Below are 72,089 nucleotides of genomic sequence, written 5' to 3' on the forward strand. Positions count from 1 at the left end.
TCATGACCATGTTAGGCTCTGTGACCCTGTGGATCTCCTGCAATTGGTGGCAGGTTTCCTACCTCCCCCAACACTCACACACACACACACAACATATTTCCAGCTGAGGCGGAAATGTATAAGGAAGAGCGAGAAATGAAGAGTAAAGGTGGCTTCTATTTTCAAACATGAGAAAAGCAGAGATGAGATTCCAAAAGAAAGCATCCTAGGCCAGAAAAGCATTCTCTTGACCAGAACCCTTGACTATATCCTCTGTTCCTCTGCAAAGCCACCATCCTCAAGAATAGGATGTCCCTCAGCTTCAGTGTGGAGACAAATCTGGGGGCTCTAATCGGGGGCAAACCAATGGCAAAGGCTCCCAATGCCGACATTGGAAATGGCCTGGGGTGTGATGTTGAACTTTAAAAACAGGAAGCATCATGACATGATAGCTGGGTGAGTCCTCAGTGAGGAAATGGGCTCAGACTCCTTGGTGTGGATTCACTGTTGTCATGATTCAAAATGTTTACCTTCTAAGCACATGTGAGTATCAGTAAACCACTTATTAAAAATAAATTAAGCCCAAGGTTTTATATTTCAACAAAAGCTTAATTTAAATATGAAGGAGCTAACAATGAAAAGTTACTTCAGAAAGTAACTGGATAGTAGGCGGGGGAGATACAGCATGATAAACATTGAAGAAGAGAGAAAGGATCCCATGTGATTTGGTTTTTATTCTGTTAAAATATCAAACCTCCCTTCAGGCTTCTATAGATCTGCACCACTTAATCATATTTTTATAACTCTACCATCTTCAGGTCCATGATGTTGATTGAGAAATTGATGTGCAGTGATAGCATGCTCACACAGAATATGTATATTTCTGTGGACTACTGAGGAGCATATATTTCAGAATAAGAATTTTAAAAAAATGTATACATCTCTTGTCCTACTGACTAGTCTCATTACTTTTGCAGTAAAAATGTATACATTTGTCCCATTTTATATCCAACCCTTCTTTCACGGAACGCAAGATGGCATACCTGATTCTCCTCCCTCCTTTTCTGCCCTATGAGGGACATTAAACTGAGAGAGAGAGACAGAGAGAGGGAGAGAGAGAGAGAGAGAGACTGTGTTCTAGTAACATTTATGGTTTTGTGGGGATTGAAAAATCAGTGTCCCCAGTTTTGGTTCAGTACTCTAATTACCATATCACACTGACCCTTAGGAAAATTGGGAGGGCCTAGATTCTGCTATGCCTTCATCATAAAACCCCTAAACTACAAGATCAACACTTTAAAATAGGGTCCCTGGATACATTCTTTCTTCCTGTCCAATTTGTTAAAATACAGCTTTACAGTTTCCATTTGGCCTTTTCTCATGGTTGACCTCCAGGCAAATGTGTCTCTTGCCTTCCAATGCTCATCTGACTGGGAGAGAGAAAAATATTGAAAGGCCTTGTCAATTTACAGGAACCATAGAGTTCTTGATGATTTCTGGAGCTGCCTGGAAGTGATAGGATCTAGCAACTTCCACAAACAATCTGGTTACTTCTCCTGTGACTTCTTCCCATCCCTGCATAATCCAGTCATTGGTTGCCAGGCACTGTCTGGTAACCCTTTTTATAGATTATATAGATTTATGCCATACAGGAAAAGAGCAAACTATATATAGATATATGTACATCAGGATCCCCCTTCAAGGATCGCTGCCTTGTTGTGGCAAGGGGGCTTGCGTAGTTCAGTGAAGCTATGAGCTATGCCGTGCAGGGCCACCCAAGATGGACAGGTCATAGCTGAGAGCTCTGACAAAAGGTGATCCACTGGAGAAGGCAATGGCAAACCACTCCAGTATCTTTGCCATGAAAACTCTATGGACAGTTCCAATAGGCATAACGATATGACGCTGGAAGATGAGCCCCTCAGGTCGGAAGGTGTCCAATATGCTACTGGGGATGAGCAGACGGCTAGTACGAGTAGCGCCAGAATGAATGAAGCGGCTGGGCCAAAGCCGAAAGGACGCTCAGTTGTGGAAGTAACTGGTGGCGAAAAGACAGTCCGATGCTGTAAAGATTTTTATTCCATAGGAACCTGGAACGTCAGATCCATGAATCAAGGCAAGCTGGACGTGGTTAAACAAGAAATGAGAAGACTGAACATCGACATTTTAGGAATCAGTGAACTAAAATGGACAGGAATGGGTGAATTTAATTCAGATGACCATCAGGTATACTACTGTGGACAAGAATCTCGCAGAAGAAATGGAGTAGCATTCATAATCAATAAGAGAGTAGGAAAAGCAGTCTTGGGATACAATCCCCAAAATGACAGAATGATCTCAGTTCGAATCCAAGGCAAACCATTCAACATCACAGTGATCCAGGTCTACGCCCCAACCACTGCTGCTGAAGAGGATGAAGTTGATCAGTTCTATGAAGCCCTACAACACCTTCTAGAAGCAACGCCCAAAAATGATGTGCTTATCATCATGGGGGATTGGAATGCTAAAGTAGGAAGCCAAAAGATAACCGGGATAACAGGCAAGTTTGGCCTTGGAGTACAAAATGAAGCAGGGCACAGGCTGGTAGAATTTTGTCAAGAGAATACAATGGTCATAGCAAACACTCTTTTCCAGCAACCCAAGAGACGACTCTACACATGGACATCACCAGACGGTCAACACAGAAATCAGATTGACTATGTGCTCTGCAGCCAAAGATGGAAAAGTTCTATCCAGTCAATAAAAACAAGACCAGGAGCTGATTGTGGTTCAGATCATGAGCTTCTTGTTGCAAAATTTAGGCTTAAATTGAAGAAAGTAGGGAAAAGCACTAGGCCACTCAGGTATGAACTAAATCATATCCCTGACGAATACACAGTGGAGGTGACAAATAGATTTAAGGAATTAGATCTGATAGACAGAGTGCCTGAAGAACTATGGATGGAGGTTCGCAACATTGTACAAGAGGTAGCAACTAAAACCATCCCAAAGAAAAAGAAATGCAAGAAATCAAAATGGCTGTCTGAGGAAGCTTTACAAATAGCTAAGGAGAGAAGGGAAGTGAAAGGCAAGGGAGAAAGAGAAAGATACACCCAATTGAATGCAGAATGAACAGTGCAAACAAATAGAAGAAAACAATAGAATGGGGAGGACCAGAGATCTTTTCAAGAAAATTGGAGATATGAAGAGAACGTTTCATGCAAAGATGGGTATGATAAGGGACCAAAATGGTAGGGACCTCACAGAAGCAGAAGAGATCAAACAAAGGTGGCAAAATTATACAGAAGAACTATACAAGAGCGAGCTTAACATCCCTGATGACCACAATGGGGTAGTTACTGACCTGGAGCCAGACATCCTGGAATGTGAAGTCAAATGGGCCTTAGGAAGTATGAGCAACAATAAAGCTAGTGGTAGTGACAACATTCCAGTTGAACTATTCAAAATCTTAAAGGACGATGCAGTAAAAGTGCTACACTCAATATGCCAGCAAATTTGGAAAACTCAACAATGGCCACAGGATTGGAAAAGGTCAGTTTTCATTCCAATCCCAAAGAAGGGCAATGCCAAAGAATGTTCAAACTACCGCACCATCGCACTAATTTCTCATGCTAGCAAAGTTATGCTCAAAATTTTACAAGCTAGGCTCCAGCAATATGTGGACCGAGAACTTCCAGAAGTACAGGCAGGATTTCGAAGAGGCAGAGGAACTAGAGATCAAATTGCCAACATACGCTGGATCATGGAGAAAGCTAGGGAGTACCAGAAGAACGTCTACTTCTGCTTCATTGACTATGCTAAAGCCTTTGATTGTGTGGAGCACAACAAATTGTGGCAAGTTCTTAAAGAGATGGGAATACCAGAGCATCTTATTTGTCTCTTGAGAAATTTATATGCAGGTCAAGAAGCAACAGTGAGAACTGAACATGGAATCACTGACTGGTTCAAAATTGAGAAAGGAGTTCGGCAAGGCTGTATACTGTCGCCTTGCCTATTTAACTTGTATGCAGAGCACATCATGAGAAATGCGGGATTAGAGGAGTCACAAATTGGGATCAAGATTGCAGGGAGAAATATCAACAACCTCAGATATGCAGATGATACCACTCTAATGGCAGAAAGTGAAGAGGAACTAAAGAGCCTGTTGATGCGGGTGAAGGAGGAGAGTGCCAAAGTTGGCTTGAAACTCAACATCAAGAAAACAAAGATCATGGCATCCGGCCCTCTCAATTCCTGGCAAATAGAAGGGGAAGAAATGGAGATAGTGACAGATTTTATTTTCCTGGGCTCCAAGATCACTGCAGATGGGGACTGCAGCAAAGAAATTAAAAGACGCTTGCTCCTGGGGAGGAAAGCTATGGCAAATCTAGACAGCATCCTAAAAAGCAGAGACATCACCCTACCAACAAAAGTGCGTTTAGTCAAGGCTATGGTCTTCCCAGTTGCAATGTATGGCTGCGAAAGTTGGACCATAAGGAAGGCCGAGCGTCAAAGAATTGAGGCTTTTGAACTCTGGTGCTGGAGAAGACTCTTGCGAGTCCCTTGGACTGCAAGGCGAACAAACCAGTCAGTCCTAGAGGAGATCAGCCCTGACTGCTCTTTAGAAGGCCAGATCCTGAAGATGAAACTCAAATATTTTGGCCACCTCATGAGAAGGAAGGACTCCCTGGAGAAGAGCCTAATGCTGGGAGAGATCGAGGGCAAAAGAAGAAGGGGACGACAGAGAATGAGGTGGATGGATGGAGTCACTGAAGCAGTAGGTGCAAACTTAAATGGACTCCGGGGAATGGTAGAGGACAGGAAGGCCTGGGGGATCATTGTCCATGGGGTCGCGTTGGGTCGGACACGACTTCGCACATAACAACAACAACAACATCAGGATGGTTTTTATGCTCACATAAATCCAAAGATTCTTAATCCACAGGACAATGATAGATCCTAGTTTTCATATGTTCATAAATACTTATTAAAAACTTTGGTTCTGATGGATGATTTCAGTTGTGATGGAAAAAAACATGAGATTCGATATTTCAGCTTGTTAAATCATATAACGAATGGGGTTTCCAATTTCAAGATTTGTCCTGGAATGTTACCACAATTACAGCTGATCTTCAGACTACAATATCTCTTCCCCTGGAACAAATGGCAAATTTGAAAGGTGGACCACATCCTGTTATATCCCACTGAGGTCCCTTCTATTCCACCCCGAAAACTACAGAAATTTCCCAAGGCAGATTTGGCTATCCTAACAAATCACAGCAGGCATGGACAAAGGAAAAATGGAAAATGTTGATGCTATCCAAATTAACATTCTTCCCTACCAGTACCTGGGCTAAATACTGAATATCTTTCAGCAGCTACCATTTCCAAAATGAGCCAAATTACATCATCAGCTCACTATATTTTTGAATGTGGCCTTGAGATTTCCCAGTCTGGCGATGCTTCTCTATCAATAAATCATAACTGTTTAAAATAAACCAATCATGCATAAAAAATAAAACCAAATTAAAATATATTACTGGAGTCCAGCAACAACAAACTAAAGAGTCCACTAATTATTAGCTGAAAGACATTTCTTTAGATTATGCAAAACCTCTATGGAAGTCCTTAAGCTAGTGTTGCTAGGCTCCCCCCACAGTGGAAGGCCTCTATGCCCTGAAGGGCTGTTCTTAGAAGACTTGCACTTTTTATGCCAACACATGCTTTTGCCTTGTAAATCTGCCTCTTCGTGGTGCTACCGTCCTTCAAGCAAAATGGTTAAGGAGCCATAATCCCTCACTGAATATTATTATCTGACCATTTACGCACTGGAGGTTTCATGCCAGGCTGCAGGCTGGCGTTTTAGTCATGGCAGGTTGCCCCACTTCTTCCTGCACCCACAAGGGGGAGCATTTGGCCTAGTGCACCTTATCTGCCCCCGATTTGTGCTCCTGCATGGAGCTGGGGCAGTGAAGTTCCCACTGCATAAACAGTCTCTGTGTTACTGTGTTTGGAATCTTTCCTATCAATTCTACCACAGATTTTGTCATTCACTTTGGGTGTTTTAGGGGAGGGCTATAGTCCTCCTGAGATTTGTCAAAATAGAATGGAAAACCATGAAGGTGCAGACCTGGGAGGCAGAAGCTTCCACTGAAAAATATGGGAATTAGTAGAATGGCTTTATGAAAACGAAACAACAATAAGTAAAGAAACAAAACCATACAAAAAAGCCCAATAATAAATAGTCCCTTTTGCAATTAGTAATAAAACAAAAGGAACAAAGCTGTCTACCCTTCACAAGTCTAATCAACAATTCCTTGCAGGATCAGGCCAGCATTCTGTACAATCCCGGCAAGCAGCAGGCACTTACCAGTATCTTGAAATCTAACATTTGCTCGTGTTTCATGAAAGCCCTTTGTTATCTGGAAAGTGGAAAAACAAACATAAAAGAGTGTGTCTTATTAGAAACATATATGGAGGGGGGGAATTCACTCCCCCTTTGATCCTAATATTGCCCCCCCTTATTTCCCTTGCCTCCTTCCTTGTTCTTGCAGCTCAACAATATTCCCTGCCTCCGTTATCTTCTTCCCCTCACACCTCTCCCTTTCTTGTCCTCTTTCTCTCCCCATCCTGCACTGCTTTCTTCTTTTCTCTTCCAGGAGCCACCTCTTCCTGCTCAGTCTCCTGATACTGCTGCCAAATGTTTATCAAGACATCCCTAAAATGGTAGCAAAGGTCATGTGATTCTACATTGGGAACCCTTTTCCTCCTTTGTATAGTGATGGCTACACAAACCCAGAGATTGCTTCAATTTTGTTTGTTTAAAAAAAAAAAGCCTGTCCCTCCCAATTTTCAGGGATTCCCCCCCCCCCAACAATGTAAATTTCTTATATAAAATTTGTGTTTTGATGCACTGGACCCAGTTTGCAGGTCAATCAGACCCTCTGGTTGTTATCCACAGAAATCTTTTAAAGTGAAATGATATTTGAAAAATAAAACTGACTTTCACTGTGCTTATTTCACCTTGAACTTTGGGGACATTTGACTTTTGCTCTGGTATTTGTGTCAGAGAATGGGATCACTGTCAGAGATGAAAACTTTCTCTGAATGGCCATTCAGTCACTGCATTAAGTCACTGCAGATTATGGGAGGTTTGGTTTTTCGCTCTCTCTGTTTCTTCCTTAGGCACTAGGACTATTAGCAATAATTTATATTCTGTATGTCACTATCTAAAATATCATTTTTTGGTCGTTGTTAATTTGAAAAAGTTAAAACAATATTTCCCAGTAAGAGAACTTCTAGTAACTACATTTGTCTGAATTACCTTTATGTGAATACTAGCATTGCCTTGTAATTATCTGATAAAATGATAGGGGATGCCGAGTTGATTTGGAGTCAATTTTTCCAATTGCCTCCTGTGGTTTCAGTTCTATGATCAAACAAGGAAGATGGGCATTTTATCAGGAGTTAAAAGCTCTACTACGAATGGAAACAGGCAGAATTTATAGCTATCTATGAAACCAGTGATAATTCTGTGTCCTTTCTTCTTGAGTTAATCATGCTTTATGACTCCATAGTAAAGACTTATATTCTTTTAGGAATAAATCTATTGATGCAAAGAATTATGAACATTCACCAAAATACAACAAACAAATATGTGATTTCCAATACACTTCAGTGTTTGTATGAGTCAGCCATGATGCATGAGAGTCAGCCATAATATTTAACTACTAGATCAAACAAAGTGGGAAAAGGATGAGTCTCTCTCTCTCTCTCTCTCTCTCTCTCTCTCTCTCTCTCTCTCTCTCTCTCTCTCTCTCTCTCTCTCTCTCTCAATAAAATAATTATTACTGCTTGGATGCCAGAAGAACCTGACAGTTATATAAATAGCAAGATTTTGATTGGACTATTCAGGAAAAGTATTCTTCAGACATAATAATCTTTCAATGCATCTCATCTTCCCATATATCTTCTTTAGAAAACTTATTGCATGAGAATGAAACTATTGTGGATTCTTTAAATGACTGAACTTCATCTGGGCAAATGGGCCACTAAATTGCCTTATACAGACTCAGAAAACTGGTTCAACAATATCCAGTACTGTCTGCTTCATGCTGGAGCAGCTTGTCAATCTCTTTCAGTGCAGTGGTGAGCCCAAGGTCACCCAGCAGGCTGCATGTGGAGGAGGAGCAGGGAATCAAACCTGGCTTGACAGATTAGAAGTTCACACTCCTAACCACTACACCAAGCTGACAGTGAGCTGTAGAAATGTTAATAGGGAATTTAATAATCAGGAGGGCTGCACACTGATATTGCCATCAAATAGGGCTACACTGCTAGGTTTGGCAAAGTGTTGTTCAAGCCAATCACATCTCTGCCTTCCTGGTTAGAGGTCAGAATTTGGTTTAATTATAAATACATAGCAGCAAAGTCTGCTGCTTATTCCTGTTCTCTTTCTTATTAGTTTTCTGTCCCTTTAAATAGAAAAAAGCCTTGGAGCTGTAAAAATGGTTGTGATGTTATCCATAGGTCACTGTGACTTTATTTTTACTAAACTTTGGAATGGTTAGTAGGGATGTCAACGGACTGAGTCATGAACCCAATTTTCCCATGAAAATGCCCCAGTTCATGCTGGAACATTTACTGGACTTTTGTCTGGCTTGGTTCAGAGGTTTGAGTGAGCCATTTCAGTGATTGATCTTGCTCCCTCCCACATAGAAGCAGGAGGAAGTAAAATGGACTGGTGACAGCAGACAGGTATACCCCAGCTGTTAACTTTAAAGGGCTGCCAGTCTGGTGTGACCATTTGTGGTCAGCCACAATTGGCTGGCAGTCATTTCAGCCATTTGTTTCTCTTCTTAGTGAGAGGGAGTACAATTGATCTCTGCCTGATAGCAGGATGGGCACTCCTGACTGCTAGCAGCCTAAAACACCTGGCAGCCAGTTTGGTGGTCCCTTTTACTTTCCCTCCCTTGAAAGTGATTAGGAAAACAAGCTGGTGTGAACTGAACCAGTTTCTGCTGAGGCTTTGGGCTAAGGTTGGTCCTGGTGTTCAGTTTGTGAAAATACTGATCCCCAAAACCCGTTTGTGCCCATCCCTAATGATTAGCTGAAATATGGATTCCCCCCTTTCTTTAACAGGCTTAAGTAAGTTTAGACTTAGTGCAGACTATCCTTTGTTTTAGAAGCAGTTTTTTATGGCTTTTTAAAATTATATCTGTGACTGGCTCTATGAATTTGTTTTACAGAAAAATATGTGGAAGCCACATAGCATTCTTTTCTTTCTGTTTTTGATACAGTAGCCTATTTTCTTCTCAGTGAAAGAGCATTTCATAATAATTTGGGGGGTTCTTTACACCCTTAATGTCATTCTTGTCTGCCACAGGCATTTTCACAGTGACTCAAGGTCTTTTTTAAAAGGCACACAACAAAAGATTAGCATCAATAATCAGCAAGCTTTCTGAAGAAGAATCTGTTTCCAAAATGGGTGTTTGCAAGCTCTCATCTCATTTTCTAATTATATTTGCATCGTATCTTGTTATAAAATTTATGACCTTCACTGTCACTTTGGTTTCTAATTTCCTCTTGCATGTTTTTGTACCTCTGTTTTTTCCCAGGTCAGAAATATGTCATGTATGCACTTTCTCATGCTGCTTCAGATGCACATTGTGGTTACAGGGGGAGAGAACTGTCATTCACCAGGTAGCTACACAACTCTCATCCTGGGTAATGTAAGATAGTTGTTCTGAAAGTCTGCCTTCCTGTGTTCAGCCTGTGTTGGAAACACAGGAAAAGGAATGACTCTGGAGGCTCAAAGGTTCTCAACGGCTAATTCGGCACTAGCGGTGCCACTGCAGGCTTCCACTGGTGCATTGCTGCAGAGCTCCGCAGAGTGCCGTGTCCCCATAGGAGACCCATTTCAGTGATGGAGACATCATCTCTGGTGCTAAAATGTGCCCCACAGGAGACATATTTCAGTGGGACATCTGGTGTCCCATTGAAATGTGCTCCCCGGGAAACACATCAGTGGCAGAATAGTTCTGCCACATGGGGGGGGGGGCAGCAAGGGTTGTTTTATTTAGCAGGAAGGGGGGATTGCATGGAATGAAAATGAAAACAAATGCCCCCATCTGACCCGTGGCACAACAAAGCGCTACAAAGCTGATGGAGGCATTTCTTGCCCCTTTTGGGTGAGCGTAGGGCAGGGAGAAGGCAGGCCTGGAAGGCCCAGCTCTTCCCTGTCCACAAAGACCTGCTGCAGGCCAACTGAGGGCCTGATCCATGACAGGCCCCAGAAGGGGTCTGCCTGGTGGCTATGTCATATGAAAGGGGGGATTAGCCCTGCTTCCATATAACTGCCCTCTCAGCCTTTTCAACCCATGCGGAATCGGCCAACATGACATTTGATTCAAACTTTGATGGAACACCTTGAGGTGATCAAAAGAAGGGCACAGCTGAGATATAACCAACATTCAAATGGTGATTATGTTTCTGCCCCCGAACTCTCAGCATCCTTGACTTTTACTGTCATATAATACAGTCCTTAATCTTTTTCTAATATAATATAGATGTTACCACATTCTGTATCACATGAGAAGAGCATTCTGGTTCATGTATGCAGATGGAGAAGCTCATTTTGAAGCAACTTGATACTTATATATATGTGTGTGTGCGTGCTTTGACCATATAACTGGCAAATTAGAGGGCAATGATAAATGTTGTACAGCGAACATTTTCTGTATTGACTGGCAGGTGGCAACTAACCCAGCAACGACACGACTCCAGATTGTTTGGCAAATAACTTGGCCGCAGCCGTTTATTAACAAACAACCCCAAAGTAGGGTTGGCCATATGCAGGTGAGGGAGCCTGACCCCATCAGCCGTCTGGCTGCCTCATATGCACCATGGCGCTCCGGCTCCACACCTCACTCAGCCGGGAAGATGGGATGCCTTCTGCCGCGGAACCCTGGGAAGTGGCCACAAGGGACCCAATGGGCATCCGCCTCCATTGGTGTCCCCCTGCCACTTGGCCCCTGGGCCCCTGGCCTCCCAGCTGGGTAGGCCGCGCCTGGGTATCTGCCGGTATCCTTACTGAGACCCCCACATCAGAGAGTCCCACACACAGACGGGCTCCTTCCAACAGGCTCCCTACCTAGCATAACCGCAGCTGCGATGATAAAATTTCCATAACTGAACTCAGGTGAGAGGGTGCTATTTAAGGCCGGCACCCCCGCCCCTCTTCAGCTGCGCTTCCATGCGGCCGGATGACACCGCTGGGAGCTGCTTTATTGCTGGGGGCCCCCGCGGTGTCAACGGCAGCCACGCCGAGCCTCGGCCGCTATTTATGGGCCTGGACATCTTTCCTTGATAGTTACATTTTCATCTCCTTTATAACCCTTCTCTGTTGTTGTTTTGGTTCCATTTTTACATTGAGTCATCTTGTTCTTGGAGTTGAGATCATAATCAACATTTTGAGCATGGCCATGTCATGTAACCTATTAGATTTTTGCTGTGTGACATCTGGAAGCCAGTTAATAGTAAGGACAATGCTTCCTGATTTCACTGTGAATGAGACACAATGTACTAACTGGAAATAGCTTTGTGACAAGAAGAGTACATCTCAGAAGAGTACTTTCACTTGGGCAATTTGCCTATGCGAAAAAGTGGCCAAAATCAACCATAAATGAAGGAAATATTTCAGATTTTTCTATAATTGCTAGCTTTGTTATTCAAAATTCATGTCTGAATTTTTAGCCCCTGGAATTTCTTGGAAGCACTGCTCAAAATAAAATGTTCTTGCAAACCACTAATCAAACCAGAAAAATAATTTTATTGTAGTTATCAAATGCTGTCATATTCAGAACCTGAATTTGGTTTGTGTTTAGGTTCAACAGTATTTGATTACTAATGTACAAGTTATATTATGACACAAGATGTCATAGTCCCATTGTATACGGCACTGGTCAGACCACACCTGGAGTACTGTGTGCAGTTCTGGAGGCCTCACTTCAAGAAGGATGTCGATAAAATTGAAAGGGTACAGAGGAGAGCAACAAAGATGATCTGGGGCCAAGGGACCAAGCCCTATGAAGATAGGTTGAGGGACTTGGGAATGTTCAGCCTGGAGAAAAGGAGGTTGAGAGGGGACATGATAGCCCTCTTTAAGTATTTGAAAGGTTGTCACTTGGAGGAGGGCAGGATGCTGTTTCCGTTGGCTGCAGAGGAGAGGACACGCAGTAATGGGTTTAAACTTCAAGTACAACAATATAGGCTAGATATCAGGAATAAAATTTTCACAGTCAGAGTAGTTCAGCAGTGGAATAGGCTGCCTAAGGAGGTGGTGAGCTCCCCCTCACTGGCAGTCTTCAAGCAAAGGTTGGATACACACTTTTCTTGGATGCTTTAGGATGCTTAGGGCTAATCCTGCGTTGAGCAGGGGGTTGGACTAGATGGCCTGTATGGCCTGTATGGCCCCTTCCAACTCTATGATTCTATGATTCTATTTCAGATAATTTATAGAATATTTGGCACTGGAATTCTTTTAGCTCTTAAATAAACCTCAGTGGAATGTAAAGGCATTCAGCAGGACAGGTATGTTCTGTGCAACATAATTCTCAGTCCTCAGAGAAGGTAGTTTTAGTCCTAGTTTAATGGAGCCAAGGCTAAAATCCTAAGGACCTTTGTCTGGGAGTAAGCCCCAATGAATAACATGGGACTTGCTTCTTAGGATTGTTCCGTAAGTGTCCAGCATCAGACCCTGGGTGAACCTCAGTTTTGCAAGTGCTGCACTACAAAATATTTTTTATATCTGGTTTAGAAGCCAACCTTTTAAACATTGTTTAATTGCTGTCTTTTGAGAAATCTTTCCTTCTCATTGTATCACTGAAGCTGCACTAAGCGCAGCTGCTGGAGCTGGAGTGCATTTTGTCGTTATAACCTCCTGGAAAAAATAGGATTCTATCTGGGCTTTATCAAATTGCATCATCTTAAAATGTGACAACTTGTCAGCAGGGGAGGCAATTATTTCTAGCAATACATTAAGGATAACTGTTAATGTTTTTTGTGAGGATGGAATGTCATGGAAATGCATGCATTTAATGGAGTCAGTGTTTTATTTGTAAAAAGTTTTTTTTTTAAATGAAAACAAAATCTTTCACCTAATTGGTTTAATCGTGTTTGGCTCTTGAAAGGAGAAAAATGGAATTGACAAATGGCAACTGCAATACAGTTTGGGCAGCTCTGAAGGAAAGCTTATATTTATGGAACAGGGTCATCATATTTCCAGTTTGCTGAGGTTCATTGATTGCCAGAACAGTTTGTGTTATAGAAAGAGCATATATCTCGGAGTGGTGGCATGTTAGATCTCTGGAGGGCAGTGGGGAAGAGTGTGAAGGCAAGCAGATGGGGTTATTAGGAGCTGAGCAGCTAAGATTATTAGACAATTTTTAGATTGTAGGGTTTGTTTTTTTCTTTTTCTTAAAGCTGAGCAATGCTTCCAAGAAGAGCAAACATTTTTGAGCCAAAAGCTGGAAGACCCGAGAAGCCCAGGAGAGCTGCAAAGTGTGCAATAGAGTGGCACAAAAGTCTGTAGAGGACAGGAAGGGCTGCCTTGGAGACCATAACAACCCTGTAGGTTTCATCTCTCATAAGTCTGTTTTGGAGATCAAGAGAAAATAGAGCTAACATTGGATTAAAAGAACACATGATGTAGGCTTTCTGGTTTACTCAAAATACACAATAGTCTGTAAGAATGTTTCATAATGGAAGCCACTGCTGAAATTATTTGCCATTGCTCCTATATTTTGGTGGGGAGAGCTCTAATGCCATTGGAGGGGGGGGGGGGCTTCAAAAGGAGGCAGCCCCCTCTATTGCTTTTAGATCTAGTTCAGATAAGAGCTCTGTCAGAAAACATGTTTAATGTCCATCAAGTCACTTCTGCCTCAGGGGGACTTTACAAATTAACGTTTTCCAAAACATCCTATTGTTAACAGCCTTGCTTAGGTCTTGAAGACTGAGATCTGTGACTTCCTTGACTGAGCTAACCTGTCTCATGTTTGGTCTTTCCTGCTCTCTTCAACTTTTCCTAGCATTATTGTTTTCTCTTGTGACTTTTCTTCTCACAATGTGACCAAAATTCAGTCCCAGTTCAGTCATTTTTTTATTTTAGGGAGGGTTCAGGCTTGATTTGATCTTGTATCCACTGATTTGCCTTTTTGGCAGTCTGTGATATCATGCAGCATCTGGAACTATAACCTCTAGGACAAAAAAAAAAAGATTTTGTATCTGGGGTGGGGTGGGGCAGGATGGGGTTTGGGTTGAGAGTTTTAATTATAGGATGTTTTAAATTTTGATTGTGAATGTTTTTAACTAATTTGTGAACTGCATTTCCTGAAAAATAACAATGGCATACCTTGACTAAAACTCACCTTTTCTTACCAGTGTATACCAGTGTTTTAGTAAGACTATGATACAGCTGTTTAGTTTTAATTTCTTTTATTTTTATTTTTCAAAAATAAAACAAAACACAATAGAATAAAATAGAAACTCCACATAATGAACTAGGGAGTGAAGAAAACAGTGAAGGGGGAAAATAGAAAGAATAACAACTCCTTGAAGTGCCGTGAATGTTGTTCACAAGCCATCCACCTTTGTGACTTAATGTGAAGTTTTCTACTGTAAATTGCTTTTCTGCTTTCACATGCTCTGCCTCTAAGTTGGCACATATGTTGACTGCAGTGAAGTCTGTTTGCTGGTGTGAAAGAACACTACAGGCACTTCCATCTGTTTTAATTAATTAATTAATTATATACATATATATATATATATACACACACACACACTTTTGATATACATAGCAATTTTGCACATGTGACTTTGTAAAATAAGTGTAGGGTCTTGTCAGTAAAGCCCTAAAAAGATCTGAGACCTTCATACTTAAAGGTGGCCTTACTCTCTGCAAAATTGGTTGCCAACTACAATCTGCTATGGAAGGCCTTCTCTCTGTGTGTCCTCCCTTCAGAGGTGGGTGGATGTACCACTGACAAAGCTTATTGGATGAAGACAGCTTATTGATTTTTAGCTGATAGGTTCTTACCATTCTGGGTTGGAGGCACCCAAGGGCACCAGGGCATCTACTGATTCTCAATCTTGCAATTAAAATCCAATGGCTCTTGAGTGGAACAGGAAGAAAACTGGAAATGTTGCTTCACTACAAGGCATGTTAAGGGCTGCACAATGAACATATTCAGCTGTTTTTGACAGTAAGAATAATCTGTGAGCTGAGCCTCAGATCAGCTCATCTTGCCTTGCCAATACTTCTGACTTGAGCACTGCATTAATCAGCTCTGGAAACTACAAAGTCCATAGGGCTGTGCGACAATACATACGCCTGGATTGCTAAAGATCTGGACACATCAGGAACTGTTAATATTGATGTGTATCAAATCAACACAGTTGAACAGCACACAGGAAAAGTGCTTCACAGATTTTGTATTTATAACTCCCTCACAATTTTCACATTTCTCCCCACCCCCATCATTTAGTTAGTGGGGTAGGGGACAGCAAGGTAGTGGTGATGGGTGACAGTTAATGTTCACTATATGGGTGGGAAGTAACCTGACAAACAGGCTGAACTGCTTGTTAAACTTTGACCCCCCTGCTTGCAACATGGGAGTAGGATGTCATCTGAACTTTTGAGTGAACTCATGAACAAATCATAGCACCTGGCAAGCCACACCTATGCACGTTCACAGATATAGATTTTATTGCAACTCTGGCTTCTATAAACTCTTGTGCAGGGAGCAAACCTTCTCCTTTATTTGGAAAATAAAACAGACATCATCTTTTCCTCAAACCAATCCCAGCTTTCTGCTGCTTCCTTGGAGAGATCAGTCCTCAGAAGAATCAAGGAGGCATGAATTGAAATACAGGATCCTCATCAAGCAACAAGGCTCAGAAGAGGAAGCAGCTGGCTGTTAACACCACTACAGAAGAAGGCAGTTGAGACACTTCCAAGAGCTTCTTTTGATATGTAGGAAGAACCTTAAGACTCTGATTCATCCTCACCCTGGGATGCAGCCTTTTGATTCAGATTTGGATCCAACCCAGAGCCTGCTACTGAATCAGGGTCCCTCATCTACTTCAAGTCTCTTGAAACCCTGAACTATATTGGCCCCATTATAGTACTTTATATTATCAGCAGGTGTGGTCCTTTTAATTAGTGGCAGCCTGCATCTGGAGGGGAGAAGCCTGTATCTCCACACTCCTTGAAAGAGTATTTAAGACTTCATACCACCTTCAGCCTTTAGTGGAGCGACACCTGTGCTACCCTCTTGGCTACAGCTGCAGTAACTTGATTCCTCATCCTCAGCTTTGAGCAGGATACTTTGTCTTTAGGGAGTACCCATTCAGAAGTAGTTGCATCAGTTTGTAGGAGGACACATTTTGGAAACATCAAGTATGCCGTGGAACCTTCAATATTTTTCTAACTGGCCATCACACCCAGTTTTATGGGTGCTGCCTACTAACTTTATCCATGTAGCAAAGGAGCTTACATTTTATACTTTGTTTATTTTGATCCTGTTGATGACTTGCTCATTTTTGCCCTGAAGAGGTTCTGCCAGTCAGAAGAGGCAATATTTATCCCAGCCAGTCAGTCAGGGACTGACTTGGTATAAGGCATCTTCATGTGTTCACTTTGGGAGTAATAATCCTTTCTAGATGTGAAGGTAAGTGGCTGAGACTGTTTCCACACTGGAAGCTTTGTGCCGGGCTGCAGGCTGGAGTTTGAGTTGGGGCAGGCTGCACCACCTCTTCCTGCTCCTGTGCAAAGGAGCATTTGGTCCGGCACATTTCCTCTGTCCTGGATTTGTGCTACGGCACAGAAGCTGTGGCAGCGAAGTACCCAGTGTGGAAATGGTCTGAGAGACAGTGATTTGTATAATGAACATTACACCCTGGTCTTCTTCCATGAAGAGTGGCTTACAAGTGTAATAAGTAGTTAGGATCAATAGATTCAAACAGTGGAACAAGTTCTATATGCCAATAGTTGTGAGGTTGACAATTTCAGTCGTTGCACATTTTTTCAACCATGTCTGACAAGTGGCTCCAATTCCCACTTAAGCACAGGAGTCCTGTCTTTCTTTGCCGCTGGTCACCCTGAGAAACACAATTCAGCCCCTCAGGTCCTGGCATTCAGTTCCTTTGGCTACGAGAGGTCCATGTCTAGGTTCCTATGGTCGATTGTCACTTTACTGTTGTGCTATATCCAGCTTGCTTTATTGAGGCTCCTGGGGCAGGCTTTATTTACAATGGGGACATATTTCCCTTCCATCAGTTTTCATGGGATGTAACAGAAGTTTACTCCACTGTCAGTGATTCCTTGTTGACACTCGGCCTGGAAATGTTGGCAGCTTTCAGCGAGGGATTTCTGAAGGCGGCTGCTCAGTATGCCTGTGTGTGTGTTGATTGATAGGCAGGGTTCTCCTCTGGTGACTGCTTTCTACCGTGCAATTTCAAATAACCGTTCGTATGTGCTCTGCTTTTTTTTAGTGTGTGTCTTTTAAAAAAGCATTTCAAATCGTTAATAAGTTACAATTCTCCAGTGACAGTTATGTGTAATGATGAGTTGTTGTTGTTTTTTTTAATTAACAAAAACAGCTTTGGGAATTGGAGTGCAGTGAATGCGAATGGAGAAACAGCCAAGGGGTGCTCAGTCCTTTCTTTGCCAGCTAGTTCTGCCTCACTCAATTGCCCTTCCAGAGCTCCCTTTTCTCTGTGGGGGTTGCTTGTTAGTCCAAGTAAATGGCCCTAGTTAGGGTTGCTGTATGCGCTTTGGCTGGGCTTTCCTCAGAATCTAGTTATGCCACCCAATACGGATCCGGCCCACAACCTGGCCCAGATTCTCAGCTTCCATTTAAAAAAAAAAGCCTAAATAAAATAAGTAAATATCTAGGCTTTCGTGATAGAGGCAAAATAAGCAGACAGACACCCCCCCTGCTTATTATTTCATCCTGTTCCACACTCTGTTTTTCTAGCCAATGAGGAAGAACATGATTGTGATTAACACATCATGAGAAGCCTATTGCCGTGAGCAGACTTTCTTGACAATCTGCAGCAGCAGCAGCAGCTGGTAGTTCCAACTGGCTTTTCTGTCCTTTAGGTTTTAAAAGTAAGTGATTTCAAGAAAATGAATCTCATGCCTTCTTGTAAATAACAGGTACATCTGTATTAAGAGCAATAGCAACAAACTGGCTTTATTGACTTGCTGGAGGGCATTTAGGCTGGAATATAACGCGACACCAAAGTGTTAGGTATGAACATGGCCACAGCTTTATTACCTCCCCATGGGAGGGTTGGCACAGCATGGGAGAGGGAGCCTGACCTAGCAGTCAGTGGACTGCACCAAAACCCACAGAGTCCAGAGGTGCCCTGGGTATCCACACCATTCCCAGCCGGGATAGCAGATCCCCTGAAATCTGCCCTACGGGAAGCAACGTATATGGGGGAGCCAGCAGACCCCCACTTCATTTGGCTATCTCCCGGCTGCCTGGCAAACGAGCCCCTGGCCACCCAGTAGGGTCAGCTGTGCTCGTTTACATGCCACCTTATAGGGAGGCCCAAACCTCAGGCAGTCTGATTGCCCACGGGACTCCCTGCCTACAGGTTCCATCCCATACAAACTTACAGCTGTGACGAATTACTGACCATGAAACAAATCATGACACAGAACAAGGCTGTATTTGCATTAACACAGGGTGGGAGGGAGGGAAGGTGCTCTCTGCTGTGTCCTGGGCAAGAGGCCCACCTTGCCCTGAAACCGTGTGTGCTGAGTGCCAGCAGTGTGCCTCGCCAACAGGCTTCTGGGGTGGTCATGACTGCATCCAGCGAGCCTCCGCGGGCATTAATGAGCGACCATGGTAAGTCTCAGCCGCTTTAAATGTAGTGGACTTCCTTCTTCAGCGTATGTTATGATGGGGCATGCGGATAAAAGACGTATTTTGGTTCTACAGACTCGGGATAGAGGTACAAGAGAAGTGTAGCCTGCTGTTGCCATTGAGTCTTCCTGGGTTCAGTGAGCTAGCTGTAATTATGGACTGATATATTAATCTTGAGGCGTTTCTTTTGTCAGTTTCTTAATAGTTTGTGCAGAGAAAGTCTTGGACTCGGTGGAGTGGATCCAGTGAGACTGCTCAGCAAAATATGAAGCCCTTTTCTACCCTAAGAGGAACTTTCCTCAAACCATCAACTGTGTGCTGCTGAAAGACATTTGGGGTGTTTCTGGCTCCAATACTATGCACATTTGTCTGGAATTGAGTTCTAGGAAAATGGTTAACATTTGTTTCTGAGCAAGTTAGGGTTAGACTTTAAGGCTGCAGTCCTATTTATACCTCACTATTTCATGAAAACTAATCAAACTCCACTAGAATAAATAGATATACAAAAAAAAGCAGCCCAAATTGCACTGCATCTGGCTGTGTGGACTTTCCATTTCTTATAGTTGTCGTTATGGCTGGCAATTGCTGTAATGAAATTTGATTGATTGACTTTCTATTTCTACAAGCTAAGAAGTGTTTATGTGTATGTACGTTTAGTGTTTAATTAGCAGGATTTTTGTGTCTGGGAGAACCTAAAAGAACCCCCTGTGTAGGAACTTCTACTTCAACATTAATTCTGAGTTACGTACTTCTGGAGCAATAAAGTCAGAGACCATTGTCTCCTTGTGTAAAATTCAGCAGTGAGGAATGATGAATGCGTTGCTGGATGGAAATTTGTTCCCCACTGCTGCTGGTAATGGTTAAACACAATGGATGATCCATTCCTCTACCAGTACCACTGAAGCCTATAGTGGAAGGACATCTCACAAAAATCCCCTGAAATCTGCCTACATTACAAGATCTGCTTTGTTTGTGTTAATGGGATAGTGTAAAGCAGGCAATTGGCACAGTATCTCTGACATACTTGCAGTCACATCTGAACTGGACCCAAATTCCAGGATGGTCAAACACTTATGTCATGATTAGCAGTTTCAAATCTTGCATTGTCAGCCCTTGTTGCTTTATCATTGTTTGTTTGATAGTTTTCTATGAAAAAATCCCTACCTTGATTTCTCTGACTTCGCCACTCCTACCCGGGGACTCACCAACGAGATGCGTATCACCTGGACCTTTATCCAACCCTGCAGAGCCGGGTCTAGGGGAGTCCTCAGCGGGGGGAATCCCCAACGAGGAGCAGCGTTTGCGCTTGGAGGACCGGAGATGAGTGAGGAGCGGTCTTGGCTGGGCAAGGAGCCGCCCAAGATTGAAACGACAGATGCAAGACGCCGGAGCTTCTCCTTTAAGGGTTCGGTGGGCGGGGGATGCGAGGGAGAAAAGCTACTTAATGGGAGAGGTCGGCGTCAGTGGGGAGGTGGGGTTCGGGATAGTGCAAGAAACTATCACAAGCCCGGGAGTTTCAGCCCGGGTTTCCCGGTGGACTCCATTCTGAGACGTCGACTATCTGCCTCAAGTGCTATTCCGACCTGCCTTCCCGTCTGCCGACACCGTGGCGGAGCAAAGAAGAGGAGCGGACCCCTCGAACCCTGACACTTAATTAGCCTGATTAATGGTTTTTAATCTATTCTTAGTTTAAGATATAAGAGGGGGGAAAATGCTGTCCCTTTTTGGTAGCAATTATTGACACTTCAATCTAAATATAACTTTGAAAAACATTTTGTTAAATGATGTGGTCCAGTTAAACCTGTCCCACTTTACATAGCTCTTCCTTAATTATTCCCTTATCACATTTTTAAAATCTCATCTTTCTCATCCCTTCCCAGAATAACCTATGTGACTTTTAACAGGTACAAAGAATATGAATATTCAGCAGGGGAGATCCGGGTACAGAATATTGAATGAATCTATCTAATGGTCCTGATTTGCAGAATCCGTGGGAATAGCCATGCTTACAACCTGAAGTGAAATCAAAACCATGGGGCAATCAACTACTTTATATTCAGATCCCTCAGAAATGACTGTCTGCAGCTGTGGATTAGAAACACATGCATTTCCCCACTAAACAAAATCTTGACAACTGAATGGGACTGATAACCAACACTGAGAATGGCTCATTTTCTAAACTGCATGGCATGCTGACAATAATATTTGATAGCATTTATTTTTCATACAAATGCCAACATAAGATGAGACTTTGACAGCCACTATCTGGGACTGCATTGATAAATGCAAGTCAAAGGGTAAAATATTTACTTGTTTTCAGTGTAGTTGAAAGGTAATTGGTTTAACATACAAAACGAGGGTGGGGGAGGCAAAAGGGAAGAGACATGAGAGAGAGAGGCTTCATTGCAAAGGAAGCAGAGCTATAGCTTTCTTTCAGTGGGCTTACAGGGGTGTCAATTTACTTACTTTATGAAATTTGTACCCCACCCTTCTGCTCTTATAGGGGCCAGAAAGGTGATTAGTAATTTAAAAAATCCCTAATAACATTGCATTTTAAAACCATTAAAATTTACACCCACCCAATTAAAATTGAACAATAAGAGTTAAAATACATACAAAGACATAAACACAGCAACTAAAACATTGGGGAGGAGGAAGGGATCACTGAAGAAATGCCAGACAAAAGTCTTCACCTGCTGGTGGAAGATGGCAATAGATATGAGTTTGGTAGCATGTTAGAAGAGACTGACACAAATTTTAGGGTAGAAGATCTCAAGAGGTTAAAGCTGCTTTCATCAAATACCTGACAAAGGAAGCTTTGACGCTAAAAAGCTCATTGGACCATCACATTATTTTTTCATGTGAGTAAAGTGTTGCTCAAAATCTTACAACAAAGACTATTACCATTGTTAGAATGAGAAATGCCAGATGTTCAAGTTAGATCCAGAAAAGGAAGAGGCACCAGATATCATACTGCAGATTTATATTGGTTACTGGAACATAACAAGAGAATTTCAGAAGAAAATTAGATTGCTTTACACATGGATTACAGCAAAGTTTTTGACTGTGTAGTCAACTAAGGTTGGTTTTAAAAGACATAGGTGTCCCACAGGATCTGATCATTCATACCATGGAATTCCCATTAGTACATATCAGTGTGAATGTCTGGGCCCTGTGTATCTGAGGGACTGTCTCTCCCAATATGTCTCTCCCATGGAAAACACTATGCTCTGCTAACACCTATTTGTTGGTAATCCCTGGCCCTAAAGATGTTTGCCAGGTCTTGATCAAAGCCAGGGCCTTTTTAATCCTGGCCCCAACCTGCTGGAATGTGTCGCTGGTTGATAACTGGGCCCTGACAGAGCTGCCAAAGTTCCACAGGGCCCACAAAACGCATTCTCCTACTAGGCTAGTGACCAAGTCCACGGCTATCTGAACTATTAGAGGAGGGGGGAACTATGTCTGAAAGGCAAGGGTATACGTTTCATCAAACTCTGCCTGCTTAGCTGTACAAAATCTAAAACCTTTATCACTCTGAGATACTGGAAGATTCCAAATGGAACAATTTCACTGTGGGAACAAAGCCAAGTAAGCCAGAACTCCGAAATCTGCAAAATTTGAACGAGAAGAATTACAAAAATCACCACTAGGGCCCATTATGCATGGGGGGATTAGCGCACATTCGGGGTGGAATGGCAGCGACTAAAATCACCGATAACGCATGGTGCCGGCTGCAACCGGCCGCAGATTCGGTGCATGCCACCGAAAAAGCTGCGCTAGCAAAACGCAGAAGAAAGCACAGCTTCCGGATGACCAGGGCGCAACCAGAAGCGGCACCGGGGTCAGCACGTGCATAATCTGTTACTCTGGTTTTTGCCGCCGTTGCGTCCCCTCCTGTGCATAAGCGGTTTGCTTCGCTTCTTCCCCCTCCGCGTTTTCCATGTGACCCGAAATCGCCGTTTCGGCGGCCGTGCATAATGGGCCTAGCAGAGACAATGGGATTTGTCATTTGTCTACCTACTCAGCTACATTGTATTTAGCTGGGCATCTATGCTCAATCTCACTATTGCTGCTAGTCTCATATAATATTTGTTATACACTTTGGCATTCACTACAAGGTCAGCAGAAAGTCCTTTTGTATACTGACTTATTTCTGTCTTTGCAATGGAGACAATTTTACGTATATTCCTTCATGTACTTGAATGCTTCTGCCATTATAGAGCTCCTGTAGCTCATAAATATTCACTGGTACTTTAAGCTGTATCTTCTAAGGACTTCCCTGGCTCTTGTTAACAATTTTCCAGATGCCATGGATAACCAATATGTTCAATACCAGTCACTGAAATTGGTTCCCTTCCTAGCGGCTCCATTTCATGTATTAGCAGAAAGGAGAGGGAGGGGGGAGGACTCTGTTTGTGAGTCAATGAGATAATTTTGACAGCAAAAGCAATCAGATGGTGATTGGGGCGATTAGCCCAGCTCTTTGCTGTCACATTGTATCACAATGTTGTATCCTTCAGTTCAGTGTTTGCTGTTTGTAAATCTGCCAGCATCGTAGTGCCTAAAACATCAGTACAATAGTTCTGGGGATGCTGCCAAAGGGGAATTGCTTCCCTGTATTTGGTCCTTTTTACTCTATGTGTGGTGATCTCTGCACTGGAGACAGGCTCGTGCAGATTGTTTTCATGTGTACTTTCTTTAATTGTCTGGCACATGGGTGAAATGTTCATGGTGTTAACAAAAAGGGGCTCCTCCCTGAGTCATTTTTCTGGTGGCTCTGCTATTGAGCTTTCAGTCCCAAAGAGATATAGGCTAAAGTCCTGGCTGGTGTTTTACTCACTGATACTGACTCCTGCTCCTTTTATGTTTCTTGTAGCTTAAGTGGATTTCTATATTCTCTTGGCTGCTTTTCTTAGTTTGGGCTACTACTGATGCATTCCTGCTGTTCTTTTAAGCTTTTAATGTTATGGCGGTGGTAATATTTTGTACCATGGCCCTCTTGAGGACTAGATTGAAACTGATGTTTAAATTAAGTACAAATTGAATGATTAGTTCCCAAGCATACCTTTTCAAATGGAAAATGATTTGCTTTATGACATGGATGCTGTGTCAGAATTGTTGAATAGATGGGAGGATTGGTAGGCAATATACAGCTTCTGGGCTACCAATCCATCAATATCTGTTTTTGTCCTCTGCTCTTGAAGCAAGGTTGGTAGAGATTGAGACCAATTCCGCACAGAGGTGTAAAATGCATGCTGCCTCCTGCTTGCAAATGTGCGATAGGAAACTGCTTATTTCAATGCTTCCTAGTGAGAGATCCCACCTGCGTTATTCCACTGCCTCATCATGGCTTTTACCTTCCTGACGAGGTAGTGGAGAAGTCTAAAGCATGGACAACCCACACTTCTCCCCCCATTCCTTGGGTTGTCAATCAATGCAAGTCACCAATCCCTTCACAGCAGTTGTTTGGGGGACTCAAATTTCCTTCCCCCCCTCCGGGGTCCCAAAATTTATATAAATAAATAAATAAATAAATAAATAAATAAATAAATAAATAAATATATATATATATATATATATATATATATATATATATATATATATATATATATATATATATATATATATATATATATATATAAACTGTATGTTTAAATCTCTCTTCATTCTGCATTGCTATGGGGAAACACCACAACAGCAAAACATTTTTTTTAACTTGCAGTTCTGCATTGTATTGGGATCATGCCACAGCAATAAAACATTTTCTTAGATCACTATGATTCTCTCCACTAAGTTTGGCCCCATGACTACACACTACCAAGTCTTCTTCTGACAGAGAAAAACTTCAAGAGAGACATTTCTCCACCAGAGGAAGCCTTTATGTATCAGAAAAAGTCATTTTTCCTTAGAGGAAGACATAGCAAAAAATAATCATGGGACCCCATTTAGAAGGAAATCACAAAATCCAATTTGCAGTCTTTAAGGCAACTGGAGAATTATTGTAATGTGCTCAGCAGTCTTGTTAGATTGGTGTTGTCCAATAATAATAAAGCCAAGCTACTTACTTAGGAGGTACCATCCTCTTGGAACAGCAGAACTATAAATAACAGATATAAAACTGTATGTTTAAATCTCTCTTCATTTTGAGAAGTCTCTATAAATGTAATTTCTGGCCCCCCAACTTGTGCTAACTTTCTAAGGTTAGGGCTTTCATACAGGGAAAGATTCATATGTGCAACCCCTTCTCCTACCTACTTTATACAATCTTAAGAGCTGCTCCTCATTGGACTTACTGAATCAATAAAGATGTCTTAAAAGCCCATTTACTTGGAATAAACACCACTGAATTCACAATGACTTACTTTCAAATAAAAGTAAGCAATATTGTTGGGAAACCCACAATATTCACTGCAATCACCAGACATAACAGAAACCCTAAAATAAAGGGAAAGAATATCTAGCCAGCAAGTGGTAACTTCCCATTAACATCCCCCCCAAACAAACGAGTTCATATACATTGCAGAATCTAGTAGTTTCCTCATATTCATTCCACATGAGGAATTTCTCCCTGGATAGCCTCTCATTGGTCATGGGACAGCCAGTCAACACTGAGACAGGAAGTGAGACCAGAAGTTTCAGCCAATCAACACTGAGAAAATAAGTGAGTTTACAAGCCACAGCCAATCAACACTGGGACAGGAAGTGAGAAAACAAACCTTAGCTGATCAACACTGAGACAGGAAGTGAGATCACAAACCTCAGCTAATCAATACTGAGACAAAGTGATATGACAAGCATCAGCTAATAAAAACTGAGACAGGAAGTGAGGCAACAACACTCAGCCAGTCAACACTGAGACAGGAAGTGAGACCACAAACCACAGCTAATCCTCACTGAGAATGGAAGTGAGATCACAAACCTCAGCCAATCAACTCTAAGACAGGAAGTGATATCACAATCCTCAGCTAATCAACACTAAGACAGGAAGTGATTTATTCCTGAACTGAACCCTTGAACCCTACTGAACCATAAACTATGAAACAAAGCAGCTGGTGTGAACTGGTCTGTTTTATTTTCTCCCTGCTTAGAAGTGGAGAGAAGTGAAAGAGACTACACAGGCATGCATATCCACTTCAAGCAGGAAGGAGCAAAATGGATTGCTAAAATATCTGACAGCCATTTAAGCCTCATAGCTTGATGGGTCTGCCCATCTACTGTGAAGCTTAAATGGCTGGGAGCCATTTAAACCCTCCATTTGACTCCTTCCCTTTTTAAATGGAAGGAAGCAAAATGGAGATTAGAAATGTCTGTCATTTCAGCCTCACAGTAGACAGACACAGGTGAGGTATTTGCTCCTGTCCTGTGAGGCTAAAATGGCTGCCAGCCATTTAAACCTCTGTTTTGCTTCCCTTAATTTGGAGGATTTTAATCAAATTGGACAAAGGGTTCGGGAAATGTTCAGGGGAGGTGCCTGTTATTGAACATGGGCAGCAAAAGCTGGCCAAATTCATGATGAATTTAGGGCAATGAACTGGTTCATGTCCATTCATACCTACTATTGAAGCTTCCAAGGATGGAAGTCCTTGCACACATGACAATGACACACTGGATCCATGCTATTTTTCTTCTTTATAATTGTATTGCTGTAAGTGGGTGCTACAGATTAATATTTATTCTTTATTCAATTTTTGGCTACCCCTCTGAGTAGTCTCAGGGTGGATAACAACAATTAAATTAAAATTCAGTACATAAAATATAAAACTAATTACATTTTAAACACTCAATTAAAAGAAATATTGTAGGTCTGTTGGGGGGGGGGGCTAATTTATGCCACTGCTTTTTTCTTGTGTCATTGGTAATAGTGTGGCTCTGTTCTTGTCAGCTGCCTGATGTTTTTTTTTTAATCTGAGGGCTTGGAACAAAAACATTTCAAATAAATAATTTAGCACTGTTTCTTTAACTCACATCAACTGTGACTTTCCCCACCAAATGGCACGAGTTAAGATCTGAGATTTTGTTCATTTCAGTCAGGCCATTGTAGTCTTATTTAAAAGGAATCTGTCAAGTTTGAAAGACCTACAATTTGATCTCTCTCTCTCTCTCTCTGTTTTTTTGTAATCTGTTTCAGAAAACCAGAAGATCTGTTTTCTTTACTTAAAAAAATAAAAAACCTCAAATAAATTCTGTCAATTCGGTCAGCACTTGTTAATTAGGGTAAATGAAGCTCGTTATCTTTTCAGTACTTAAGTGATTTTTCTCTTTGCTGTTGTTTAACATTTCTTGAGGTTGTCTTCAGCAATCATTCTTGTGAATGTTTACTAGGACAAAAAAAGATACAGATGATTAAGTAAGACCTGGGTAGGATGTTCAGGCAGACTCTGAATTTGTAAACATGATGTTTGTAAACCAAAGAAGCACTATGAGCTTTTATGAATTTTGATGACGCAATTCATAGCAGTTCATGAAGTGCAGCAGGGGTAGTCAAAAAGCGAATGCTGGCAGGGGCTTCTGGGAATTGTAGTCCATGGACATCTGGAGGGCCACAGTTTGACTACCTCTGCAACAGGAGAAGTTATGTGGTTTTCTCCCCTGTGGTATGACAAACAGTTTAGGAAGAGCATGTGATGCAGTGACTCCTGTGGCAGAAAGGTAACTTTGAAAGAGGTCTGCAGAATCAAAGGCCTTTTTTTGACGTACTGTAGTACGGTCATGGCCATGCAGATTTCCAGGCCTGCTAATTATAAAGATGCTTGCGTGCATGAATAAATTTTATTTTTAAACATTGTGTTGACAAGGACAAAACACCAGCGACTGAAATTGCATTTGAGTAGCACAGTATGTCTCCTCACCATCATTATTTGTCAATGGTCTGTGGCATGCAGCTGTCGACCAACTTCATTATGATGCCAAAATTAGCACTAAAAATCAACTTAGGAGGAATGAAGCACAAAGTGTGAGAATTTTGGAGACTGTGTTGCCACTCCATTATGCAGTCTTGGAAAGGCGAGAGAGCAAGCTGTTCGGCTGTAGGAAAAGTGTCAAGAATGGAACTGGCTTTTGTGTAAATGATTGTGTTTCAAGTAAACAAAGGCATGTAAGAAAAACTGGCTTCATCAAGGAGAAGAAATGCACAGGTATGATTATTCAACCATAGTAGCTGCTGAATTATTAGGACCTAACAGATATGTGTTTGCATGACAGGCATCAACCCCCCCCCCCTTCCCTATTAGAACTTTATTGATTCTTTATACCTTCTAGTTTAAACAGCTAGAAAGCAGTCATTTTCTTGCAGAACAAACTACTGGTGTCTAAGTTGAAACTATTCATCATTATATGCCTTCATTTCTAAACTAATTTCAAATGGCTGAAAAAGCCAAATTTGGTACATTGATTTATAAGAGTACTGAAAACAAATGGAAGTATGGGAGCCTGGCCTATAGATTTCGAGGAAGTCAGGAGGATAGGGAAAGAGTTAGGAAACAGCAAGTCATGAAACTGATGACAAGGCTTTCCAATCATCAAAATCAAACAGAATCTTGCAACAAAGTATAATTGCAATGTAGGATTTATTTCCACAGTATTTTTACCAGTTTCGATCAGTTCTTCTGTGCCAACTTCATTGCATTATGTTGTTTACCAGGAATCTCTGCCATTAAATTAAAAATGTATCTTTCATATCCTTATCCATTGTTGTTCCTCTATATATTTCTGAAACAGCCTGGGGGGTGGGACATGTTCAGCTGTCCAAGCTGGAATAGGGCCAATCAGGGTGCGGCCAGCTGTACCCTGATTGGCCCTGCTCCTGCAGCTCCCACCCTCCATCCCTGGACTCTAGCCTCTTTGCTCTCAGATGCCTCAGTACCTGGAACCAGCAGCAGGTATGGGGAGAGGGTCCTGGGCAAAGGGTCATGGTGGTGGGCTTGCTAATGAGGGCCTCCTGGCTTGCTAGGCTGGGCCTGCTCACGAGGGCCTCCTGGTCCACTGACTGCCTGCTAAGGAGCTCTGTCCTGGCCCTGATAACAAGCTGCCCAGCCCCTGCCCACCCAACTTGATTTGGCTGCGAGCTGCGGCCCAAAGCCATCTTCAGCTGCCCGATTTTGTAAGCATCTCCCTGATTGCCTGAACAGTTCTATTGTACTTGAAATCTGTCATGAACCTCAATGAGAAATGTGGATTGTAAATGGGAACAAGCAAATTTGTGCTAATGTTCTGGGAACTCTGTGTTGGCACTCCATTGTGTAATCTTGCAAAAGGAAGCTGTAGGAAATATGTCCAAAATGAAAGCTGCTAATTAACTTGCCAGATGCACTATCATAAGACTAGACAGATTCACAGAAGATGGGCCTATTAATGCGCTTGATCCCTGATGATTCGATGGCAACTCAAAAACCAGAGTCACTATATCCTTGTATACCAGAAAAATACCACAGTGAGAGCTATTGTCTTCATACATTGCTTAAGGGCTTCAAGAGCCATCTATTCTGACTGCTACTCAATGCTTATTGGGCTAGATAGACCTTGTAATCCACTATTGATATGTGGAGGATGGAGTCCTTGGGGGAAAAGACCAAAAAATAAAATAAGGGTTCTGACTTGCAAATTAATCTTGAGAGTGTACCTCATTACTCTTGTAACTGCAGAAAAGTTATGATTCAGCTTCAGATTTTAGTTATTGAAACTTTGGTCCCTTGTGAATAAATTCATATCCAAGCTAGCTATGTTTTGTTATGGAATCAGCACCTGTGCTTGTTTTAAACCTAAGGGCAAAGATCACTTTCACATTCATTATATACCATTTTCTTCAACTCCACACTGGGAACAAAATCTTAATGGAATATGAAATTTGTTGCCTGGTCAAGTTCATTCGACCTGGAGGTGGTCCATACATATTGCTAGCCAGAAATGGGCTCGTGTTAATAGCACAAAGATGTCAAAATCAGAAATAGCGCGTTGGCAAGAGAAAACTTGCCAACTAAACTTTGTGTTGCTAATGAAGCAATCTACTTAAGATGATGAAACTTATCCTGCATTGCAGAATTCAATGGAATGTAATATCCCATCACTTTTTGCTTCTCCTTTGAATATTGGACAAGATATAAAACTAGTGCCATGGGTTAATGAGGGTCCTTGGGGTAGTTTAACAGGATATATAACGACCCCTGAAACCAATGTATTTGTGATTATAAATCACAGACATTAGCAGAATAAGTTGGGTGAGAAATATAGAATAACAAAGCTTCAAGTGCAATGATTCATTGATTAATTTTGATTATCTGGAGCATAAATAGGACATTCAAATTCAGTTAAAATGTTAAAAAGATTTTTCTTAAAAGTACCTGCTGAAGTTGGATAACGCTGAGCAGGTTACCCAGGTAATCTGTAAACCGCTCCTGTGGAGCGATATAAATAAAGCAGTAAGGGCAAACTGGGAGGTGAAAGGGGCGGGCCGAGTCCATAATAAAAACTCAGAGGGGCCAATCAGGAGCCACAAAGCTTAGCAGGCTTCAACGAGCTGGGGGACTTGCCCGGGGAAGAAGGTGCCAGAGAAGGAGCGAGGCTGCCGTGTGGACGCTGCGGCCCAGATCTTTTGCTGCCGCTGAGCTGCCCACCTTGGCTGGAGAGGGGGGACACCTGCGCAGCTGCCACCAGCCACAGCCTGCTGCCAGGCCCTGGAAAAGACAATTTTTATAAATGGGCTTTTCTACTAGTATCCAAATATTACTGTTATTGTCAAACTGGAATTGATTCACACATTCAGAAGAAATATATGGTAAGCCTAGGAACATATCACTTGAGAATGCAAGTAGATGGTTCTATGCTGGAGGGCTTCATCTGGAGGGCTTCATCTGTGTCAAAAGCTTCTTGTATGGGGTTCATCAGGAATCACTGTAGCATTCATGCCAGAAGACCAAGCAGAATTTTCATTTCCTCCATGCATTTTTTTTGTTTTCAAATTTTCTTTGCGTAAATTGCATTCTATGAATTAAGGCTGTATGTCTTCTATTGCTACACATTCTTGGTGCTGTTGTTTTCTCAGAGTCATGATTTCAACAAGAATTCTTTTATTCAGTTGATCCAAAGCTGTGCATTTTTGACATCTTTGCTAGAACTGCTTAATGCTACATCTAAACACCGTCCCAAATGACCACATATGTGCATCTTGCTCTGGATCTCTGGGTCTACCTTCCCTAAATAATTTATGCGGAAAATGTATTGCTTGCTATCCATGGTCTTCTTACCTTTTTACCATGAATGCTGAGGTGAGAACAGGAAGTCAGATGATATCGGAATAATGTACATTTTCTTTTTATAAAAATATTTGTGTTTGATGTGGATAACTGATTCTCCTCACCCAGCTAAATTACCATAGATAATTACAAGGCAAGAATTGAAATGACTTTCAGTTTGCTAGCTTTTTTCCTCCTTTATCCCAAACATATAAACCTGGGCTCTGGGATTGGAATCAGTGCTGTGGTCACTGACACTCCAGTCCCAGAGCAATTTTTATGTTCGCAAGGTATGGCATCCCAGTCTGGAGACTGTCATTCCTGTTCATGAGAGTAGATTCTAGTCTTAGGAACAATCATTCCACTCTAGGAATGATCATTCTACTCTGAATGTTGTCATTTCAGACCCTGGAGAGATTTCTTGTAAGCAGTCCCACATTTTCACTAGAATCTTGTGTATTTTGTAATGTAGTCAATAGATGTCCATTGGCATTCTTGGCTCTTATTATATTCAGTGGGCTTCTGGCCATCTCTCATGGTTCCCAATGGGCATTCCTGTCATTCATTTTAGTGCATTCCACCATTATGCTCCATGGGGGACTTTTCAAGAGGGCTAGAATAGCTGTCACAAATGGCACCCAAAGTGTATTTTGTTACCAACAAGTGTCAGTTTAACTCTATATTCTACTCATCATCTGCACATAATGTTGCCATTTGTGGAGAAAAGTCCGCCAAATCAATTCTTCCTATCAATTCTCCTTATTCTCCCCATTAAGTGAAGACATCCAAGAGAAGGATGTAGATAAAATTGAAAGGGTACAGAGGAAAGTGACAAAGATGATCTGGGACCAAGGGACCAAGCCCTATGAAGATAGGTTGAGGGACTTGGGAATGTTCAAACTGGAGAAAAGGAGGTTAAGAGGGGACATGATAGCCCTCTTTAAGTATTTGAAAGGTTGTCACTTGGAGGAGGGCAGGATGCTGTTTCCGTTGGCTGCAGAGGAAAGGACACACAGTAATGGGTTTAAACTACAATGATATAGGCTAGATATCAGGGAAAAAAAATTCACAGTCAGAGTAGTTCAGCAGTGGAATAGGCTGCCTAAGGAGGTGGTGAGCTCCCCCTCACTGGCAGTCTTCAAGCAAAGGTTGGATACACAGGGCCTTTTCGCACAGGGATCTTTGTTGCAAATTGTTTGCGGAATGAAAAATCGCCATTTAAAATAGTGGAATTCGTCGTTATGCATACCTGCCTTTGTAGTGGAATCAGTTGCGTTTTTTAGCGTTTCCCACAGGCTTCCGGTCTCGGCAGAAATCGCTAGAAAGGAAGCGCTATTGCCAAGCTCGTCCCGCCCCTGGCCGTCAAGCAGCCAATGGGCAGCCGTTAGCATGCTCCCAAACAGCCCCTTTCCCTTTAAGAAAGGTTTTTTTAAAAAAAAAACGACCCATAGCAACGAATCTAGGTAGATTCGTTGCTATGGAGAGACCCATCCAGCTGCCTAATGTGAGCTGTCGTTTGATTGTATGATCGTTTGCACGCTGCCTCGAGTGATAAAAAAAAAATCCCCCCCCTCTCACGATTTTCGGCTGAATTTATTTGTAAAAAATAAAGGGACTTTATTTCAGCAAACGGGCTTTTCAGTGGTTTGTGCTTAGTGACTAAAGGTGAAGGATTGAAGCCAGGGAAGCCTCTAAACAGAAAGAGGCTCGCCGGTGCGTTTATCCCCGCTCGCTCGGAGAAAAAAAAATGGCGATCGCTTCGCCGGAAGTTTGGAGGAGAGAGCCAGGGGGAGGGACTTTGAAGAACCAGCAACAATGGTAACGCACAGGTCTTTAGCGCTACTGTTGCAGATTGGTTGCAGGAGTGTATCGCTATCCGGAGGGTGAATCCACTTTTCTGGATTCCCCTGAAAGCGCCACAACGAAGCGCTTTTTGCTGATTGGTTTCAGGATTGTTGCAGATTGTCTGCGACGTCGTGGGTTATGGCAAATTAGTAGCGTTTCCAAATAGCAACCATTGTGCTACTTTGAAGCCGTGCGAAATGGCCCACACTTTTCTTGGATGCTTTAGGATGCTTAGGGCTGATCCTGTATAGAGCAAGGGGTTGGACTAGATGGCCTATATGGCCCCTTCCAACTCTATGATTCTATGAAAGCACGTCCTGCCAGTTGTTTCCTGATTAGAGATATACTCTCCTTCATTGTCATTGCCAATCTCTTTCTCTAGATATAATGCCTTAAGTTTCTGTCTCAACCTTCTCACCTCTCTCCCAGTCTGCCTTGCTGACTGCGCAAGATGTGTCCAGCCTTTGTCTCTTTCCACTGCTGGAGGTAGGCTTCCTGTCATGAGAAGGGAGGGAAATGCAGTCTTAGGCTGATTGGAGAAATACAAGATATATAAAGCATAAGTTAATTTTGTCCCCCTGCATAACTTTATGGTAGCAATAGTGTTCAGTTTGCAAGACCAGAGCAAGGCTGTTAATAATTCACAGGGTTTCCATAAGTTGAAAGCAACTGGATGGCACAGAACACAGAGCCATTTTTCTTTGCTTGTTTGTTTATATATTCAGTTTATATCCTGCCACTCTCCATGGTCTTGTGGCGGGTTACACAAAACAGATTGAAAATCCCAATAAAACAAATCACAGGTCCCCTAATACCATTAAAAAATTCCCAATTTGGCATAATTCCCAATACTCACCAACCTACAGTCAACCATCACAGGGTATAGGTTCACAGAATGGTATGGTGTTGGCTGGAGGAGGGACCCTAGTTGTTCCTGAAACCCAATCTCAACCAAAGACCTGGCAGAAGTTCTTCATTTTACAGGCCCTGCAGAACTGAGACAGCTTTGTCAGGCCCTCAGCTCTTCTGGGAGCTCATTCTACCAGGTTGGGGCCAGGTCCGAAAAAGCCCTGGCTTAGGTCGAGGCCAGGCACGCTTCTCTGGGGCCAGCCACCACACAGTACAGGAAAAAGTATAAAAAATTTACATGAAACCAAACATTTTTTTGTGAGACACTAATTAGACTAGTGGCACCTTTAAGATCAACAATGTAGTCTGAGAAAGAGTGCTTGCACTCGAAAGCTCACGCCTTGAATAAAGCTTTGTTGGTCTTAAAGGTGCCATTGGACTCTGGTTTTGTTTTGTTGAGCTGCTTCAGACCAACACGGCTACCCACTTGAATCTATCACTAATTAGACTAACATGCTACTCTAAGGAACGTACTGCACAGTGCCTTGTCTCTTAGAACAGTGGTCCGCAACCTTCTGGTTGCCGTGGACCCCTGCTCCGGAGCGCAGCAGCCCCAGTGCAAACGCGCATGCGCGGACTGCCGCACACGAGCATTTGCGCCCGGGAGTCCGTGCAAGCGCGTTTGCGCTGCCGCCATGTTGGCGGCCGCGGCTCCCTCTCCTGGCCCCTCCGGGCCGCCAGCAAATCGGCCGCCAAAGCGGCCAATTAGCTTGCGGCTCGGCAAGCTTCTCTCCCCCCCCCTCCCGAAACAAAAAGCTTGCCGGGCCCCGAGCTAATCGGCTGCTTCGGTGGCCAATTTGCTCGTGGCCTGGCGAGCTTCTCGCGTCGGGGGGGGGGGGGGAGGGAGCTGTGGCCTGGCACCGGGCTGCGGCCCGTGGGTTGGGGACCACTATCTTAGAATACCATTTTTTATCATCCTTATCATCACAGAAATAAATTAATAATAACCATCCCTTGAAATTGTAGTGTTACCTTTATGAATGATGTCTAAAATTGAAATGGCCCCATTGAAGTAGATAGATTGCAATTTCCAGTGGCATTTGTTCCTCTATTGGCAACTAGGTGTGAAAAAGAGACACATGAATTTCACAACTGGAAGGCAGCAGAGACTTGGCTGTTGGAGAGCCACGTAGGACTGAAGCAATAGCCAGAAATTGAGAATTCACCCCAAGCTTTCCTGAAAATAACACCTGAACTAGAGGGAGAATTTCACAACCTGAAGCCAGCAGAGACTTGGCTGTTCTTTACTCACCATCCTTCAAACGGTGTTTGATCTGGAGATAAAGCATTTGTTAATACTTTAAAGATTTCAACTTAAGATCTTTCTATTACTTTTTTTCTTTCCTAAGGTAGAAAACTACCATATGTGATAATTTTCCTCAACTATGAAATTCTCTCCAATACCTGAAGCTCAGCATTCTCCCTCCAGGCATTCTGGAAAAGCAATATAGTACGGAAGAATATAAAAACACAGCTTAGGGGGGAAAGGAAAGGGAGGAGAAAATATTTTAATATATGGACATCAAGAGAAAAAAGGAAGAGTCGGTCCTAATTATTTAATTTATCAGGCTCTTTTCTCCTTGATTCTTGTCAAAATAATGCCTGACATATGTTATGCTAATTGATACACACCTGTATTCAGGGTCTGCTCTACCTCTAGGGAAGATCTTATTGATACAACAGAAACGACCAAACACATTTTCTCTTGCCAGTTCTTGGTTCTGGTGGCAAACTTTCCTCCCTGGCAGACACTTTTGCATGCAGATAGCAATTTTATAGTTGGAGTTTTTCATATTTCTCTGCACCTGTGTTCTGGTGGGGGGTACAACCATTGAAATTTTAGCCTGTTGCATAACTCTTAAAAGTACAGGAATCTTTTCAGGAAACAAAACACGTAATATTGATCTTAGTGCATGCATTTCCACTGCCCAGGAATATCAACGATGCAGGAAAAAAATTTGGAATAATAGAATCATAGAAACATAGAAGGTACTTAGAAGGTAACTTCGGGGTCGTCTGCAGAGTGCAGGAAATTCATAACTACCTGCCCACCACAGTGACCCCAATTTCATATCCAGATGATGCTCCCACTGCTAAAACCAGAATCACTGGCCAGTTTGGCCTGGAAGAAATTTTACCTTCTGATCCCAAAATGGTGATTGGCATTTCTTTGGGAAAGCAAGAAAGAGCCACAAGAGACCTTTGTTTTTGATTGCATTGGTTATTATACCAGTGTGTTTTTATGATTGTGCCATCCCCCTTAGAGTCCAAGAAGAGTTTTGTGTTAAAATGTATATCATTTATCATTTTCATATGTGAAGGTGCAAATATATCACTTAGATTGTTCATGGGGGAAATTCGATATTACAATTTAATTCTCGGGAATTTTGTTGTCATATTGTGAAGACTTGTTGGGGCACATTTTTATTTTCATCAAGATTAGATCAGATGTCTGTTCATTGTTTTCATGCACAAAAAATAGCAGATTTTCCAGAGTGAGTGCTTCCCCCCCTCCACCAAATGGCATCAAAATATCAGGAAACATTGTCCACTGCAGTTTGCAAGTTAATTGGACATTGGGTCCAATTTTACAGAGCTTTGAATAAGGTGCCAATATTCAACCTATCTGCATGATTGGAAAAGGAACGTACATGCTTGTGCACATACTCACACACACACACACACACACACACACAAATCTAAATATTACAACAGCAAAAGAACAATAAAGCTACTACCTGTCCTCAAGACCAATATTGCCCCCCTCTTAATCCTCACTTGGGGAGAAAAGATGGAGAAAGGGCCAGTTAGATGGATTATGCATAGGACAATAAGGTGAGCTGGCATTCACATGGCAGGGAGGCAAATTCCCACTGTCACATGATGTTGCCGTTAGCCTGGCCCCCTCCCAGCCCTGGCCCGCTTTAGGGCTGCCAATGACCCTCATAAAGGGAATACTGTTTTTTCAGCATTCCTTTTAGTAACATGGGTGCCATCAGTGGCCATGCCATTCAGGGCCTGTGCATACAGGGAGGAGACAGGCCTTCCAGACCCAGCTCCTCCCCCGACTATGATGTCCCAGCAGGGACACATAATTTCCTGTTTGGCTCCATGGAGCCACAGAGTCTAACAGGGTGTTTTTTGTTTTTTTTAAAACTCCCACGATGGTGAGAAAGCATTATGATGCTAGCCAACTTCATGAAGTAAAAGAAACCTGCCCTCCCCCCCCCCCCCACTGCTGTCATGGTGTGTATACAAGAAAAGCCAGGATGGACCATTTCTGTCAGGGGAAATCATTCTCCATCAGTATATGGGAAATGGCTGGGCATGCTGCCCCACTGCCAGACACCAGCGGTGGGCCGTGCAGCACTGCCATGCATAATCAGTGTCAGTGCTAATAAAAATTAATCAGACCGGTTTTACAAGAGGCTCCATTGCAGCAGGATCCAGTTTGCTGGGGTCTACTGTAATGCATGCAATGCAATTCTACCAAGCTGCTAAAAACAGCGAGCATAACCTACACACAGCACAAAATAGCAAATAGAAAAATTGCCACTATTTAAAATTTTCCTCTCCTCCAAGAAAGACTGTGTGACTAGCCTAGGCTATTTGCCCGATCAGTCACAGGGCTGGGTAACATACTGTTTCCTGTGGACTGGGGAGAAAATTTTAGAAAATGTGTAGTCAGTCTCTGTTAAATTCTCAACAGTTAATTCATAATGTTACAGGAGGCCTTTGGTTGCTTCAGATACAACCTAACTGACCTGGATGAATTTTAGGGTCAGCAGTATCCAACTACACACCTTTAATGGTATAATCACCTGCTTTCCTTCCATATGGAACTCAAGGGGGCTTACAACATAAATAAAATGCTCCAAACAAAATAAATTTAAACAGAAAAACTAAAATTTACAATCACAACTCAGGACTGCTAATCAACCTTAGACTGTCTCCTAAAAATTGAAAAGGGCCCCTCCCTGGGAAGATTGTTCCATAACTGCAGAGCTGCCACTGAGAAGGCCCTCTCTTGTGCACATTTTCAATTTTGCCATGAAGTTTTCTTATACTGAATCCGATCTATGGTCCAAATTCAGTATTTTCTACTCAGAGTAACAGCAGCTCTCTAGGATCTCAGGCTTTTTAACATCACCTGCTGGAACTGGACATGTTGGGGATTGAACCAGAGAAATTCTACATGCCAAGCAGATGCTTAATGAATGAGCCATGGCCCCTCTCCAAGTACAGCGATAATCTGGTAATACATTTCCTCTCTCAACATATTTAGGATTTCTTCAAAATCTACTCATTCCTTCTTTTTTTGCTTGAGGAAGAATCTTCACATTTGTTTTGGAAAAAAAAATCTGTGGCATTTCTGTATTAAAGCCCTTGTCCTGCCATAGGCATGTACTGGAAACAATAAAAAGTTTTAGGTAGATATGAAGTTGACAGCTAGTCACCATTAGAGAATTTGATCTGCTTCTACTTCACATTCTGTGCCAATTGCTAAGTTTAGTTTACACTGTATTTCTGCCTCCCTCATCTAAAAAGATTTGGGGTTTTTGTTTTGTTTGGGGGTTTTGCTTAGCAGTCAACACAGTACCTGGTTTTAATGTAATGTTAGCCTGCAGGCACAGTTGTTTAACAATACTGGTACTGCTTAGTAATTGAATTCTGAGAGATAGCTGATGGACGAAGATCATTTGAAAAGTTTGCATACAAAATGGGTTGATCATTGGGTGCTCTCCCCCCTCCCCCAGACTTTAGTGGCAAAGAGATCCTTTCTATTGATGACAATTAAAAACCAAGCTGAGAGCAACAGGGTCCTGGCCCTTCTCCTCCAAAAGCTAGCTAAGAACAATAACCTTTTTTCAAGGTTATCATTTTGAAATTGAGAGATTTCAGACAATTACATTTGGAGGGGTTGTTTTTATCCTCTTTTACGGTGGGATCAAAAAGCCAGCTTCTCTCTCTCTCTCTCTCACTCACTCTCTCTCTCTCTCTCTCTCTCTCGGAGCTCAACTGTCCATCATTCCTAACTGGTAACAATATTCCCTTTTATGAATCAAAAGGATACAGATCAAAACAAGAAGAGGAAATCTTATAAGACAATGCAGCAGCTGTGTGTCACATAAAATAGACTGGGTGATGATATGAACACAGAGAGAGGTGAAGTGGTAGGAGTTTGTGGAGGAAGAAGAGTGAGCTACGGATGTCAAGGAAGTGACATGAATATTGTTTTCCCTATCTCTTCCATGAGCATATGTAAATACTATCATTAAGGTGTATCAGACATAGCCAAAAGGATAATAGGGACATTTCCGCACATCGAAAAAAAATAGCGTTACGCCAACATAATGGCGTAGCGCTAAATATTATCATGCCTCCAACCACTCCTCACCTTTTTGCTGTTTCACTTCTGTCTGCCGCCTTTTCGCGCTTCTTACACTCCACATTGCCTGCTGGAAATGGCAGAAGAGATCAACATGCTTTACAAATGACTCTCTTCCACCTGTCTATCAATCCTGGCAACTAATCCCTTTTCTCCATGTTTTAAAGGGCCTGCAATGCCAGCTAATATTTTTTTACAAAAATTCAATACTTCTCCATTGAAACACCTATGCATCTAGTCATAGATGCATAGTGCTTTTTTATTGCTACCCCTTATGGAATCACTTAAAAAAAATCTTATTCCTGATTTTGTGGGGGGGGGGGACTTTAGAGAGACATGTTTTGTGTGACAACTTTGGGGAAAAATAATTTTTGGTTTTGCTTGTACACATAGTCATTGCTCCAGGCAGTTCACTTGGTGTTGGAAGCTGGTGTTTGAGAGAAGGGGAGACTGGGTACTGAACAGAGAATATCAGCCTTCAGAAAACCAGGGGAGGGTAAATACACTCAAAGAAGAATACTGTTGTGTATGGGGAAAATACAGATACAAAATACATAATTAAGATCTTAAATGCTAGTGAAATAAGCTTAACTAATTCTCAGTAGCCTGAATTTAAGAACTAAAAACTGAACAACTACTGATTTTTACCTTAAAGTTTTCAACTCATCATTCCACCTGACCTTTCCCCGTGTGCTGGATAAAACCTTTTATTCTGTTTGACATTTCCAACATCTCAAGTGCCATTCTGAAGGGGTTTCAATAAACAGGATTCCTGCATCTTTCTTTGATGTTCCAGGGCTGAGTTAAAAGCCAAATTATCTTACAGTGGCAGTACAGGACAGTCAGTTTTATTAATTTCAATTAAGAAACCACATTACTTGGATGGCTCAGTCAGTGAGGGAACTTTTTGAGCAAAAATTTGCCTCTAAGGGAGAAATGTAGGTGGGGCTGTAATAGCATATAAAGGATTGTACATATAAATACACATAATTGCATATGAAAAATTTATAGTGCTTGTATAATAAAAATTCAGTCTTGCTTTGGGGTAAAGATGGGCTCCATAATGAATACTGACCTGAATTGGGCTGGAATTTTTCTGAATTGAACCTACCCTTTCTCCTGGTTGTAGCTTGCCACATCCAGGAGAAGGAGGAGGGGAGTAGCCCAGCCATTTAACCCTTTGATATCACTTCCTCCAGCTTCAAACTGAATATGTGCATGGGTGGGGGCAGAAAAATGGAGGTGTTTAATGTCTCACAGCCATTTAAACCTAACAGCTGATGGTAGACCCAACAGACATGTTTAAATGGTTGGCAGCCATTTCAGCCTAACCGTGGAATAGGAGTGTCTATCCGCTGTTAGGTTGAAATGGCTGTGAGCTATTTCACTAGTCTGTTTCACTTCACCATACTTGTAAGCAGGGTAGAGTGATCCAGATTGGTTAAATGACTCACAGCCTTTTAAACCTAACAGCTCAAGGGTGGACAGGGTTTAAATGGCCCAAACAGCCAAACTGAACTGGACCAGTGTCAGATAAATAATCAGAGAAGGCACCTTCCCCAAACATCAATTTGGGGTCTATGAAATGAGTCAAATTCATGGCAGATTTTGATTTATGAACCAGTTTATGCCCATTCCTACATATTAATCTACAAATTGGGAGTAAATGATAGAATGCTGTGATTTTTAACCAATTGCTTTAATAATGTTGCTAACTGTCATGAGCTGCATGGGAAGGGTGGACTAAAAAATTAAAGATTTATTTATTTAATTTATTTAAATTATTTAAATCATGCCCAGATCACAGGAGTTGATGGTTCCACTTTGCTCTGGTTCAGCCTCACTTGGAGTACTGTGTTCAGTTTTGGGCACCACAGTTGAAGATGAATGTAGACAAACAGGAGCGTGTCCAGAGAAGGGCAGCAAAGATGTTGAAGGATTTGGAGACCAAGACATATGAAGAAAGGTTGGGGGAGCTTGATCTGTTTAGCCTGGAGAGGAGATGACAGTGAGGGGATCTGATAACTATCTTCAAGTATTTGAAGGCAGCCATGTAGAGGATGGAGCAGAGTTGTTCTCTCTTTGCCTGGAGGGCTGGACCAGAATCAACGGGATGAAATTAATTCAAATTCAAAAGAAATTCATCTAAATATTTATTTATTTATTTTAATACAGCACTGCGGCCATCTAAATATCCAGAAGAAGTTCCTGACAGTTGAGTGATTTCTCAGTGGAACAGGCTTCCTTGGGAGGTGGTGTGTCCTCCATCTTTGGAAATTTTTAAACAGGCTGGATAGCCATCTGATGGAGAGGCTGATTCTGTGAAGGTTCAAGATGGTGGCATGTTACAGTGTATGAGCGATAGGGTTGTGAGTGTCCTGCATAGTGTAGGGGGTTGGACTAGATGACCCATGATGTACCTTCCAATGCTATTATTCTATGATTCTATTCTGTGAATAGGAAAAAGGCATAGAATTAACTAAAATATTAATGAATATGTATAACAATATATGCTACATTCACTCTTTCCTATAGAAAACTAATTATTCTCAGAATTAAAACTAATGATTTATATGGTACTCTTAGAATGATGGCGTAGGATAGGCTGTTCTTGTCAGATCAGAAGTTAAATAGGGTCAGTACTTGAATAGAGGAGCAAACAACAAAAAAGAAGGGAAAACAAAAAAACCCAACCTGAAAAACACGTGAGCACTAAAGAGTTGAGGGACATAAAAATATCTTTTAAAAAATTTATTTGACACCATAATCTTACACCCAGAGACACACACAGTTTGATCTACTTTTCACCCAGGGGAAATTACAGATAGATGCTTGTAGAATGAGCCTGGTATACAACAACTAATAATAGCAAATTGCAGACCCAAGAAATGTAAAGGTATTCTACTTAAGTAAAGTTTTTTTTTACCCCCTGGTTGAAAAAAAAATAATTTTTATACTTATATTGTATTTGTGTGTGATTGAATTGACCTCTGATGAATATCTCGCAGATCAAAATGGGTTAAGTCAAAGTGTTTTGCACTTCTGGCGTACATGTTAGACTGATACATGTGTTTCCTATAGGAAAAAGAAGTATTCCTTTTCTATTGTTTTCAATATTTTTAATTCCTTGAGCTCTGTCAAATGAATTCTTTATTTAATACTAGACGTAGAGCCCATTTATAAAAATGGGAGGAAAATGGGAATGGGCCGGGCTGGTGCGTTTGCGGGTGTGGGCCTGGTTAGCCGGGTCGCACTTAACTGGGCCAGGCTCGTTGGAGGTGGGCGGCAGCGGCGAAGGAGGCGAGGTCTGCAGGCTGGGCGCGGCAGTGGCGTGTGAGCAGCTCCGCGGCAGTCTCCTGGCTTGTGCGGCCATTTTGGGGGCGGCCGGACTGTGATTATGAGTCACATCATAGCCTAACTGTGATTATGAGTCACATCACAGGCACTACCTCCATCTGGCTTTAATCTCCAGACTCTTTCTTAGCGAATCAAGAAAGCAATAGTTTTACGGTAAATGTACTCTAATCAGCGGCCCGTGATTTACCGCAGCCACAATTGACACTGTGGTGGCATCAGAGAAGAAGGGATGCTGACTTCAGCGGCAGCTGTGGCCTGGATCATGTGGAGGGGGAGAGCAGGGCCTTTATAGGGCTTCAAATGCTGCCGCTCTCCCTCTCTGCGTTCAGCACCTTGGACAGCAACCCGCCCTATGGTTTATGTTTCATTTGTTAAAATTTTCACAGCTGTGGGTTAACACAGGTAAGGAGCCATTTGGCAGGGAGGCCTGCTTGCGTATAGGACCCCCTAAGGAGATCGGCCACACAAAGGGCGCGGCCTACCCGGCTGGGGGGGCCAGGGGCCTGTGGCCAGGCGGCTGGGGGTCCCAATGGAGGAGGGTGCCCGTTGGCCACCACTGATTTACGCCATGATGCAGCATGACCTGTCCTCCCGGCTGGGAGCAAGGCAGGGATCCCAAGCATCGCGGCTTGATACAGCATAGCAGCCAGACAGCTGATGGGTCAGGCTTCCTTACCTGGGTGTTGGTGTGCCAACCCTCTGTTGAGGGTTGCAATCAATTGGGCTGTGGCCAATTTCAATGCCAGGTGGAGTGTCGAGTCTTCTTTGGGCTAATCGCTTCCTGCTAGTCAATGGAAAACCAAAAGAAAAAGATATTTATTCAGCATTTACTCCCTGCTTTGTATAGTTATCCCTGTCACTGTGATGGCTTGAAACCTGTAGTTCCCATTGTTTGTAAAAGATGTAGTCATAGCAATGTCCTAAGCAAAAATATTTTTGGTCTTCAAGTAGGTAAAAGGTTTCATTGGAGAAATAAATGGAAAATAATCTGGAATCTCCTTTATTCAGAAATTCTGTGACCTATCAGTTAAACATCCATGGTCCTGTAGAAAATTGTCCAATGGAGGTAGTCTGGATTTACTGTAAATGAAAGCAGTTTGGGGATGATTGTTCTCAATGCCATACTTAAAAGCAATTAACAATGTAACATCAGTGAAATATCAGAGACTCCTTGACCCACGATGCAATGGATAGTTTTAGAATGCTGTCCTTTCAGTGTTCGTAACATGCACTTCAGATTAGAGCAAGGAGACTTTAGTTTTCTTTATGTATCTTTTGTGGCAAGGCTTGAGAAGTTTTTAAGAAACCTCAGTATGTCTCAGGAGAGAGATTCAGAAATCAAATTAAAACAAATCCTTCAGTTAAAAAAAAAACATTAGCCAGAAAAGCCAAGAGAGGAAAAACAAACCTCTCAAAGCTGCCAGAAAATATCATTTTCTTGGAAAAGCACATAATAAAGTATGAACTGTGTACACACTGGCTTAAAAATACATTAATTTTCTGGATCTTTGGGTGTCATCCTCTTTGAGCAGTGCTGCCTAGAAGAGTGGTCAGGCACTGTCTGGTGTAATTTCACCCTTGTTAATTCCAGAGGTCTTGCAGTGCCATCCTAAGGAGCTATACTCTTCTAGATTCATGTAATTTAGTGGATTTAGAAGGGAGTCAGTCCCCTAAGGATGGCTCAATTAGTCAGTGGAGCAAAGGGAGCAGTGTCCCAATAATTCCTACAGTACCCCTTCTGCTTGCCTCCAACCCATCCTCACTAGTGGCAGCTTGTTGTCCGATAAATTAGTCTCTGCCTTGTGTTTGGTTAACTCATTATTACAGCCAAGTGAATTTTTACTGACAAAGGCATTTTAAATCTTTTCAATCCAGGCCCATCCATTTGGGCTCATTAGTTCATTCGGTGAGTAGCTGTCATGGCTTCTTCTGAGTCCCCAGTTGGTCAATGGATCCATATTATTCCAGTCATCTCATTTAGCAATCTTTCTTCTTTCCCAGGATGGAAGAACAATCTAAGAGGGAAATTGTTTATGGCTACCAAAGCCCCAGCTAAAGTACTGTCTCTTTAAAGTCCCAATTTTCTTTTGTGTTCAAACCTGTGTACTTGGGACATTAATCCTGTCCATTCAAACCCATAAGGTTGTTGTTTTCTGTAACTAAGATGGGAAGGCCAGGTGAAGCCAGTTCCAGGATGTGTCTTATAATGAATTTTTGCTGTAACTGTCTTAGTGTGAGTGAAGAAAATGTCCTTCAGTCTTTTCCCTCTGAGAAATGGAATGAAAAGAGTGACAGGAATATGTATTTTATTACTTTATTATCAAGCCTTTATTTAGTTTGGGTTGGTTTTGTTTAATGAATTATCCAGTGGTGAGGGAGTGCCTTTGGATGCAAAATTAAAGTAGATGTGGCATTCTTATCAGAAAATTTGAAATGTTGTGGTCTATAATCCAGACTTCATGTCAGTAATTCCAAACAAATGGAATTAAAGCAGAACATCTAGGTTTTTTCTCCCAGAAAGCCGTTAATCTTAAAATAAATTTACATATTTTCTTTATGCAGAATAGGAATGACTTTGAATTTCTCATCCCTGCTGTTTCACCCTGAAAATCCTTCCTTGTTTTGCTTTTCCCTTGTGCAAATTGAAACCACAAATCTTTTTTTTTTATATACCACTTTAAGCTTTGAGGTACCAAATTTTTCTCATAAAACATTTCCAGTTTTCAGTTTTCTTCATGTGACAAGAATTCAATAATATGTGTATTAGTGCACATATGCAATATACAATGTACATAATTGCATATGAAAACTTGTGTGCACAGTACAAACAACTGGCTTCCTATCTTGTTCAAGAAGACCTTGCCAAGGTCATTCACTCAATACTTACCTTTGGACTTGACTACTATAACATGATCTATGCAGGACTACATTTGAAGCTGCTTTGGAATCTACAAGTGGTCCAGAAGGCAGCTGCCAGATTGCTGACAGGACTGTCCTGGTCAGCGCATATAGCAGCTCCACTGGCTCCCAATTAGTTTCTGGTGCTGATTCAAAGTGTTTAAAGTCCATTGCAGCCTGGAACCCTCATACCTTTGGACCTCCTCTCCTGGCATGATTCGACCTGTCTTCTCTGATCTTCATCTCAGAATGTATTAAATGACCCTGGTCATCAAGGACAAGGGCCTTCTTAGTAACCCATGTCCTGTGGAACCAGCTGCCCAAAGATGTGTGTGCCTTGTGGGACCTCCCAAGGTTCCACAAGGCATGCAAGGTTTCTCTTTTTCAGGTGGCCATTGGATAACTGTGATCCACCAGGTAGCTGGTATGCTTCAGCTGAGTCTTCACCATCCACACATCCAACCCTGCTTGATAATGGATAATGGATAATGGGGAAGAGTATTTCTTGGAACTTTGCATTGCTTTTATTGGTGTATTTTAAATGCTGTTAGCTGTCCTGCATCTCAGGGGAGAGGGCACAGGATATCAATTTGATAAATAAAAATAGAAAAAATAGAAACTCTACAAAAAATATAAGGATTAGCACAGAACCAAGATCATTCACAAACATATAGATCAGGCTTTATCAGTAGGGGGTTTGTGAGACCCTAGGGCCAGCATGGTGTAGTGGTTAGGAGCGCCAACTTCTAATTTGGCGAGCCATGTTTGATTCCCTGCTCCTCCTCCACTTGCAGCCAGCTGGGTGATCTTGGGCTTGCCACAGCACTGATAAAGCTGTTCTGACTGAGGGCTCTCTCAGCCTCAACTCCCTCACAGGGTGTCTGTTGTGGGGAGAGGAAAGGGAAGGTGACTGTAAACCACTGTGAGACTCCTAGACCGTTTATGCACTGGGAACTTCACTGCCCCACCTCCTGTTCAGGAGCAAAAATTGGGGGCAGATGAGGTGCACCAGGCCAAATGCTCCCCTGTGTGGGTGCAGGAAGAGGTGGGGCAGCCTGCCACGACTAAAACTCCAGCCTGCAGCCTGGCATGAAACTTCCAGTGCGTAAACGGTCCTATGGGTAGAGAAAAGCAGCATATAAGAACCAACTCTTCTTATTCTCAAACGCTCTGGAAGGGCTTTGTTGATTCGGTGGGAGCATTATATTTATACATTATTATTTTTAAAAAGTATGACCATATATACTTATGTTGTCCCAGCCCTCCACTTTGAAAATGATCCATGATGGGCCTGGAGGACCATTTATGCACTGGAGGTTTCATGCCGGGCTGTAGGCTGGAGTTTTAGTTGTGGCAGGTTGCCCCACCTCTTCCTGCACCCACAAGGGGAAGCATTTGGCCTGGTGCACCTCATCTGCCCCTGATTTGTGCTCCTGCATGGGAGCTGGGGCAGTGAAGTTCCCAGTGCATAAATGGTCGAGGGGATGGAAAAGGTAAAAGCCCAAAATAGAAAAATCCTTGCTGGTTAAGGCTTATCAAATTTGGTAGTGAGTAGAGTCCAGAGAGGTAAGTACTCTCATTTTTAACCTAACTGTCTTGGGGAGTCTCAGGGGATTATGGAGTGGCGGGAGCCTGCCCCAGCCCTGTTCCCAGCCCAACACAGTAAGTCGCTGAGCTGTTTCTGGTGTTCGGGGTTGGGTAGGAGGTGATGGAACATGATGTCACATCCAGTGGGTCACTTGTGGTGACATATGACTTCTGGGGGTGTGGCGGGGAAGTGTGGCCTGCTGACATTACTTCCGAGGGTTCTCCAAGTCCGGAGAATGTTTCAGGGTAAAAAGATTGAGAAAGGCTGATATAGATGAATATAAACAGAAATGAAATAGAAGAAGCATCTGTAGTGTATTTCTATCTAGCTATCTATTTATATCTTGTATATATAAGTTTTCCACCTCCCTTCCAAACAAGTGAAATTCATGGGCTCCCCTTCGGGAGAATCTGGAAAGCCTCATTCATTAAACATTCCACATAATTGTATCTTGTGATTTATATGGGGTTTTTTCCTACATAATTTGTTAGGATTGAATGTTGACTAGATACACACACACACACACACCAGCACACAATGTGTGTTAGGAGCCCACACGTTCCACCCCAAGTATCCTTAACTGTTGCTTTGATTCTTTTGTGCCTGTTTCCTGCCATAATGATTTTCACCTCTACTTTCCCATGCCATTTTGTCCCAGCATAGAGGAATTTCTAGTGCTGTGTTGCCAGCCTGGAGTGCACAGGGAAAGTTAACATTGCTTAGTCGCCTAGGCAACAGTGGGTTGGTTGCCTAGCTTCCCACAGGGTGGTACCTGGCTATAGTACAGTACAAAAAAGGAGACAAGTTATCACTTCATTGCTGAGAATATGTGGGTATGTGCTCCCTGCCTCTGCACACTAGGCAAACGTTGCCTAGCTGATATTATACTGAAGCATCAGGAAAAGGTGGGAATTCCAACTGCATAGCTTGCAAACCAAGTTGCAGGGGATCTTCTCCTCTTTTGATTTTTTACAGTGCAAAATATTTGGTTCCTTGATTAACTTCTCCAGTGGCTTCAGAACAAGTGTGACTTAAAAAAAAATTCTTCCTTTAGGACAGTTCTTCTAGATTTACTGTGCAACTCTACATAGTAAGTCAAAGGCTTAGATAGATTCATGGAGAATAGGGAACCTTCAAGTTCCCTCTGAATCCCAGGGCCAGGAGGCAACAACAAGGGAAGGACTTGGCCTCTATGCCCGGTTGTTGGCCCTCCAAAGGAACTGGTTAGTGACTGTGTCATGATGCTGGACTAGATGGTCTGATCCAGCAAGGCTTTTGTTATGTTCTTATGAGTTAGGCTAGAGAAACTGCATAGTTTTTACACTGCTTAATGTCCTTTTTATTCATTTAGGACAGCCTTTCTCAACTTCTTTACCATTGAGAAACCACTGAAACGTTATTCAGGTTTCAAGAAGCCCAGAAGTCGTGCAATTGTGCAGAATATGGTTGGGAATCAAAGTTGTCTACATGGCCATCTGGGGCTCCTCCCCTTCCTGCCTCGTCCAGGACCATCATTAGACATTTTGGGAGGGGGGGGCAGGTTGAGATGACCATATATGGTCATATAACCAATAAATGTTTAACAAACATAATATATATATAAAAAGTAATTCCCATCCATTCAGGAAACCTGCCCAATCCAGGGCTGTCAAGGAACCCCAGGGTTTCATGAAACTCTGGTTGAGAAAGACTGATTTAAGGTATTGTATATCTGTCATGTGTTCATTAGGATCCAGGGTGGCAAACCATAACCAAAAAATATCTAGTGCAATCATTAAAGGCATAATTAAACTAGGGTTGTCAGCTCTGGATTGGGTAATATCTGGTGATTTGGAAGGGGAGTCTGCAGGAGAGTAGGGGTTTGGAAAGAGGAGGGACAAAATCTAGTCTACCCTTTAAAGCAGTCATAATCTCTAGAGCAGGGGTAGTCAAACTGCGGCCCTCCAGATGTCCATGGACTACAATTCCCAGGAACCCCTGCCAGTGAATGCTGGCAGGGGCTCCTGGGAATTGTAGTGCATGGACATCTGGAGGGCTGCAGTTTGACTACCCCTGCTGTAGAGGAACCGATATTTGGAGCCTGGAGATTGGTTGTAATTTTGGGAGATCTCTATGCCCCACTTGGGGCTGGACAGTCCAAATGCCAGAATCCACATCAATAACCTTGTCCCATAAACTTTCTTAAAGAGGTTTATTTTACAGTCTTACCCCTTCTGAAATGTTGTTCTACGATTATGTGGTATAGAAATAGGATGAATGAATGAACAAACAAATGAACGAATGAACAGAATGAACAGAAAAGCATTGGGTTTGAGCTGTAATAGATCACATTCCTGACAGCAGTACAGTCACCACCCACATTCTCATAGGGGGATACAGTCCTTTAAATATGTGGGCCAGGTAAAAAAAATAACTATAAATATAAACACTGGTGTCTTAAACTGAACCTGAAAAAAATTGGCAGCCAAATAAAGGTTTTTGAGAGATATAATGTGATTCTGACAGGGAACTCCAATGAACCAGCTCATGAGCCAAAATTTGGGCTGAAGTTGGACTGGTTCATGTTCCCTGAACGTTTCCTGAATCTTGGCCTGTTCAGTTCAGATCTTTCAGGCTGTTTAGTGTCAAGACATTCGGTCTCTCTCTGCTGGCTCAGCTGTCTTGGGCTTCCTTGTACTACTCTTTTAAATGGGCTGTACCAGGGAGCTTCAAACAGCTGGGCCAACAGAAAGGAGGGGGTGAAATTCTCTCTGGGAGGCACTTTAACCTTCTGATTTTGCTTTCCCCATTGAAGCTTGAGAAGAGAAACTTAATGGACCCCTTTGTTTTTGCTCCCTACCATTTTTTTTTGGGGGGGGGGGAACAAAACCAGAGGGCTAAATTAAGTTCCTTCCCAAGAGATCCTCCCCCATTCTGCCATGTCCCTAATTTGCTGGACTGATTCGGTTCATGTGAGTTTGGTTTAGTTTGGGGTTTAGTCCATTGGCCACGACAGACCCTGAACTGAATACCATTTTGGGTTCCATGCCCATCTCTACACCAAAGTCTCACCATGGCTTTACATTTTACAAAAAATGGCCAGAAATAGGTCTCTCTAAGGATGTAGAAACATTAACAGGAATGAGAGATGATGGGAAATAAAGAATGATGGAGGAGAACACCTAAATCTGGGTTGTTTTTTTGTTTGTTTTGCTCCCATTATTTGTGCTGCACGATTCCCTTGTAAATGCAGGCAGTCAAAGGAACAAAGAAAAGGATATGCATAGAATGGCAACATAAATGAGCATTGAACGTATTTTGTAAATCATATTTACTCAATATTTTTCCATGCTCCTTTAGTCACAGTGTTCACTAAACTACGACCACAATCCAGCCAGAATTAAGCACTTTTCAGTCTTATTGATTTCAGCAGGAGAGATTGAGGCATATAGTTTAAAAATTCTCATTGAAATCAATGGAACTTAAAAATGTGGACTTGGTAAAAAGCTGGTGCCTGTTGGGGCCAGTAGGGTGGAAGGCTATAATACTGCTAATCTGCAAAATAAATTTTTAAGAAGTTGAAAGCAAAGTACACCCAGAATGCATTTCAATACTCTGAAAAGATGCAATTAATGCAATAACTGACTTAACTTGAACGAATCAGCACTGTACTTTGCTATACCCACTGCTATGAAAAGCCCCCAGCTGTGCATAACAACAATATATAGTCCACGCTCCTTCTTTCATCACAAGAATGTCCTTGTAGTTCTCTAGAAGGACTCTTGATCAAGCAGAAAGGAACCCCTTTTCAAACAGAAAGCAAAAGTAGCTGCAGCCCAGTTAGCCTAGGCCAGATTTCATTGAACTCTCCAGCCCAGGCACCAGCATGCCAATCAGATAGCACAAAGTCCTCAGTCAATCATCAAAATTGCTGATTGTTCAGTGGCTTTCATAAAGTCCCACCAAGTGTCTCCGTGTCTTCCCTGATCAGTGTGGTGTAGTGGTTAAGAGTGGCGGCTTCTAATTTGGTGAACTAGGTTTGATTGTCCACTCCTCCACATTTAGCAGCTAGGTGACCTTGGGCGTGTGAAAACCCAGAGTGCTGGTCCGACTGAATAGTTCTGGCAGAAGCTCTCTCAGCCTCACATCCCTCACAGGGTGTCTGTTATGGGGAGAGGAAGGGAAGGCAATTGTAAGCCGCTTTGAGACTCTTTCGGACAGTGAATAGCAGGGTATAGGAATAAACAATTCTTCCTCTTTTCCATCCTCTAGTGTTTCTGCATGAATTAAGATTACCTCTGCCTTTCAAGAGCCTTCCCCCCCCCCGTACCTTTAAGCACAAAATCGAACCTGGCTTGCCAGATTAGAAGTCCACACTCCTAACCACTACACCAAACTGGCTCACTACACCAAATAGGCTCTAGACTAGTCTCAGCAGTGGTCTGACTTGATGCAAAGCCAATTCCCCATTTTCAGAGCCCTTGGCAAGGTTCTGCCCCTCACAGAGGAATCCTCACAGAGGTGAGACCTTTTGGCGAATGGCGGTATATAAATCCAACTATAAATAAATAATTAAATAAATCCATAACACAAGTAGACTGGACATGTCAGAAACTGGTAACTGCAGCTCCTTGTAGTCATTATGTGTGAGTGGTAAAACACAAATGTACTCCAGCAACACAGGAGCCTGATGGAGCAGTGCTCAGAATCTGCCTGTACTGGGAAAGGGCAAAATCTAACAAGGAGAGGTTGAATCGGAAGTATGGCTTTGTGTTGGGTTGGTATGTTGGAAATTTGCTGGTCTATGACCATATTAAATAAATTGAGGGTAGTGGAAAGATGTGTGTGAGAGAGAAGTGTAAATTAAATATCTGAGGAGATATAAGATCTTTGTTTAAATTGCTTGTCTGGGTATACTGAGTTGTTATGGTATACTACTGAGGTTTGGTGAATGCAAGTGGTACATAATGGTATATAGTGCTGTATTTGTATCATATAAAATTAGCTGAGATAATTGTTTTCCTTAGGTATGTATTGTTTGAAACCTAGCCTCCAACAACTCCTGGTATAGTGTCAATATTTATTTTTGTAGCGTGTTGCATTTTGCATAAATGAAGCTCTTGTTTTTAAAATAAACGTTCTTGGGCCTGTCAGTTTACATTGTTGTCCCTCAGTTATCGATTGAGGCTCAGGCCCACATTTGATGCCAATGAGCCAGTGTTTTATTTCCTGTTGGGAAGTCTGATGCAGTGAGGTAGGCAACAAATGGTAGGAAATGGGGAAATCCTTTGGGATGATGCCGAGCCCCCAAGAAATCCATCATACCACAGCCTCTCACTCATCCATCCAATGAAATTAGTAGCTGCTGTTGCTTCATATGCATTCTCTCCTTGGGAGTGATTGCCTCTGCTGTTGGCTGCCCCAGCTCACTACCGTAGCTGGGTGGACAGTGGCATGCAGTACCTGCTACAATCTGCCTTTTGCGTATGCTGGAGTCAAGAAGTCACCATGCATGCCAAGAGAAAGAGAATGAACAAGTCAGCCTAGTCTTTCCAGAGGAGCCCATTGCTCCCAGCCAGGAAGAGGGGATGGGTTTTTATTGGCTGCTGCAGCGAAGTGGCTCTCTTAGTGCCGCAGGGCCTCTTGCAATGATTCCTACCCCTGACACTGGACCTGGTAAGGAGACATCACAGTTTTGAAATCCTAAGAGAGCATTTTGTTTGATTTAATTCTACCATTTAATTCTACCACCCTCAGTCAGAAAGAAAACATTCCGTGTGAGTCAATGGGTGCCAGGGTCAAAGTGTTCCAAGGTCAAGGTTGTGATTAGCTGATGCAACAAGGTTGCCTTTCCGATAATTTACCATGTAATTGGCAGAGGAATTTCAGTGATTTGTTTGAAGGACCAGAGTTTGTCTTCGTTTTGCTTTACGTTTCCAAGCTGTTGTTTTCCATTCAGTTTTTCTCTTTTAATGCTGAGTCTTCTATTGCAGTTTAAGGTCAAATTATTTTCTCATCACCTTGCTGATGCGTGGAATGAAGTCGAAATTTGATTTTAATGCATTCTTAAAGATACACAATTGAGCTAGTGCTACAGTAGCTATGAGGAACATTTAGTTCCCTGTGTGATACAGCGATGATCAATGGGAAAACCCCAAAATGCTTTAATAATGATGTGCTGAATGTTGCCTTACCCATTAAATGGTTAATCAGAATATTATTATCGTTTCCTTGTCTGGAATTCATTTGTGACCAACATAAGCATCCGTTTCTAACGCTTAAACACATTACCAAGTTTTGATAGCTCTTTATTATCACTTAATTTGATCTCCGACCAGGGCACTAGCATTCCAGCTCAGCATGAAGTAGAATTAAGAGGCACATAAGTTGCATGTTCATGGTGCAATCTTTCGCTCACTTGGTATGAAGTGGAGCTCTTATTCTGAATTAGGTCTGTTTGTAGGGCTTCTTGTATTCCTTTCAGTATTCTATGAGGTTTATGGGGCAGATCCGTTTTGTACATCTCAAATATAATGGCTGCATGCTGAACTTAACTTAGAAGGCTATAGAATCAAAGAGTTGGAAGGGACTTTTAGGGTCATCTATCTCTCACTGCAACCTCACAAAAGCTAAAAGACCTAAAGGTCTGGGAACTGTTGAGCGGACCAAGGTTCCTAGGCATGTATGAGTTCCCCACTGTAATGAAATGTCCGCTCCCTAGACCTTCATTCAGTGATAAAGGTTCTGGAAATTACTGCCCCAGTACTCATTTTCCAAATCCAGTTTTAGTCCAACCTCTCCCAGCTCATACAGAATTCTGTTCTGCTGCTACCAACTGGTTGTGAGTTAGATATACTGGTCTAGTAACATACACCCCAGACATTATGGTTTCCTTTGGAAGACTGGTCTTTGCACTGTTCATCTGACTTCAACTTCATCTCCAAGCCAGCAATTCCAAACTTTGGAAATTTCACTTGAGTACCATGGCACCCACTTATTCCTTTTCTGGTTCCTGCCAAGTGTTTGTAGAAAATGGTGGGGCCAGGTAGGCATCAGGTTGACTATTGGATATTTAAAGGTATGTGCAGATTAAAAAAAAAATGTTTCTAATAACTGTTACCTCAGCACTAGGATTCACACTCTGTTGTTGAAGATAACTGTGATAATCATTTTGTGGCTGGCTCCACCAGTCAATCATTTTGGCAATTATGTTGTGGCTGGCAGCAGCGATTTTGTGGCAGCCATTTTGTTGCTGCATCTACCATGTGGTGTCAGAATTCAAAATATGCTCACAGGCTCAAAAACACTGGGGTGATTTTAAGTGAGGCCAGAATCTGATGAAAATGTATCTGATGAAAATTCCAGACAAGTGCATCTGACATTAATTTACCATTTTGAGGCAGTAGACAAAATCTGTGTACATTCATTTTTCATAGTACTCCTGGATGTGAATTTTATGCTACAGCATTTAATGGCTGGGTCAGTTTTGCTGTTTCATAGAATCATAGAATCATAGAATTGGAAGGGGCCATACAGACCATCTAGTCCAACCCCCTGCTCATTGCAGGATCAGCCCAAAGCATCCAAGAAAAGTGTATATCCAACCTTTGCTTGAAGACTGCCAGTGAGGGGGAGCTCACCACCTTCTTAGGCAGCCTATTCCACTGCTGAACTACTCTGACTGTGAAATTTTTTTTCCTGATATCTAGCCTATATCGTTGTACTTGAAGTTTAAACCCATTACTGAGTGTCCTCTCCTCTGCAGCCAACAGAAACAGCATCCTGCCCTCCTCCAAGTGACAACCTTTCAAATACTTAAAGAGGGCTATTATGTCCCCTCTCGACCTCCTTTTCTCCAGGCTGAACATTCCCAAGTCCCTCAACCTATCTTCATAGGGCTTGGTCCCTTGGCCCCAGATCATCTTCGTCGCTCTCCTCTGTACCCTTTCAATTTTATCTACATCTTTCTTGAAGTGAGGCCTCCAGAACTGCACACAGTACTCCAGGTGTGGTCTGACCAGTGCCGTATACAGTGGGACTATGACATCTTGTGATTTTGATTTGATGCCTCTGTTGATACAGCCCAAAATGGCATTTGCCTTTTTTACCACTGCATCACACTGCCTGCTCATGTTTAGTTTACAATCCACAAGTACCCCAAGGTCTCGTTCACACACAGTGTTACCTAGAAGTGTATCCCCCATCCAGTAGGCATGCTTTTCATTTTTCTGACCCAGATGCAGAACTTTACACTTATCTTTATTAAATTGCATCTTGTTCTCATTTGCCCATTTTCCCATTGTGTTCAGATCTCGTTGAACTCTGTCTCCATCTTCCAGAGTATTTGCCAGTCCTCCCAATTTGGTGTCATCTGCAAACTTGATGAGTAGTCCCTCCACCCCCTCATCTAGATCATTAATAAATATGTTAAAAAGTACCGGGCCGAGCACCGAGCCCTGAGGCACCCCGCTACTCACCTCTCTCCAGTCTGATAAAACACCATTGACAACAACTCTTTGAGTGCAGTTCTCTAACCAATTCCCTATCCACTTAACTATCTGAAAATCCAGATTGCAGTCCTTCAACTTATCCATCAGAACATCATGGGGAACCTTGTCAAAAGCTTTACTAAATCCAAGTAAATGACATCAACCGAATTTCCCCGATCCAGCAAACCTGTTACTTGGTCAAAAAAGGAAACTAGGTTGGTCTGGCAGGACCTGTTGGAGACAAATCCATGCTGACTTCCTTGGATCACCAAATTGTCCTCCAGATGTTTGCAGATCGCTCCCTTTAATATCTGCTCCATTATCTTCCCCACAACAGAGGTCAGACTCACTGGTTTCAGATTTAATATTGTTATTTAATAGATTTAAGGATTTTTATGGCTGTCTGGGTGCTGTTTTTATATGTAAATAATTAAATAATCACCATAGAAAAGGAACAAAAACAGGCCACCCATAAGCACGTCAAAGGTTTCTATATACAAGCAGGAAAGCCCAAATGTACATAAAAATACGTCTTTATGGGGGGGGCATTACAAAGGCATGATATGGACTAAACTGGGCTCCAGGGTTAGGCAATATTGAGAGCTAGCAGTAAAGCCCATTGTGTGCTGTAATGCAACTGGCGCTACCTCATGGCTTGTTGTGGGTTTTGTGCCTCACTTGGAAGCTGGCAACCCTAAGAAGAGGCTTCTCTGTGCACCACAGGCCTGACTTAAGTCAGGTTCAAGCACACCTAGGAAGTGTGGAATTCCAGAATATAAACCTACACATATCAGGCAGCCTTACCTCATCTCTGCAATGTTTTCTTGACCTGAAATAGTCCGAGGACACTTTGTGGCTGGTTGGGTGGCTGTGGTTGGCATTATCTACTTTTGAGGCTCCACTTTCAAACCTCAAGGAATATTTCCAACACAGGGGTAGGCAACCTCCAGGTGGGGCCTGTAGATCTCCTGGAATTACTAATCATCTCCAGACTGTAAGGGTCAGCTCCTCAGCCAAAAGTGGCTGCTTTGGAAGATGGACTCTGAGACATTGTACCATTTTAAAGTCCCACTTCCAAACCTTGCAGACAACAACAGGGACTGCAGTTGCCAGAAGTAGGTCTGAAGGGCAGACATCACCAGCCAAGCAACCAAGTGGATTCTGGGGCCATGTGTATTCCTTTTGAAGGGATGCATGAGAGGGGGGAGAGCTTTCCCTTCAGCCTTACTGCTTAGAGATGAGCTGTACTTCCAGGGGATTCTTGGACCCCACCTAGAGGCTGGCTTCCCTAAACCTCCGGGGGATACAATGCTACACAGTCACCCCTCCGAAGTAACCATTTTTGTCTGCAGAGCTGGTCTGTATAGTGTGGAGATGAGCAGCAATTCCAGGCCCCACCTGGAGGCTGGCTGTCCTTGGTCTGAACATATTCCTTGAAGTCTGAAAGTGGGGCCTCAAAAGTGTGTAATGCCCCCCCAGCTACCTAGCACCCCCTGACATATTTTAGGTCAAGAAAACATTGCAGAGAGGAGGTAAGGTTGCCAGATTGGTGTAGATTCGTCTTCTGGAATTCCACGCTACCTAGGTGTGCATAAACCTGACTAAGGTGAAGACTGCTGTGCACAGAGGGATCTCCTCTTAGGGTTGCCATCTTCCAAGTGAGGCCCTCTACCCCACCACCCTCACAGAGAGTCTGCTATGGGGAGAGGAAGGGAAGATGATTGGAAACTGCTTTGAGACACCTGAAGCCTGCTGGGTCACTGCGGCCCATTCCCAGTTCTCTCAGACCTCTCACAGCCCCACATCCCTCATAGGTTATCTATTGTGGGGAGATGAAGGGGAAAGTTGTTTGTAAACCACTTTGAGACTCCTTTGGGTAGTAAACAGCAGGGTACAAAAATACAGCTCTTCTTCTAAGGAGCAGCTGTGAAAGAAGCATTTGGACACATAACATTTTATCAACAGTAAAAAAATGGAGACAGAAGAAGCAGGGTAGATACCTGTGTACTGTGACTACCCCATGTGGATTAGGGCAGGGGGAACAAGAAAGGAAATGATGTTGAATGCAGAACTGGGAGGAATTGGTTGCCATGTAATTTTCCCCTAAGAAGAGTCTCCAGTCTGATTTCCCCTTCACATATCTGAAGATATGGCTCTGGAAAGCTCATCTGTAACCACTATGCCGCAATTCCCAAAGGTCAGTCCTCTCCCATATTCAGTGAACATTCCACACCACATGAGTTCTTGACACTCATCTCTCCACAACCATGCCCTCATTTGTCACCACACCACCACAACGTCCCACGCAGCACACATTCAACCCCGTGCCCTTACAGATTGGACAACTCCTCCCCTTCCTCTTCCCACTGCCAAGCTCTAGTGCCCATTGTATTCTTAGATACAACGGACTTTGCCTCTAGTTTCCTAATAAAACTGAAAAACCTAGTTCCCCCTGAAGTCTCACTGTCTACTTTCCTGTTAACCTTTTGTATGCGAACGCGAAAACCAGCACCATTTGAAATCCTGGCCCACTCATGCCTTGTATTTGATAGGACCAGGCTTGAAGGGATGGGGGTGGGGGGCAGAATCCTGAGCAAGAGCAGCAATTGGCTAGGGGGGGTGAGATTCCACCTTCAGCATTTTGTCAGGGTGTACGGTCACTATTTTGTGTACATAGAGAAGAAGATGCTTGAGAGTCGGTGAAAGGCAAAAGTGTTAGGGATAATGACCTAATTATATTGGAGCAGGAGACTGGAGGAGAAATTCCCAAATTGAGTGTTTCCTTTCCCCTTCCTTCGTGATTTCTTACTGGCCCAAACTGGGAAGACAAATATATTTGTACAAATAAACTCTGATATTAAAGGCACCGATGGCGTGGTAGGTACTTAATCTCAGCCATTTTAAAAACAACCATTTTACTCAGCGGGGTTGAAGATGAGAAAAAGTATCCTGTCTACCACCTTGTGAGATCATGGGAAGAGACCATAACTTTTAAGCTCCCACTTTTAACCATTAGATGGCAGACACTCCAGCAGAGAGTTGTATGTGGTTCTCTGAGCTGGCTCTGAGTTTTTAAATGGCTTTGCTTTCCTTATGGTGAAATCCTGGGAAATTAACAGAGCCATCCTGAGTTTACACTCTTATAGGCCCACAGGGGAATTAGAAAGCTTTAACTCTTAGGTTGGCACTCTGAAATGACAGCCTATGGGTATCTTGGTATCACCTTGCTAGCCTTTGTTAGTTTCCTACCTGATCACATAGTGTGCTGCTTGATTAAAACCTGGTGGTAACCTTGTTTAAAAGGGGGAAAGAAGAGGAGGAGGTGGAGGGGGATGTATGACTCCTACTTTTTTTTCTTGATTGCCCATTCAGCCGCATGGGGTGCAGCAAATAAATGCTAACCCCACCATGGAGTGATGATTCACTTTTAGAAATCTTGTTGATCTTAATAAATCCCTCTTGGCTTCTCAGAAATTCCTCAGCTATTTTCTCTGAGGAGAAATTACCAAATTGGCAGATGGACTTTTCCTTTTGTAAGACCCTTCCTTAGACAAGGAAAGAAAGCATAAGGGTGGGAAGGAGTTAGAAGAAACTGAATATGATACTACGCCATTTCATAAAGACAAAATTTCATTTCTGTTAATGAGACTCTTGCCTAGTAAAAAAGATTTTAAAAACTAAGAGGATGAAAGGATGGAGAAGACAAGAATGAGATAAGCATGAAAAAAAAACCTCACAATCCCTGTGTTGTTTGTGAACGGGCTTTCTGTGTGTGCATTCAGTGCAGTGCTTCTCACTTTCAGTAAAGCGTCCTTGATTGTAACAGGCATCTGCTTATTGCCGACAAAAGTGTATTTTTCCAAAGCAAGCATTATTAACAATAAAAATGCATTGAGGTTGTTGCGAACGAAGCTGCATTTTATGCAGGAGGCTCCTAATGGTATTGAAAAAGAGTGAAGATTCAGAATCGCAAATGAGGTTGCAGGCAAGTTAAATCATAGGGTGATGAAGCAACTGCGCTCCTTTTAAAGATGAGGGAAGAAGAAGAATCAGCAAAAACACTGTGTAAAAACTTAATTTGCCATCTCTTTTCCTGTTTTATTTTCTTGGTCTCTCTGGTTTAATCTCTTGGAGTAGAATTGATTTAATGTACCTGCACCCCACATAGCTGTTTTACAGATCGTTAGATGGGCATTACAAAAATGTTGTGCTCATATTCTGTCTCCACTTCAATGGCATTGGCTTCCAATATGATAATTTATTTGGCAACATATATATTTGTGCAATGGGATAGAAATAGTTTTTAAAGATTTTTTTTCTTAAAAAAAAAAAGCTTGAACAAGTTTGTTTTATTAATCTATGGAAGCCTTCTCAACTATTTTACCATTGAGAATCCCTTGAAACATTTTTCAGGCTTTGAGACTCCCCAGAAGTGGCATGATCATGCACAATATGGTTGGGGAGCATAGCTGTGTATGTGCCAACCTGGGGCCTCTCCCCTTCCCACCCCCTCCAGGCCTATCATTGGCCATTTGGAAAGGAGAAGGCAGCTTGACATGACCATACATGATCATATCACCCAATAAATGTTTAACAGATTTTTAAAAAGACATTAAAAATCAATTAACTCCCACCCATTTTGGAAACCCCAGGGTTTCACAAAACCCTGGTTGCGAAAGCCTCATCTATGGTAAGGCACACTAACAACTTGGGAGAAACATCTAGAAACATAATGTGCAGAGCAATGCTAGGCCCTATATAATCTTCAAATGAGTCCTTTTCAGATGTTACATACACATCTGGAACCACAGATGCATGCTAACTGCAGGAGCCACACACATCTGGAATGCATGCTAGCTGCAGTGCTCCAGATATGAAGTGTTGCCATGTTGTTTGAATGTGTGTGTATGAACAGGTTTGGTACACACAAGGAGAACCCTGGTAAATCCAGTGATTGATTCATGTAACCAAGCCATACATGCATACAAAATCCACATTCCCCATTTAAACAACGAAGTGACTGAATGTATCATATCAAGGGCATCTCTGTGTAGTTGAGGTTCCTTGAAATGTGTGTATGTGGCCTCTGAAAAGGGTATGGTCAATATTTGTAATGATTTTTAAATATTGTTTTGCAGCTCATCTTTTGGGTTCCTGCCCTCATTCCATAGCACAACAAAATTTGATTCCAATAGCACCTTTAAGACCAACAAAGATTTTTTTTCAAAGCATGAGCTTTCGAGTGCATGCCCACCTCAGAAAAATAGAACAAGGATCATAACCATATACGGGCCCCTCCCAAACATCCATCCCACCCCTCTCAACATTAGTATGGAAGCAAAGGTGATAACCTGCCTCTGACACTGGTGCTGTGCAACACCAAGTCAAAAACAATAAAACCTCTACTCTGCAAATGTATTTTAGAGAGTGTAGTGCTGACCTAGTATGCATGACAGAAACCTGGGCCAGAGAGGTTGAAACAGTTGCCCTTAAAGAACTAGCCCCTGCCAGGTTTTCTGTCCTACACCAGTCTCAGACCATGGGGTGGGGAGAAGGGGCGGCAATCCTAATCCAAGAAGATTTCTCTTTCAAGACTCATGCCATCAATTTCAGGCATTGAACGTGTTGGCCTTGGATGGGGATCAACTGAGAGCCTGGCCATCTGGTTGGTGTACCGCACATCCAATCCACCTCCAGATGCCCTGCCAGCCCTGCTGGAGGTGGTGGTGGCCTGGATGCTACAGTTCCCCAGACTATTAGTTATGGGGGACTTTAACATCCATGCTGAGCTACCATCCTCTAGAAATGTGCTGGACATGGTGTTATCCATGGCAACATTAGGCCAAACCTTGGATCTCATTTTCAGTGCAGGTCTGAATGTGGATCTGGTTACAGAAAATGCCATGCCATGGTCAGACCACTATGTGCTGAAGGATCAGCTAAGGCTACTACACGTCCTCAGTTGGATGCTGAGCAAATATTTGCTTGCCCTTGGAGAATTATGGATCCAATTTGATTCCTGGATGCTCTGTGGAATCCAATGCTTCCTGGCATTTCTCTAAATGGTCTATTCAGTGACTGGCATGACAGAATGCTGACTGCCATAGATGAGATAGTTCCTCAACATCCTCTCCGCCCCTGTCTCAAGTGAGCTGCTTGGTACACTGAGGAGCTTCACAGCAAGAAACAGGAACTGAGATGGCTAGAGCAAATTTGGAGGAAGACTCATGATGAAGCCTTGAGAATATCTTATAGAATGCAGATGAAGGCCTATGAGATAGTGGTGAAGTCAGAAAAATGCAATTTTTACTTGCCTACCATCGCATTTGCAAGCTTACCCAGCACAATTGTTTAAGATAGTTCATGACAGGCACCAAAAATAGCCAATTGTACACTTTGCAGACAAAATTTTGACACTCTGCTGTGACCTCCCCCCTACTTTAGACATAGAAAGTGAACTAGAGGCCTCTTAGCCATCTCTGGAGATAACACTGAGATAACACTGAGTAACTTAAGATGACTCATGCTGACTGAAGTGGACAGGATGCTAGCAGCAGCAAAGACAACCACATGCTCACCCCTGCTCATCGTGGCTTCTAAAAACCCCAGACACAAGAATAAGAGGCCCCTCTATGGGAGATAATCAACCTATCTCTCACTATGGGAGAATTACTGGAGGGCCTAAAAGAGGCAGTGGTATGCCACTACTGAAAAAAAGAAAACATCTCTAGACCCGACAACTATCGACCCATCTTGCACTTAGGGTTTGTGGGGAAAATGGTGGAAAGAGCTGTTGTTGATCAAATATTGGCATTCCTGGAAGAAGCTTCAGTCCTGGACCCATCTCAATTAGGTTTCCGGACTGACCATGCGGTAGAAACAATGTTAGTCCCCCTGGCGGATGACCTCCATCGCCAGCTGGACCAAGGTGGGTCGGCGCTGCTAATGTCAACAGATCTCTCAGCAGAGTTTGCCACAATCAACAATGAGCTTCTAGCTTGCTACCTCACTGATGTCGGAATATGGGGGACAGCCCTCCAATAGCTGATTTCCTTACTCTGGGGTCATGGATAGAGGATAGCAATAGCAGAAAGATCATCAACCCACCATCAACTCACTTGTGGAGTTCCACAAGGAGCAGTCCTTTCCAATTTTATTCAACATCTCCATGCACCCTCTTGCCCAATTGGTGCAGAAGTTCAGGCTGGGTTGCTATCAATATGCTGATGACACCCAGGTCTTCCTCCTGATGGATGACTCTCCCCCTGAAGCATTAGCCAGCTGCCTGGAAGCAGCAACAAGATGGTTCAAGCAGAGTCATCTGAAGCTCAACCCTTCAAAGACAGAGGTCCTGTGGCTGGGTAGGAAGGGCCCATGTGAGGAAGCGCACCTGCCCAACCTGCGTACAGCTCTCAGTGGCTCACTCCGACAGGAACTTGGGTATGATCCTGGATGCTTCCCTCTCAATAGAAGCTCAGGTCATGAGGGTAATGTGGCTGGCATTCTACCACATTTGCCAAGACTACCTACATGTCCCTTGAACACCTAGCCACAGTTAACCATGCAATGATCACCTCTAGACTGGACTTCTGCAGCTCGGTCTATGCAGGGCTGCCCTTAGTCTTGATCCAGAAACTGCAGCTGGTCCAAATTACAGGAGCCAGGGTCCTCGCAACAACACTATGGAGGTCCCACATCCAGCCCATCCTCCAAGAACAATGGCTACCAGTCAAATTCCAGATCAAGCTAAAAGTCTTGATAATCACCTTAAAAGTCATATGTGGTCATGGCCTAGTATACATGAGGGACTGCCTTTCTGCCTATGCCCCTCAAAGAGCCTTGCACACTGCCACTGCCAACTGGCTAGTTATCCCTGGGCCAAAAGAAGCCCACTTAACCTCAACCAGGGCCAGAGCCTTCTCTGTCCTGGCCGCCACTTGGTGGAACGAGCTCCCCAAGGTGATCAGGGCCCTGATGGGGCTAAAACAGTTCTGCATGGCCTGCAAAAGGGAGCTCTTTCACCAGGCATTTTGCTGAGGTCAGCCAGAATCAACAATACCTACTGGGCTCCTGAACCTCTCTCCCTGGAATCCATGTATCTGAATCTACTCCATGGGCCTGTTTGATTGCTAGTTTGTTAAACTGTTATCTTCTGTTACTACTGTTATTGTTATATACTAGTTTATTGGCAAAACTGTATTCAATGTATAATTCCTTATGTTCCATGTAAACCAACCTGAGCCTTAGGGGAGGGCAGTATACAAATGTGACTAAATAAATAAAATAAATAAGAATATAGATATAAAGAAAAAGTAAATCAGTGGCAGATTAGTAAATTGTGTCATAATATCCAAATTATACAGTATGATAATTCTTTTCTAAAACAGCTAATCAGTCCTTTTGAGTTCAGTTGCAGTTCACAAAAACATTGGCAAAATAAAACTGTCCAAGTTAGTAATTAATGGCGGACACTTTCCCAGTTGGGAAAATAAATAATTGAAAGAGACTAATTGCTTGCCCCATCCGTCTCCACACAAGCATGGCAGCATCCTCACAAGTGACAAGGTGCTCAGTTTGTTATTTTGTCCTAAGTCCAGGGAGTTAGATTCTGAATTACACTGCATACTTCAGACCAACATGGCTACCCACTTGAATCTATCATTCCCTAGCTGTTTACAGCTTTTTAAAGAGCTGACAATCTTGACTGTACCAGAAGTGAAAGAATGCAAACGTCGTTCTTATACAAAATTCAAGTATCTCTAATTGATTTGCAAGTGCATAAAAAAGAGGGAGAGTTCAAAACAGGGACACTGCTCAGTGTCTCGGGAGGTGCAGTCACAAGTAGGGCTAAAATAAGAATTTTCATCAAGGAGAGCTCAGTGGATGGGAAAGCTGCAATTCTTTAGTCCCATTGTATTGTTTCTTGGAGGCTCATGTTGGATGCCAATGTTTTGAACTGATTTTTTCTCAAAATTCTGTCATCTACATTGAGTTTCAGTGAGAAATGTGGACTATAAATGGTGTCAATAAAACAAATAAAGTGCCTTTTTCTTGAAACTATATGGCACGCCTAGCTATGCTCTTAGGCAACCCACTTGAGTCCACACTATTAGTTGTTCATAATCTAGTAATTAAAGCTGCTTCCCTGACCCACACTGCCTTTTTGGTAGGGATCTACTATGGGGAATATGTTGTTTTCTCAAGGGAAGACCCACCCAGGTTGTGTTCACACATGGTTGCCATTTGCACGATTGTGCTGTAGCAATCACTTCCAGCTGGATTGTGTAGTGCAACTGCTGTAGTGCAATAGTGGCACGATCTACAGCCATGTGTGGATTCATCCCCAGTTGACCATCACCAAATCTAATTGGTAAGGGAGTGGCTTCCATTTTGATCATGATAGCTGCTAAAATAGGCTACCCACAGAGGAACGTGAGGCTTTGACATACTTCAGAGGACGTCCTGGTTTCACAGGAAAATATGACATGGATATATTTTATTTTATAATTCAATTTTTAGACTGCCCCTCAGAAAAGAGAATTCCCCTTTAGAAACTCACAGTGCTAGCCCAATAAGTGATAAGATATATAGAATTTTGAGAGAAGGTGGGTGATTAGCCATTTCAAGCCTTGAACAATTTACTAAATTCTAAAGGGGAGATGTGGGGAGATTGCCCTCCCTTATGATTCCTCACAACTCCCCCCCCCCTTTTGTTCCTACAATTGACCAGCCATCTGTGAAATGGCTGCATGCTTTTACTGCTGGGAGACAGAAATAATCCAAAAACTGCACTCAGCTATGATGCACTGAAGGGAGTTAATGCAAAAAGGATAGGTAGAGATGGGAGTGACTTTGGAAAACCCTGTCATCTAATCGCGACAGGATGCTTATATTCTGCAGCTGATAAAACTAAAGAGAAAGCTGGCAAAACAGTGGCAGGATTCTTGTAACATGTTTAATTCCTTGTTTTGCATAACATTAAAGATACCTACATACCTCCCAAGCCCGTAAGCAAATGTTTAATTATAGCCACAGTAAAGAAGCACAGCTGCACACTGAAGGAAAATTACTTCTTTTGAAGAGGTTGTCACTAAGATAATCTACATACATTATCTTCTAGGCAACACCTTCCAATTTAGACAAACACAAACATGCCATGGCACTGCTAGAAGGAAGAAAAGATCCATTCACACTTCATGGTAAAACCTGACAAACAGTTGTATTCAAAAACTGTTGTGATTCTAAGGAACGCTTTGTTTTGTTTTTAAGTACCCTGCTTCGGTTTTCTCTTCTGCTGAGTAGTGTTTTGCTTCAGATAGGTCTTATTTTGGGATCTGTTGTTATTTTTATAACTTGGGAAGTCCCTGGAGAGGAGGGCAACATAAATGTATCATCTGCCAGTATTTCGCCACTGAAGATTTAAATCTGCATGCATGGGGCTGCATTACTGGTTTGTAACCCTTGGCTAGTCAATTCTGTTCAAATGCATATTCTTCAGAATATTTATTTTAATATTATTGTCCCCCCCCTATCTTTGCCAGGATGATGGTTAATTCACAAAATGGGTATATGGTGAACTGATTAAGAAAATGACATCATTAGGAGCTTGTGGAACTTTTCAAAAGAGAAGAGGGCCTTAACACAGAAGATGGTGCATAAGCAATGCACATTACCTACCAGGACCGATGAAATGAGCATAATTCTCTGTAGACATTACAGTTCATTCATATGAACTGGGAACTCATCCACCATCTGTATCAGGCATTTGAAGGTCCTGACAATGTACCCAATCTATGTGATCTATGTCTCATGTGAATTAGCCAATGCATAGATTGTCTATGCAACCACAATTTTGACATGCATTGTGGAGAGATCTGCACATACTTGATATACGTAGCTAGTGAGCTCCCAGTTCACATGACTGAAATTGATCTCTTGGTCATAATAAATGTTGAAATGAAAATAAAAATGGAACACAAGATCTGTAGAAGGGTCTTCTGAGCCAAATCTAGAGACCAGGATCCTGGGAAATTTTCCATAGCAATTAGGGGCACACCGAGGAGTATGCCACCACTTGAACTATTCATGGAAAAAGATGAATGAGATCAGATTGATACAGTGTTTTTGTTTAAAGCTTCATTTTGAGCATATTCCTGCATTTTAGCCAGAAATCTATTCTAGCCAGGTTCAGAACTAAGTACGGTCTTGCCAAACAAGCTACACTTGTAACTTCTATGCTGCAGTTTGTTGTTGCTATTATCCCTAAATCGTGGGTAGATTAAATTTTGTCAATAATCAGAGAAGGTGGAACAGATCTGCCAGGATCACCACCTGGTCATTAAGAGCAATCCTTAATTAGTATACTTCGTTATTCAGTGGTGCTTACTCCAAGGAAAATAGACCAATATTAGGAGGATTTAGGCCACTGTCTGAGGAGGGTGGAGTCTGGGAATAATGCATTGTCATGTCCAGGAGATTCTCTATGAATTTTCCCTTATGTCTATTGAAAATACTATAGAGACTAGGGGAAATTCCTATATAGTCATACTGGGGGCCATTTTTTCTTTCAGTCCAATTTATTGAGGGCAGGAGATTGAGCATGAAGGTTAAAAAAATTCCCCACTGAGCCTGTGGAACTGGGAAGCTTGCTGTGCAGATGGAGGCATCATTAAAATGGACAGTACTGGATATGCTGCCTGCAATTAATATACATTAATTTATCCCAAGGAGGACAGTTGGACTTCCTTTGTTTATCCTCATGTGTTGATTCAGGTGTACGAGTGCCTTAGCGATTGACAAGATTGTCCAGATATGAGCTCTAAGAGTCAAAGTTCCCTTTATCAGATACAAGTAGAAATGGAGAATCCATCCATTGCAGATGGAGGAGACGCTGCAAAGAAAGGAGCCAAGATGCAGAGGTGCAATGAAATATGTAAACATTGTTGAGTAAATTGATTCTGAATTGAAATCTACCCATACCCAAAACGATCCCTTTGTGTTCCTGAGAAATTAATATTTTGTTTTATATGAGGACATGAAGCACCTCCAAATGTCCAGGAGGTAAACAGAAAAGCCCTATGACAAGATGTTAATGTTTATGTGCCCATTTGGACAATGGCTGCTGCTGCTGCTGCTATTAGTGCATTTGTGAATATTTACCTGGCTATTGGCCAAGGGTACAAGTCTAGAAGGGTAAGACAGCTAATATGATTTATTACTTACTTTGAGAGCATTTCTCTTGGTTCTGGCATTTGTTTTATCCATAGCTGGATATGCCCTCACTTACTTGACAGCAAACTGTCAGGGATGTTATGATTGCTGTACACTGTGATTTTTAAATGCCAGACTTTTGAAAATGATAAGCCTGAAGTGTAATGAAACAGCCTGGCCTACCTTACACACTCACCTTTTGGCCTGCCAACTATCAAAGGATGTGGTATCATCATTGTACACGAGAGTTTGGGGCCATTATTACAAAGCATCAGTACAGAGGAGAATAACAGGCTCCCATTTAGTCTCTGGGCTTTGCCTATGCAGTTCTTGTTTTTCTCTAACTGCTCTACAGAGAGATCAAGTGCTGTCCTTGTAATTTGAGAGTATGCTTGTGGGAACCTTTAAATATTGTGGCAGCAATGAAGAAGGTTCTGCGGTATGAATGTTTTTTTTTCTCAATGCCTCCCTCTAAAGCTGCTGAGCCAAAAGGTCAGACTCTCTTGTTTGCCATCAGTTTATTGTTATTAATGATCACTGAAACATAAGGTTTTAAGGTTGTATTAAAACATCCAAGTGTTCTGTAGTGTTCATCTTCTAACCATGTCAGCATTGGCTTCCATAGCTTGTTTTCTAAGAGTAAATGGCTTTATTCTTTCTAAATGATCAAGACTAGCTGGGGTCGTTATAACCCAAGGGGAGCCCTCGGTAAGACTCTGCCTTCTCTTCTACCATTCAGATTTCTCAGTCCAACTGCTGAATATCAGTAGCCATCAGTAAAACATATTGGAAGAATTCTGTTCCATAATTCTGTTTCTCAATCTTGGACAGATTTTTTCTTTCTGCAGAAAAATCTGTTGATGCATAAAACTTGCTTGACAAACATTGCCCAGCATAACTTTGAAGAAGAAGAAGAAGAGTTGGTTCTTATATGCCGCTTTTCCCTACCCGAAGGAGGCTCAAAGCGGCTTACAGTCACCTTCCCATTCCTCTCCTTTACTTTGAAATGTCTTTTAGGTAAAGACAGTTTAGGAATGTATGGACATCTCCCCTGCCCAAATTTCTTTTCTGTGAGTAGTCTGTCAGCAACCAAGAATTGAGTTGTGATATTTCAAAAAGAACTTGAAAAAAAAAACATCGAGGGATTATAAGGGGAGGGGACATGGCTCAGCCTTTAAGCATCTTCTTTCATGGTTGTACGGAGCCTGACAACTACTGTTAAAAGGATCTCATGGTCTCCTTTCTAACTGTCAGTGGACAATACTTGTGATGGGATCTGACCATCCCACTGGTTGTTAACCAACCCAGATTGTCCCAAATCTTGGTCCCCTACACATGCATTGTTTGACTGACTTGAACTATGTAAGAAAGTCTCCACAACATTGTGGTACTTCTTTGTACCTCCCAGAACTCCTGTGAGTTTAGTGGAAAGAGCAAACCAAAGTTGGGTGGTGCCAGATCCCCATTGACTCCCTCATAGAATCATAGCATTGGAAGAGGGTCATCTAGTCCAACCCTCTTCAGAATGCAGGAAATTCACAACTACCTGCCCACCCACAGTGACCCCATTTCCATATCCAGATGATGCCCCCCACAAAAATAAACCAAAATCCCTGGACAGTCTGGTCTGGAGGAAATTCACCTTCTGACTCCAAAGTGGTGATTAGCATTTCCCTGGGCATGCAAGAAAGGGCCACAAGAACCAATATCAGACCCAATCCCTTCTGCCCACCCACTTACAATCTGCCTAAGGAGCAACAATTTTTTTTTGCCTTTGTACCATAATCTGAAAAGATCAGGGAAATAAATGCTGGGTAGAGTTAAGGATTAACAGGGAAAATTACAAAAGCCATTCTCTAGGTGGTTTGGCCAGACATGTACAGGTATGTTTCATATAGCCAAGGCTGAAGAACAGCATTGTGCTTGCCCACAGGACCATCTATTCTTAACCCCCCCCACCCACAAAAAAAAAAAAAGATTATTTCAGAGTTATTTGCCTGTCCCTGTTTGAGCTGTGATTTGCCCCAGGCCTTGTAGGGGGGAAAAAGCAGTTTAAATGTGAAAGCATATTCTGGGCACATGTAAAATATTAGTTTACATTCTGAACTGTAGAAGAATTTATGGAAATGGCATTCAGTGTGCAATACTTCTGAGTATCACAAGCTAAGAACATGCATATTCCCAAGCAGGTAGATCTGCATTTTGGCAGCATCACTAATCCATGTGATAATTGAAAAGGGCAACAATCAAGACTGCTTAGGGATGAGACATGATTACCGCCTAGATTCTGAGAGCAGATAGTCCTCTTGGGCTGGCCTCTTAGAACTCCCTAACTGAGCGTGATGGGGCAGAGTCAATACTGGTGCAATTTTTAAGAGCCTGTTGAATCTTTCTTTTTATGTTACCTTGACTCTGATTCATCAAGTGATATATAGGGAGCATACTGGGAAATGCTACCCGAACCTCTGACATCCTAATGAACCCTGCAAGCACCGAGATTGGTGCATTTAAAATTGATTACAAGGTGAGCATAGAAGCATTTGTACTCCTTACTGTGCTGATCCAGTTCTGAATCAAACAGATACGACACAGCTCTTTTCATGAGGTTGGGAAGCTTCTTCAAATGTGTCTCTTGTAAGCTCTCTGGGGGATTTCTTTTCCCAGGGTGAGGCAGTTTCTACAGTTTTACTCATTGGTTGAATTCCTTTGAGACTGGGAAACTATCCTTTGGAAGCAGCCTTTAAAATTCTTTCTTTTTTAAAAAATATATATAACTTGCTGGGTGTGTGTGAGTTGTGGAAAAAAAATGACATTATTGGAAAAGTAGATTTTGAAGTGAAAATGCATTCAACATAGTTCTGCCCTTAATGCTTTCCTACTGCTACTTAGAACTCAGGCTGTATCAAATGTTCTGCTTTGCTCAAGGGGGTGACTGATATCCCTCCAGCCATCTCCCAAGTGTGAGAATGTTCACTTTGTCAGTCCTGTTAGCTGCAGTTGACTTGCCCCCCTGTTGCGGCTTCACTCTTCTCATCACTGCATCGTGGCCTTCCTGCACCCTGGAGATATGAGATGGTAGTGAAATGAACCTTCATGTTGTTCCCTTCATGATCAGACCAGTTGGGGATCACTTGTTTATTTATTCATTTATCTACTTCATTTACATGCCACTGTCCCCCACAATGGGAACACAAAGTAGCTTACAGCAGGGGTAGTCAACCTGTGGTCCTCCAGATGTCAATGGACTACAATTCCCATGAGCCCCTGCTGAAATTTGCTGCCAGGGGCTCATGGGAATTGTAGTCCATGAACATCTGGAAGACCACAGGTAGACTACCCCTGGCTTACAACCTTCTTTCCCTCTCCATTTTATCCTCACAACAATCTTGTTGGTGCAGGAGTGTGTAACTAGATCAAACTCCAGGACAGAGTGGGGATTCAAATGTACCCTAGCCTGACATGCCAACTAGTGCACCATGCTGACACAGGCACATATATAAGGAATAAAATGATGTCATAGGGCTTCTGTGCTGACATAATTGAGGGCAAAGTCAGAAGCATTGCCCTCATTTTGAATGGGCAAATGCCTTTCAATAGCAGTGGCAAAATGTTGCTCAGAATCTGTGTGTGATATTTGACAATGCTAAAAATACCTTTAAAAATGTCCTAGAACCATAGAGTTGGAAGGGGCCATACAGATCATCTAGTCCAATCCCCTGCTCAAGGCAGGCCTGTTTTCATCTTAGCCCTGGTGAAAACATAGAACGGAAGCCACACAGATACCCAGATCAGGGAACAAGTTCCTGAAATGACACAGTGATCACCCTGAGACATTATTCACAGATATCAAAAAAGGAACCTGATCAGCAGAAGTAGTTCATCCCTGTTAAGCAGAAATGGAGGAGCAGTTGTTCTCCTTTCTGCTACCAGGCTGTCCAAAGATAACCCAAAATTGAGGACCATACACTGTAATGCATGCTTTGTACTACTCTCTGTGGCCATAAATCTTCACTGCAATGTTCCAGTCTAACATGCTTTATTCCAGTCCTCCTGATATGCCGGTGAGGCTTAGGGATAGTTCTATAGCTGTTAATGACTCCATAACTGCATTACAAGGCAGAGACGGGAAGATGTGTGTCGGGGATAAGAGCTGAAGAATAGCCACAAAGTGTAAATGATCTCTTGGAATGTGACTGCAAATGCATTAACAAGAGAGATAAAAACGACAGGATAAAAGAACTTTAAGCAAGACAATTACATTAGCTCATCGGTAGAAGAGGGTTATTTATTTTAACCGCAGCTTTG

The sequence above is a fragment of the Paroedura picta genome, chromosome 4 (genome assembly GCF_049243985.1).
Source record: "Paroedura picta isolate Pp20150507F chromosome 4, Ppicta_v3.0, whole genome shotgun sequence".
Classification (NCBI taxonomy): domain Eukaryota; kingdom Metazoa; phylum Chordata; class Lepidosauria; order Squamata; family Gekkonidae; genus Paroedura; species Paroedura picta.